The sequence below is a fragment of the Phascolarctos cinereus genome, unplaced genomic scaffold (assembly GCF_003287225.1).
Source record: "Phascolarctos cinereus isolate Bilbo 61053 unplaced genomic scaffold, phaCin_HiC Scaffold_1;HRSCAF=81, whole genome shotgun sequence".
Taxonomy (NCBI): Eukaryota; Metazoa; Chordata; class Mammalia; order Diprotodontia; family Phascolarctidae; genus Phascolarctos; species Phascolarctos cinereus.
In genome coordinates this window covers 217422401-217474317 of record NW_027555514.1, presented here as the reverse complement: position 1 = coordinate 217474317, position 51917 = coordinate 217422401, and the positions used below count along the sequence as shown (strand labels likewise).

The window sequence follows — 51917 nt, the reverse complement described above, 5'->3', positions numbered from 1 at the left end:
CACAGCTACCAAAATGATTTTCCTGAATCATGTATCTGACTCCATCACTCAATAAACTCCGGTGGCTCCTTATCACCTCCAGGATCCAACATAAAATTTTCTGTTTGGTTTTAAAAGCTATTCACAACCTGATCACTTCCTACTTTTTCAGTTTTCTTACACATTAAACCTCTCCATGCCCTCCACAATCCAGTTAGACTTGCTGATTTGATGTCTCTCATGCATAAGGGACTCCATCCACCATATGGGTGCCTTTGCACTCTGGCCCCCAGGCTTAGGGTGCTCTCCTACTCATCTTTATAGACTCCTTAGCTTCCTTCAAGAACGAAGCTCAAAATCCCCCTTCCGGAGGAGGCCTTTCCTGGTAGCCCCAGGGGTCAGTGCTTTCTGTGGTTATCTTCCATTTACACCACATACTATTCAGTTGCTTGCATCCTGTCTACCCTATTAAAAGCTGATGTCCTTGCCTTGCAGACAAAACCTATGTTTTTGCATTTCTTTGTATCTTCAGACATTAGCACTACACCTGGCACACAGTAAGTACTTAATAAATGCTTGTCCATTCCTCTTAAGAAATGACAAATTATAAGCGAAAGGAAGTTACATGTGCTGTCCCTCACAGCCACTGAATTAGCCAGTTTTGCCTTTTTTTTTTTTTACGGGAAGGTGGTATGTGTGTGGGCAACTAGATGGTGAAATAGATTGAGTTCTGGGCCTGGAGTCAGAAAGACTCATCTCCTTGAATTCAAATCTGGCCTCAGACACTTATTAGCTTTGTGAGCTTCGGCAAGTCACTGAACCCTGTTTGCCTCAGTTGCCTCATCTGTAAAATGAGCTGGAGAAAATGGCAAACCACTCCAGTATCTTTGCCAAAAAAAAAATAACCCAAATGGGGTCATGAAGAGTCCGATACCACTGAACAACAACTATAGGTGCAGCAGGAGATGGATTTTCCTAAAATATTATACAAGGAAATCTCTATTCCATTCCCTGGTTTTCCCCGGAAGTTTTGTTTGTTTGTTATTTTGGAGAGGAAGGGAAGGGACAGAGCTTAGGTAAAATTAGGAAGTTGGCCAAATTTATTTTCGGTTTTACCTTCCCTAGGCTCAGGGGATTAATCCAGTCTTGGGGAAAACTCATTCACACCACACTATCAGGAACTTAAATGTGTTTTCCCTCCCAAGAGTATTTGGTCTTCAAAAGAACAGCCTGGAAAGAGCGATACATAATATAAAGGAAGGAATTACTAATGGGAAAAAGGCAGGCAGCAATGAGGGACAGCCTTTCTTTAGTTGGGAAAAGAAGGGGGCATAGGGAAGAGGGGGAAAGGAGGGTCTCTGGGACTTTCTTATGAGTTTACTCTGTTGGGATTTTAAGGGGCTAGTGGTGCAGTGGATAGAGCACTGGCCCTAGAGGTAGGACAACCTGAGTTTAAATTCAGCCTCAGACACATAATACTCAGTAGCTGTGTGGCTCTGGGCAAGTCACTTAACTCCAGTTGCTTCACAAAAAAAAAAAAAGGCTATAGGAGTGGGACAATCATAGGATCAGGTGCATGCACGTCATTAGAAAGATTGGAATCACTTGCAATCTCAGGCAAGCCTAGGGGGAGGTGCTAGGGTGAGCACATCCCAAATGGAAACACTTCACTGGTTTTCTTCATAATGAGGGATAGGATAAAAAGAAGACTGAAGCGTCCTTAAATTAGGAAGTGGAGAGCACCAATAAGATTAGCCTCTTCTGTTTAAGGTGAGTGGGGATTTCCTCGAAGACTTTGGAATACCCTTCACTATATGCTTTTTCAAGCCCTTCCCTGCCCTTGTTGCTGCTCGGGATGGTCCTGGCTCCCTTCTGCCTTGCCTCCTCTTCTCCACCACCAGTCTCTTCACTAATCCAAATCTACCTTCCTTCTGACCTTCAAGGCCCAGGGTACTCCTGCTTCCTCTAAGAAGCTTGATCTTCATCAAACTCTGTTTCTTTCAATGTCCTACAAGATTCAGTCCATAACTTCTACCTTCAAGTGTAATCATGTTTCCTTCATGTGTTTCATCTCTCTAAAGGGTAACCTTCTTGAGGGCAGGGACTGTGTCTTTATATTCCTGTTTCCCGTGCAACTCGCTAAACACATTAGGGGTTTTAATGATGTTTGTCTTCTGATTGTTTTAAAGAAGAAAGCTTAACTCTCAGGGGTTCTTAACCCAGGGTCTAATAACTTTTTTGTCTTTATTAAATATTTGATAAACTGTATTTCAATGTAATTGATTTCCTTTGTAATCCTATGTATCTTATACGTTTAAAAACATGATTCTGAGAAAGGGGGCCCTTCCATAGACTTCACTAGATTAAAAAAAGGAGTCAGTGTTACAAAACTAAGCTAAAAGGCTGAGATGCAGCTAGAAAAGGCTCTCTTATGACAGCAGTAAAGTCAAACCTCTAATCACTTAAGGGAGAAATCATAGATTCTGTGATCAGAATGGAACAGTTAAGGTAGAATTGAGGTCAGGACCATTTTTCACTCCTCTGAAGGGCAGCTAGACGTCCCCATTTTCCCTTCATCTGCCTGTCTCCTCCTTTCTTGCAGAATGATTTTTAATTGCCGAGTGGCTCTTCCCCTTGAATTCTTGACAATCAAGGCAGACTACTTCAAGAATTAGGCAAGTCTCTTAACTAGTTAGTGGGAGTGGATATGGCTGGCAGAAAGATGTAATAAGGAAATAATAGCATTTCTATAGCATGTGAAGGCTTGGAAAGCACTTCTCATACATTAAATCACTTGTTCACAATGTTACAAAGTCTGGAATACCCACCTTTAAGAAGCCTTCAAGTAGTATGCCCAGATCCTCTATTCAGAGTAATTAGGGAAATGATTAACCAGTTGGGGAATTAGGCTCTAGAACTCACTCCCAATTCTAAGAAATTCCTTAATTACTAAAACCTGGTTCAAAGGATGGACAGTTTTTTTTAAACTTCTAGCAACTTTGTTTAAAAAAAAAAAGTCACTTTTTATCCAAATCATATTTACTATGATTCTCAAATTATCTACAAGTCCTGGAAGGAGATTGGTACTTTGGTTAAAAACTGCATGTGTTGTTGAATGGGGAGTTCTTAGGTTGAAATCCCAGCTCTTACCTGGATGACCATGGGATAGTTATCTTCCCTCTCTGGGCCTCCTTTTCTTCCCTTATAAAATAACTCTATGATCTGATGCTCTGATAACTAACCCTTAAGTTAGTATAGGATCACCGACAGCAAGATTTAATAGTGTTCTAGAATACTTAGTAAACCTGTCTCTCTGTTTTTCAGAGGTCCAACTACCTTTATGTGAAGCACACAGTTTCTGGCTCTAATCTGATCGTTAAAATTCGAGGGAAGCTTTGAACAGAGGCACTGGCTTGTGATGGTGTTTCCTAAGAGGCACCTGTGCCTAAATCCCTGGATTTAATCACTTAAGTGGCAGATGTGCCTTCGGGCATTTGACAACCTATCTCTATGCCCTCTGCCAGCACCCCAGGAGTAATATAGAGCTGATCAGGAATAAACTTGACCTCCTTGCTTCCCACAGTTTATGCTTGGTTTTCTTGATCTGTATTTTCAACAATCCTGGACTGCAGCTGTTGCCTGGGTAACTTGGGAGTCCTTGAAGCAAGAGTGGCAGCTAACATTTGGGCTCCCCAGACAGCACGTGCATGCCAGCCTCCAGGTGGCTGCTCTGAGTAGCAATTTTCTCTCCCGACTTCCATAAGGACACAGATCAGCGATCTGAAGTTGGAAGGCTTTTCTGAAGGCAGAACTGTGGGAGAAAAGAGGTCAGAGAGGCAGCTGACCTCCAGGGCCTTGGTTCCCTAAGAACCTACCTCCTTTCTAGACCCCTTTATTGACAGTGCCTAGGATTCCACCAGTGTGCCAAACTTTGAGACTAGTCTACCCAGGCAGTGAATTTGAATAAGCTGCTCTTTAGAACATCTTTGGAGCAGTTCTATTGGTTTTAATGAGCATCTCTTGTAGGAAGGAGAGAAGGCATCAAGGTTGTTGGGCATTCTTCCCCCATTAGATTGTAAGTTCCTTAAAGCTTTTTTTTTTTTGCTTTTGCCTCTGTCCTTTGCCTCTTTTTGTATCCCCACAGCATAGCACAGTTGTTGATACATAGAAAGCACTTCAGAAATGTTTGTTGATTTGAGAGGGCACTGAAGAAATTTGTGTTCTCAGCCCTGGCTCCCCGCAGCTTAAATAGGTTGTAGCAGAGGTCTACTGGTACTCTTATTCCAGTAGAATGTAAACTCCTTGAGTTCAGGGACTATGATTATTTTTTTTCCCTTCCCCTATTGCTACCACACATTCGGTACTTAATAAATGTTAGAATTGTCAAGTTTAGTTCCATAGCTCTTCACTGGGGAGGGGAGGAAGGAAGTAGGGAAGGGAGGCACCTTACCTGCCCAGTACCTCTCTCTAAGAGCACAAATCTTATGGTTCCCAGAAACCTATAAACACAAGTCTAACTTGTGGGAAGACCTACTTACCAGTAGAAGTATATGTCTTTAAGCTTCAAGGCAGAATCCCTTTCCCTAGGGACTCTTAAAGCAGCAGCTCCAGGCGATTGAAGCCTTTACTAGAAATAGGAGGAAACCTGTCTTATCCGCTTCTATTTTGAGAAAAAGACATTGTCAAGACTGTTGGCCTCATGTGTTAGCTTCTTTCTTCTGTGTTTTGCCACCCTATGGTTCCTGCTGCCCAGGTATCATGGATCCAGACGATAAAGTACAGTGTCCTTATGACCCAAGCCATTTCGTATCAGAAAGCAGAATGCAATACCACCTGGCACAATGCAAAAAAGTGAGTATTTCTAATCTGGCTCCTTAAATCATAAAGTGTGAGGAGCAGGGGGAGTAGAGGGGGGAGGGGCAGCTTGCATAAGAAAAGGAAAAGTAAGAACTTCTGTAATGCCCCTTCTAACAGTACGTCTTTCTTTTATTCAGAAAAACCCCAAAAAGGCAAAAGAAATGGCTAGCTGCAAATATAATGCTCGTCACGTGGTCCCTCGTGAAACCCTCCAAAAGCATGAGGCCATCTGTCAAGACAAAATTGGTAGGCAAGATGCTAGTAAGCCTATCTTCATGGTAGTTCATACAATCACAGGCACAGAAGACCTTCTCTTGGCTGGAGAAAGGCATTCTCTTCCCTAACACAAAGCTCAAAGTTAAATTGAGCGCTAGGAGCTACAATTCCTCTTTAAAGAAGGGATTTGAATGCTAAATTAAAAAAATTAAAAGTCTTAACTTAAATATGACACATCCAAGTCAGGAAATTTAACCTTGCTAAATGGTGTCTAGTCTGTCTTAACTTTCAGATCATTCTAATGCTTTGAAATGTCTTCCTCAGAATTTTAATCAGAATGCGCCACAGGCAGCTCAAACACAGACTTTTTACAAAGGTCAAAGTGGGCCACAGGTAAGAATAGAGAAGCAGGCTTAGTCTTAAGGTATAGCTCTAGCTCCTTGATTCTTGTTTTAAGTCTCATGGGAATTAAAGCCTTTGCATGGGGAGAAAATAAGTTGATCAAAGTAGAATCAGACTCACTTGGTGTATGCCTGTAGCACTTTCAACCTGAGCTAGGAAGTACATTTGCAAGTGAAATCCTGCCTCTGTAAACTAAGGGCAATATAATTACCATATGAAATAACATTTGTCCACGGAACTTTTCAAATTATGCCTACCGACAAAGTTTAATTTTTTTTTATCTTAAAAATGGGTACCAGACTAGAGGACCTCTAAGGTCTTTCTTAGCCATAAATCTAGAATCTTATGGTGAAACTACTAAAAGCAGGAAAGGGACTTTATTACTAGAGAATATCATCAGAAACTCTCCCAAATATGATTTTTGAGAAAAGAATCCCCAGCCCTAAATATATTTTCTAGATCCAGTTCTACCTGAAGTGAAATTCCTTCTTTAGAAACTTATCCCCCAATGGTTTTTTCCAAGAAGTAAGGGGATGTCATGTCTCAAGAAAGTATTTTGAGTTTGACCCAGTATCGGGCTCTTTTCCCTTTGAAAAAAAGATAGTGGCCTAAGAACTATACAAACTATTAGAACTTAAGTCTAAACTAAGAACTATAGAAACTGATGGCCTAAGACAGTGAGATCAGTTTTGCTCCCTCCCTAACTTAGTATATAGGTTTTGACTAAAAGTATTTTAGTGCTTACAAGATCAAAAGGCAAAGCACTGTCATTTCACTTTGTTCCACCTTCCCTCTGCTTCCCCCACCCCCAAATAAATCCTAACCTAACTAGTAAATCTTATTGAAACTGTTAGCTTTCCAGTTTCAAATTTTAAAAATAATTGCTATTCCTAGTCTCTCATTTTACAGTGATAAATAAAGATAAGAGAACTGAAGAACCAAAGGCGTAACCATAAGCCTCCAAAGGACCACCAGTCTCTAACAGGTTTGTCTTCAACCCAAAACAGCAGTACCATCATGGAAGCATGGCTTAATTCTCAGATTCATATTGACCTCATCCCAAGATATGACTATTTGAATCACATTTCTAAATGGAAGGATGTATAGAATTAGTATTCAGGAAGCCATCTCTCTTCTCCAAGGTCATACAAAGGTAGCTAATGAGACTCAACACCATGGGCCTAGTATCTTGAGAGGAAATTTTAGTAAGGGTTTCAGAGGAACACACAGAAGTCTTATTGCTATCCTCTGTTAGGTTAAGAGTCTTGTTAGATCAAAGTCCCAACAGAGGTTGTCTTTGGAAAAAGCTCCCCATTTGATTTTTTTTCCTTACCTTTGTTGCAAGGAAAGACTCATTTGGGCAGGGGAAAAGCAATAGATTAAGAAATGAATATAATTACAAAAAACAAGATAACTAGCTTTTTAAAAATTTCCTTAAACTCTGACATTCTAATGGCTTCTTCCTGTTCTGAAGACAAGTCTTTAAGTCTGAGGAGTTTTAGATGCTGATTAGGTCAGGCTGAGCTTAGTCAAAATGATGATGACAAAATGCCTAATCCAGATCTTAAGGAGAATCTGCTTTTTGGTAACTCACGGTGAGAAGTCGAGCTCTTAGCACGGTGCCTGGCACATAGCAGGTTTAAAAAATGTTTATCGATGGAGAAGTAGCCACCTGACATTTTCATTTCTCTGTACCTACAGGAGAAAGCTGCCAGGTGAAGAGCCAGCAGAAAGAAGGCTTTTTACTATTGGCTTTTTAACTTTGGACTGTTAAATTTTAAATGGTTGGGGTTTTTTTTAATGTTACTGTTGGCATAATAAACTGTTTTTAACATTTAATAAATGTTCTTATATGCCTCACTGTAAGCAACAAGTCCTGTATACTGTATCCTGCCATCAAATTAATCTCCCTTGACAAGCATTCTTACTACCCTAAACCTTCAAGATCCCATTTTATATTTAAGTTCAATGCCTGATTGTGAGGCTTATTCGAAGGCCTGGCTGAAGCACAGAAGACAAAGGGACTGAAAACTAGTCTTCTAAAACCTACAAAGCAATCGAGATGAATTGCCTTTGGTTCAATCAACCTATATGCAGAAGATATGTTTGTTTTTTGGAGGCCATGGGGTTATGTGACTTACCCCAGCTCATACAGCTAGTAAGTGAGGTCACATTTGAACTCTGGTCCTCCTGACTCCAGGGCTGGTGTTCTATCCATTGTGCCACCTAGCTGCCCCCTTTTTTTTTTTTTTAAGAGTGAAAGAAGAGTCTTTGAGTAACCAAGTAGCCTGATTCCAAGCAAAGAACAAATTAAGCAGGGTTAAGTAACTTTATAAACCAAACTTGGCTGTTACTTTCTGAATCATTGACCATCTGCTCCATCTGCTCCTACAATAAAAACCTGTATTTCTTTTCCAGGGTTTTATTTGCTATGACTAATAAGCATTATTACTTCTATTTGCAAGGTACTAGGCCAAATGCTTGGGTTACCAAGACAGAATGAAAACATTTTAATGTTTCTAAGCATAGCCTGTCTCTTTAAAATATTTTTATTAATGTGGCTCATCAACTTTTTTTTTCTGTCTTTCCCATTTAAATCTTGAAAGAACTCAAATTCTGAGACTGTCTAGTCTAAATCCTGCCTCCTCTTCAAAGCCTCCCCTTTCCCAATCTATAATTCATTTTCCCCATTAGGACAGATACTTACCACCAAAACTTAAATGTGGTAGGCAATTCCAGCTTTAATAACCAAACTTCTCTCTCCTTAGGTTAAGCTGACATCTACTGTTCTCTAATTCTTAAATATTGGTGCTTGTTTTCAACTCAGGTGATAAAGTAAAGCAAATATAATCTCTTTCCTGTGTGGTCACTCCAACTGTCTAAAAGACTGTAGACCCTGCTCTACCCACCTTTCCTAAGCTCAGTATCCTTTGTTCCTTCCACTGAAAACCATAGCATGTGGTTCCAAGTCCCATTCCCACTGTGGATCATCCATGCCTTTGGCAATGTACCTTTTGATGTGCTCTGACCACTGTGGCTTAGTTTAATGAGTCAAACATGAGGTATTTGCTATATGACAAACCCCAGAATGTGGTTAGTTTTAGTTTATAAACACACGAGTTTCAGGATTGGAGAACCTCTACAAGTGATTTAGAACCAGAGCCCCTTCAGAGTTGCCCTGAGAATGAAGACTATTCCAGAATGTACAAGAGAAGACATCCAGGGACCACCAGGGCCATCACCAATCATCTTGACCTATGTCTTGCCACTGGACTCTGATGACTCTGTAGAAGAAAGTGAGGCTGATAACTTTGCACAGCTCTGCCTCACTTAGATCCAATTCATTTGCAAGTGAAGATATCACCTTCCTGATGTCATTGGTCCTCTTCAAGAATGAAGGACAAACAATAATACCCAGAGACCAGACAACTACATGAGACATCTGGGACTCAAAATGTGCTGATTAAATAAATGGACATTGGGAGTGAGTTACTAGGATACAAGGAGATTTGATGCACATTGTCGTATTGCTTTGGCCTTTTGTTTCATAGTGTATATATTTAAATTTGTTTTCTTGGTTACCTTGGTGACATGGAAATCTCCCTTCTCAAAATTAGTCCTTTGTGAGCTAAGTAATTTGATCTGTAACCTGATTTATGTAATTCTGATCATGAATACATGATAAACCTTTATAGGTTTGGCTCATAGTTAAGTGATCTGTGGAGGAAGTGGCCTACCCACTCCCCATAAATCAAAAGGGGGAAATTTGAGGGAATTGGGACAGAAAATGGTTAATTATGTGAATTATGCTAGCTCAGTTCCCTTTCTATTCAATTATGGGCCTAGTCCAAATTCCATCTTGTGAGAAAAGTTTATTCAATTGTGGGAATTGGGGGAAAAAACCTTATCACATTGTTTGAACCTAGCCCTGCATAGCTCAGAAAGTGGACCACTTCTACCTGCTGTTTAGAGACTCTTAACTAAGGATCTAGGTTATACTGACCAGAAACTCTGATTCAAAGATTTGTGCAAGGAGTTTTCTCACAATTGTACATCTTGAGCAACTCATATGTCTTACCTGAAAATTGACCCCATACTTATCAGTTATTGTTTCCATGTTCCTTTGATTGTGTACAGACACTTGGAGTGGGATACCTCTTTTTCTAATTTCTGTGAATTGCATCTGTTCACTCTCCCCCTTCCAACTGGGAAAGTCCCTAATCTTTCATCCAGTTAAAAATCAGATAACCTAAAGTATTGTTTCCTTTTAATTAATTGGTCTTATTTGATTGTTTTTAATGCATAAAAGCCTGCATTCAGGGTCCAGGCCTAAGCTGAGGAGGTCTGGTCCCAATTTGTTGGGCAATTGGCAAATCTTGCTTAATAAATAGATATGTTCAGAAGATTGAACTTTTGTTTTCCTCAGTCATTTCGTCTTTTACCCACCACACCACTAGAGTGGTAAACTTCAAATTTTATAATATGCTTTTACCTATCACTCATATCATCCTCAATAATCCAATAAGCATATAATATGAATATTATCCCTATTCCACCTCTATGGAGATCAGTTGCCCTCTCTGTTAAATGACTTGCCAAAAGTTGCAAAGCTAGTATCCAAATCCAGGTTCCTAGATGTCAATTCTAGTGTTCTTTGTACCCCACCTTGCTACATTGGTTACCTACCTATAAAAGTAAATAACCTGTGAGATCAGATTTGTGTTTCTGATGGCCATGTCATGATGTAAATAAAAACCCATGCATATTTTTCCACATGGATTGCTATTAGCCCAGGTTGTTGTTGTTCCATACATAGCTCTGTCTTACATAGTTTCTTTCTTTTTAACCAAACAGTAGAAATTTATCCTTATTAAGTTTCTTTTGTTAGATTTAGCCCATCTCTCTACATTGCAGTTCTCTCAGCTTTCTATTAATTGAAATTTTGAAAAGACTACTAATTTGATGACATATAAGGTTCCTTATTGCTCTATCATAGGTTCCCAAAGTGGGCAATACCACCCCCTGAGGGGTGCAAAATAATTCAGGGGAGTGGTAATAACCTTGGGTGCAATCGGGGGAGCACTGAATAAAAATAAGGGGGCAGTGAAAGCATAGGCAAAGAAGAAAATTTTGAAAAACTTTGTACACGTTTCGTCTGCTATAGAACAGAGTCAACACTGTAGTGATTACATTATTTTCCAAATATACACACAATGCAAGTTATAACCAAACAGTGGTCAAGTCCACTGACAGGTCTCAACAAGCAAGTGTTGACAGGCAAGCTTGTTGCATATTGTCATGAAGTCCAGCATGAATATGTGTGTGTAATGACTTGTTTATAATACAATTCTATATGGTTACATGATGCAATATTGTATCATCAAAATTTCAATGCAGGAAAAAACCCACAAATTTATAATAAATTATTAAATTTAAGATATATTAACTGTAAAAAATAGTTTATATTTTTTGAAATGATGCAGATTTTTAAAAAACCACTAAAGGGTTAAAGAAAGTAGATTGAGGGGGAGGCACTGAGTAATTTTTTTTTTGCTTTTTTTTTTTGTGAGGCAGTCATGGTTAAGTGACTTGCCCAGGGTCACACAGCTAGTAAGTGTCATGTGTCTGAGACTGGATTTGAATTCAAATCCTCCTGATTCCAAGGCCAAAGCTTTATCCACTTCACCACCTAGCTGCCCCTTGAGTAATTTTTTTAAAGGGGACAGTAGGACAAATAAGTTTGGGACCCTCTGCTCTAAATCTCTGTGATTCCGAATACAATAGGGCTGAGGACTGGGCTGTCTTCTTTAATGCCCCAGGCCTAATCATTTAACCAGTTAAAAATCCACTAATTTGACATAATTTGTAGCTGTGTAGTAATTACACAGAGGAAGCATGAAATGGTGAATTAAGAACCAGCCTTGAAGGCAGGAAGATTTGTGCTCCTATAGTCCCTCAGACACTGGCTATATTACCCTGGGCAACTTATTTCATTTCTCTGGGCGACTAAGTCTATCAGTTGCAGAGAAGGGGTCTTACCTGTATTAGTAGATGGCGTTTCCTCACCTGGAAGTTCCCTATATGAATGACATTGCAGGTTCAGGTTCTATTTCTAAATAATTATACTTTTTAGAATGAAAATCAGCTGCTACTTCTATTTTGCTCCAGAATTTTCACAAGGGGTACTCCAAGCCACCAGGACCATCATGTAAAGATTTAATCAATGTATTTCAAACCTAAAAAGTATGGGGTGGCCAAATGTTTCTGAAAAATTCTATTCTATTATATAAATTATTGGGAAGTTTTTTGCATGAGCAAAATCAATGCAATTAGAATTAGAAAAGCAGCTAACTGAGAAAAATAATTGCAGCAAACATCTCTGATAAAGGTCTGCTATCCACTATACATAGGGAATTAACAGAAATATGTCAGGAGCTTATATTTTAAAGGAGAAGACCGCATCAATGTGAATAGATACATAGAAGATATATTCAGAGTAGGTGAAAGTAAGCTTAGAAGGAAAAGCACTAATAAATGGGGCTGGGGGTGCAGCTAGACTGAGAGAGGTCTCATGTAGAAGGGGGCATTTGAGATGAGTCTTGGAGGAAGCCAAGGAGTCTAAAATGTGGAGGGTGAGTAGGTGAAACCAAAGGCACCCATCCAGTAGATAAAGTGCCATATGTGAAATAGGCAACTAGGCTAGTAAAGCTGGACCACAGAAAACATGGTGGGAAGAAGGTGTAAGAACAATGGGAAGGTAGAAAGGGGCCAGTTTATGAAGAGCTTTAAATGCCAAACAAATTAATTCATACTTGATTCTAGAGGAAATAGGGAGCCACTGGAAGTTATTGAGTAGAGTGGTGACATGGTCAGACCTATTTAGGAAAATCACTTTGGCAGCTGTGTGGAGCATGTTTTAGCAGGGGAAACTTGGGCAAGGGAGATCAGCCAGGGGTCTAGGAGAGAGGTGCTAAAGGCCCTAAATTATGGAAGTGGTTGTATGCCCTCAAACAGGGGCAAGTATAGAAGAAGGGGATGTATACAAGAGACACAAAGGCAGAAATGGCAATATTTGGCAACTGATTAGATATATGGGGTGAATGAGTATTAGGAGTTGAAGATTATAGCAAGATTGTGAAGCGGGGTGACTGGGATGATGGTGGTCCTGTTGACATTGACAGAGAAGGTTGGAAGAGGAATCCTTTTGGGAAATAAAGATAATGAATTTTGCTTTGTACATGTTGAGTTTGAGACACATATGGGATATCCATTTGAAATGTCCAACAGGTAGGTAATTGATGATGTAGGACTGAGGCTCAAGAGAAAGACTGGATATATAAATCTTGGAATTATCAGCATGGATAACTGAACTCATGGGAACTGATGAGACCAGTCAGTTAACAGCATTTATTGTGCACCAGATAACTAACAAGTAATAGAATATAGAGAGAGAAAGATCCATTAGGACGAAGTCAATGTGAATGGCAGGCCAAGATGGCATGTTTTGACTTTCTAGCCGAGTACAGGTTTCATCTGAGGAACAAGAGTTCCTGAATCTCAGAGTTTTGCTCTACCCACACATCATGATGTACATATCTTTCTATAGTCATCCTAATGTTCATCATCAAAGCCAAAATGTTTTGTCATCTACATTTTATTTTTTTATTTCATTATACAGTATGTCTTAGCAATATAATAATTTAAAAACACAAATGATGTCCACTTTAAATCCATATTTTTTTCAATAAATACTACTCATTCATTCCCAATAACAGAAATATCAATAGCAGTCCTATCCTAGTAAGGCAAGACACTAAAATACTTTTTTTTTAATAGCAAGATGATGCAGCATATTTTTACCATTCTTCTCTGGCAATGTGGTTCAGTGCCGGAATTTTAATTCAGAGCAATACTCCTAGATAGCAATATATAATAGTGAAATAAATGTGGTGTATCATAGCATAAATATCCTTTTGAAAAATTAATCTATCCCTCCCATTATCCTACCCCCACTGAGCAAAAGAAGGAAAAAGTCTTTATAGCTGCAAAGTACAGCAAAATAAATTCCTACAATAGCCATGTCCAAAAAAAGAGTCTGTCTCTATCTGCATTTTACGTTCATCACCTCTAGATCAGGAGGTGAGTCACCACTATGTTTTAAGTATCTGGATGGCAAAAAAGTGAGAACAACATTAGCTTACAAGCTTGGCTTCTTACCAATTCTGTTACTTGCTTTTAAAAGAAACGTCCCAATCTTGGAGGCAGCTTAGCCAATGGAAGCATGGAACACTGAGTGAGGCCTCAGTTGTGCTAGACAGTTTTAAGAAATACTATTAAGAAAAAGACAATATTAAGAAATAATACAGGGGGCAGCTAGCTGGCGCAGTGGATAGAGCACCGGCCCTGGAGTCAGGAGGACCTGAGTTCAAATCTGGTCTTAGACACATAACACTTACTAGCTGTGTGACCCTGGGCAAGTCACTTAACCCCATTGCCTAGCCAAAAAAAAAAAAAAAAAGAAATGATACAATGACTGTATCCTGATCTTTCTTGAACAGAAGACAATTTCAGAGAGGGAACCTTAATTCCCAATGACTCGCCTCTTAGGAGAGAGTTTATTTTGTTTATGGTGACCAATGTAAGAGTAGGGATGTCTTTCTGTCTAATCCAATTCTGAGAAAAATCTCTACATCTGAGAGGCAGTGAATGGCATGGTGGAGACAGAGGTGGTCTTGAAGTGAGGAAGACATGGGTTCCAAGCTTGTCGGTGAAAAGTCACTTATCTCTCAGTGCTCCCATAAGTCTCTAAGACTATAAACTGCAGAGAAGGTACTAGCTTACATAGGCAGACCGAGTTTCCTCTTCCTATTCCAGTGAAATCACTTTGTCTTTTTGTCTACCTTTGACCAAACTGTAAGGGGAATCCTCAGAGAAAATGGAACTGGGTTTCAGAAATGTATCTTTCCCAAGGGTTCCCTAACATTAACATGACTATTGGCGTGTTTGCTAAATCAAAAACTCTAAATTTAAATTATATATCTTTGTTTGACTTTGTTGTTGAACTTGAAAGATTTGGCCTAAAATGCAGAGCATATTTTTTTCTGCACAATACAGTAGAAAGAACACTGGCTCTACATTCAAAGGACTTGGGTTTCAATCCCAACTTTGATGTTTCTCCTTGTGCAACCTTGGACATCTTTGAAATGAGGGGTTAGACAAACAGCTCCTGAAGCCCCTTACAATTCAAGATCACCAGGCCTAGGGTTCTTCCCCTCTTTGCAGGGATCTATGTTTGGGAGGAGAGGGAGGGAAGGCTACTGTCAGACTCAATTAATAAGCTAAACTAAAAAAAGGCTAAACTTGCCTTTTTCAGATTTTTTTTTTTTGCCTAAGGAAAGGCTGGTGAAAGAGAAAATAAGATATTGTCAAATGAAGGTGATATAAAGACAAAAGATATCAACCCTTTAAAAACCTGTCCAAACAAGAGGCAGTGGAAATACACTGAATTCTCTCTTGAGCTTCCAGACCAAATTTTATTTCCAGGTCTTCAAGCACAGCACTCAGCACAGGCACATAGTAGGAGCTTAAGAAATGTCTCTTGGTAGACTGATGATTGGTAAAGAATTCCTTTGGGAAAGGGTTGGCCTAGTCGCTCCTAGAGGTCCCTACCGACTCTGAATAGAGTTCTATATTTGGAGCTGGGAAAATCTGCCTCAGCTATTTATCAGCTATGTAACCCCAGGTAAGTCACATCATCTCTGGGCGCAGAGTTCCTCAACTGGGAAATTTGGATAATAATAGCACCTAGATCAAAGGGTTGTTGTGCAGCTCAAGTGAGATAATGATAAAGTCTAAAAGAAGTGGGAGCTACCCAAGGTATTATAACAACAACTATATAGTATGGCTTCGAGGTTGGCAAAGCTATGTGCTTATATTATCTCATTTGATGCCCACAACAACCCTATGTGTTGGGTACTTTCCTTATCTCCATTTTATAGATGAGAAAATGAGGCTGAAGGAGATCAAAAGACTTACTGCCTAAGGTCCAATCTGAACTCACCATTCCTGGCTCACAAGGTCCAGTACTCTTACTCACCACCTACCTAGTTGCCAAAGTCTAGTATTAAGTAGACAAAGGAAAAATGGCACATAAAGATAATCACATAACAGGAATCTGTTAAAGGAAGACAAAAGTCTTTCTTTAAAAAACACTATATTTTAAATATATAGTATTGGAGTCTAACAGGTAGCAAAGCTGGCCACCTACTCTCATTGGCCTACTAAGGTACATCCACTCATCTTTCAAAAATTCTTGGTTATCAATATCCTGCTTCCCAAACAGAAAAAAAAAAGCAAAAAGTAATTAACTGGAAAGTCTCAGTTATCAAGTAGCCATGAGACTATTTCCAAACATGGTGATTCCCAAAAACAAAGGGACTTTGAGGTTTCTATCCCTCTATCCATAGTGTGAACTGTGCAGAAAATTGTTGGGGGTAGGGGAGGGTCGAGAATGGAGACAACCACTATTTACGTCCTAGACACATACCAGAGCCTAATCCATTAGTTCCATGTCATTACCCATAGCAGTTGGCTCTGTCTGTGTAGGCCTCTTGGATGGGCTTTTTAGGCAGCTGTACTGTATCAAACAGGGAAAGGAAAGAGTTGAAGTGATTTGGTTTCTTCTTCCCATGTATCCTTTTACAGGACACTTAATGATGGGCTTTGCATTTGCTGAAACTCATGAGAAAATACACCTGAGTTCTCTGGAGGAAGTAACCATTGTATAAAGGTTATTTTAAAATGACAAAACAATGGAAGCACAGAAATGCAATTTTAAATTAGCTGTCAGGCCAGCCTAAGACCAAAGGAAAAAGAAGAAGAAGAAGAAGAAGAATGGTTGGCACTTATATAAAAGCCCTTTACACACATTACTTCATTGGTTCCTCACAACCATCCATTGAGATAGGTACTACAGGCATTAAGATCTATATTTTCACTGACGAGGAAACTGTCAGAACTTCACATTAAGTGGCTTGCCCATAGTCAAAGAGCTCATAAGTATCAGAGACAGCATTCAAACTCAGCTGTCTTCCGATTCCAGGTCTAGTGTTCATTTCACTATAAGAGTAGATTCCAAACCTGCTCGCTTGCACATTCCGCCTGGGAAAAGTTTTGATCATTCACCCCCAATATATATATATATATATATATATATATATTATATATATATATAGAGAGAGAGAGAGAGAGAGAGAGAGAGAGAGAGAGAGAGAGAGAGAGAGAGAGAGAGAGATACATATATTTACTTATATTCCAGAGAAGAGAGAATGGTGATGTCAGTGGCAGGAGCAAAAAGAAGAAACTGATAAGCTCATACAGAACTGAGAGTAGGAATGTATTGGCAAAGAAATGGGGAAAGGTGGGTATCGTGAGAGACAAGTCCCACAACTGGCTTTGGTGGGGAGGGTGGGATTCAACTTATTTTCAAATCCTCCAAATGGTTCACACCAAAAGACCTCTACACTATACCTGCCTTCCATGTAATGAAATAGGGGAAATCTGTCATTAACACACTTCTTTATTTTTTCTTCCCTTTCTGTGATGTCTTCTGCCTTCCTGAAATGCTCTTCTTTTCCTACACTTCTTTCCAAACAGTTGTCTTTGGTGTTCTCAGTTATCAGAGCCTTGGACTTGGAGTCAGCAGACTTGAAAGCTAAACCTGCCACTTGAAATCTGTGACGTGGACGTAGTCACCTCTCTGAGTCCCTATTCTCTAACCTATAGAATACGGATAATGCTATGTATACTACCTACCTTACAAGGTTATTGTGAAAGACCTTCATCACCCTTAAAGCACCATCAAAATAGGAGCTGTTACTATTGTCCATTTGCTGTTGGTGTTGTTTAGTCATTTTCAGTTGTGTCCAATGCTTCATGACCCCATTTGGGGTTTTCTCGGCAAAAATACTGCAGTGGTTTGCCATTTCCTTCTCCACTTTATTTTACAAATGAGGAAATTGAGGCAAACAGGGTTAAGTGACTTGCCCACGGTCACACAGCCAGTAAGTGTCTGAGGCCAGATTTGAATTCAGGAAGATGAGTCTTCCTGATTCCAGGCCCAGCACTATGGCGCCACCTAGCTGCCTACTATATATACTCTGTGTGTGTGTGTGTGTGTGTGTGTGTGTGTGTGTGTGTGTGTGTGTGTGTGTGTGTGTGTGTGTACAGAGTATGTTTGTAATACAGAATGCATGGATAGGGAGATCTCCCCTCATCGTTAAGGGGGACTGCAATTTCCACCTCTATATAGAGTAGGGAAAGGGCCATAGATGCACCATTAGTAGCCTTCTGTGGGAGGGGCAGGCATCCCATAAAAGATGGGATTATAGGTCAGATTTAAAGGAAGCCAGGGAGTATCAGACTTTCCTATGGGGAAAAAGTTTACATAGACACCTCGCATTGAGCAGCAGGGTACCCCAATTCAAGGGAAGAAGTGGCTTGCCTAATGGGATCACCAAAGACATGAGTTGCCCCAGATACTTATTTGGGGCAGGGGTGGGAACCTGGGTCTCAAGGCTACATGTGGCCCTCTAGGTCCTCAAGTGCAGCCCTTTGACTGAATCCAAACTTCACAGAACAAATCCCCTTAACAAAAGGATTTGTTCTGTAAAGCTTGGACTCAGTCAAAAAGCCATAACCCAGGACTTAGAAGACTACATGTTGCCTCAAAGCCACAGGTTCCCCTAGCCACATGGGTTTCCTCATGTATGCCTTGCCATGCATACATGTTCCCTGCATGTGTATTCCTTCTTCTCCCTCCCCCCTCCCCAGTGATGGTATGATTATTTGTAAGAGAGAGTGTTCCTCTATGTATAGAAGAAATCTTTTTGGTCATATATAATGTTTAAATGTCTTTTGCTTTGAACTAATATGTTCTCTGGTTGGCTGATAAAAGAAACATATCAGTGTAAGTATGGCTGGAAGTAAGAGCAAGTAAGATCAAGAGCATGTGTTAGTAAGGTTTCAGGTACTGTGACAGGTTGGTAGATACAGCCCAGTCAGACAACTTGTGGCTGTTAATCTGTGCCATTGATTCCATCACAGAGAGGAAGAGTGGAGGCTCATTGTCAGCTATGCTCTTGGGATCATAGTTCCATTTGATTCACAGTGGCACGACATGTCAACGCAGAAATGCATACTCTGTCCAATCTTGAGTCTATCCGTAACCATGACAGGCAGTAAGGAGAATAAAGGTATTGACTGTGTTCATATAAGGCCACAGAAGTCCATGCAATAGACTTAAAGCCTAACCTTAGAATAGATTTTTACTGGTTCTACTCATTCCCAGGACATTCCCTTCCCAAATCCTCATTTTATTTTAACAATAAAACACTCCTCTACTTCAAACTCTCCACTTGGCTCCTTCCACTTTTCTTCCTGACCTGAATACCTAACTCTACTTTTCCCATCTTTCTCGTTCTCCTCCAGGGAAATGACTAGACTAAGGTAGATGGGGGTGAGACCATTTTTCCCTCCTGTGAGTCATTTACCATATTCATACCTAAGATACAGAATACACAAAAATGTTCAGTATGACAAGACAAACCACATGGCCTAAAAGAACAATGTCATAAATGCTTCTCTAATGTCAGAAACATGGTGCTAAAGCTAGCTTCATTTGCATGTCAGTCCAGACATGCTGGAAGTTATAGCCTGTCTGTCTCCTCTTGCTTGGAGGTGAAATACTAACTGTGAATTGAATACAGATGTCATAGACATAGACTGCTTATCACACTGGGGGTTCTTTGGTTTGTGTGTTTGTTTAAACGGCAAGGTTTTCTTTGCCCTATCTGCTCCTTCTCTTTATCTCCAGTCCCCCAGCATCTCCGGGGCAGGGACTTCTGATCTTGGCAGGCCTAGACTACCTTCAGCTGTCTTTCATCTGGAAGGTCTGTTGGAACCTCTCTAGAGTGAAAGCATATGGTAAGACTAACAAAGAAAAAGACAAAGAGGTTTAAAAACAAAAATTTGAATGTGCAAGTGCCAATACAGAACCAAATGCAAGCTGGCATCTATGGGTGCCAAACAGCTCTCAATACCAGATCAAGGCATAAATTAAACCCTGGACAGCCTGCCAAATCTGGGGCTCTTAGGAAAACCCAAAACAGGATTTTGTGGCTCACTGGAAGCATTAGATCCCGCTGACACACAGAAATTGCCTGAGATAATGGGTGAAGTATAGCAGCACGCATGAAATCTACTTTTGGGGATGGCCATGAATTCTCATATTGCCAAAAGAAAAAAAAAAGTAACCAGCATAAATCAGATTCAGGGTTAGGGTGATAGTCCCACCTATTTAGCTGGCTCCCAGAAGGACCTCTGTATAACATACTTGACCACTCCTTTCCCTCTCTCCCTTTTTAAATGTTATTCAGCCTAGCTAGGATACCTACTGAAAGTCAGCACAGCAGGAACCTCAGATAAACCAAGTATTGAACTTTCTGGGTTGGAAAAGGAATGAAAAAAGAACATAAGAATACATACTTTGGGAACTGTTATTTAAAAATCTCTACTGAAAGACAGGTCCAATTTTTTTTTCCTCTAAAAGCTGGTACAGTAGGGCTTGTTCACTGGGGCTAAATGGAACTGCCTTATCAGCTGAGGATTCTGTCACCCTGATGAGACATTACTGAATTCAGTCAAGCCTGGTTGCACTGTTTTCCGTTTTTTTCTTAGCTATTCTTTCTTCAGAAATTTCAAACTGCAGGAATCCGAATGAATAATACTTATGGGTCACAGAGTAACAGTGTCAACAATTTCACAAAGATTACTGCAATTTAAAGCCTAAAAAAATCTCCAGCATTTGGGGACAAATCATACTGGTCCTAACAATTCTGCACAGTTGAAGCAGTGATAAACTAAGCGGCTTAGGGTTTCATAAGGATTGGTTTTAGTTGGGGGGGGGGAGTCTAGGAAAAGCAATTGTTTTAAAATTGCTGCTAAAAAGGTTGCCAAAGATACAGCTATACATTTTTTAATTGTTTGGGTTCAAGCTACTATGGGGGCAGCTAGGTGGTGCAATGGATAAAGCCCTGGCCCTGGAACTTGGAAGACTTGAGTTCAAATTTGGTCTCAGACATTTACTAGCTGTGTGACCCTGGGCATATCACTTAATCCTTTTTGCCTCAGTTTCCTCATCTGTAAAAATGAGTTGAGAGGGAAATGGCAAACCACTCCAATATCTTTACCAAGAAACCCCAAATGGGAGCACAAAGAGTCAACTGACAAAACAACAACAAAAAAGCTACCATGAAACTTTCAGTTTTAGCGATTATCTTCCAAGTAACATGCTAAAAACCTCTCCTCTGGCAACAGACACCTGCCTGCCCATGCCCCCTAGCTAGGGGACAGAACAAGTTTTACAAGCTGGGACACAGCATTTTCATAAGGCATCACTCGGGTTTCTGCTGTTGACATAACATTCAGACCTGCATTTCAGTATCCTGGAAGTATCCCTCAGTACTATAGTGCCTGAGCTATGGTATCAAAAGTAAAGTTTGCTATTATGCAGATAAAGATGGTCATTATACATTTAACACCCAGAGCTCTCAGGCTCCTTTTTAATCTCTTAAGGGTCAAACACTAAAGCTTTTATTTGAAGCTAATATTAAGGCAATTTAACGTACCTAAACATGATCTCATAACTGAAAAACTCAGATGCAAATGTAAAGCACCACTCAGTTAAAATACTGAGGATTGCTGACACGTAGTCAATTTTACCTTGCTTGGTTCCTTTCTGCGGTACCTTAACTACAAGAATATACATCCTTTTCATTTAAGGTTTATCTAGACCCTACCCCGTTAAGTTGGCTTGGCCAATTTCCTGCATGGAATCTACTAAGATGTATTTATGTTAACCTACAGTCCTAACCATCTTCTTCCCTTTTCACCATACATGTTACTATTTTTTTTTAATTAATCCACTTGACCAAATATTGAGCCCCTACTCTGTGTATACTGAACATCTTTCAGGCAAAGATCACTTACTGAATATGTTGAAAAGGATTCTCACTCAGATGTGGTTTAGACTAGATGACCTTTAAATACTCTTCTAACTTGGAAACTCCATGATTTTGTAGCATCATACTATATGCTAAGCCTTGAAGGATGGGTATAATAAAAGGTAGAGAAGATAAAGGACAACATCCTAGGTAGAAGAAATACCTAAGCTGAATGGACTAGTTTAGCTAAAACAGTGATGAAGAGTATGAAAAGCCAAGTTAAGAACAGCAGAAAAAAAATTTTAAAAATAAAAAATTTTTTTAAATAAAAAATAAGGCAGGCTTGGGATTTTTTTGTCCCTACTTTTTCTAACCACATCCCATTAGTCACTAGGTCATGTGATTTTTTTTTCCTCCTTTGAAATATCTCATCCATTCTTTTTTTTCCTATTCTTGTACATGTCTCATACTCAAAATAGTTTACAGAGGCTTACAGAGAGAGATTCATAGAATTTTAGAGTCAGAAATAACCTTAGTGATCATCTGGTCCAACCTCATCATTATTTTCAAAACTTAGAATTAGAAGAGATCACAAAGGTTATCCAGTCCAAATTCTCTCCCAACATTATACAAGTAAAAGGATGGGGGAGGTATGGCTAGACAAAAGTTCACGTGAAAAATACCTAGGGGGATTTTCCAGTAGACTGCAAGTTCTCTATGAGTCAACAGTATGACATAAGAGCCAAAAAAACAGAGATAATGTGACATAAGTATACATTAATAGAAGCCTGGTGCCCAAACGAGAAATGTCCTTCTGGGTCCTACTATACTCAGCCTTCACCAGACCTGCTAGAATATCATAGACAGTTCTGGACACTGTGTTTTAGGAAGAACAGTAATAAGCTGGAATATTTTGAAGAGGGAAACCAAAAAGATGAGAGGACTGAAAATCATATCATTTAGGTGAAGGAACTAGGAATGTTTAGCCTGGAGAATAGAAGGCTTACAGGGAGCTATTTAACTGCTCTCCAGTATTTCAATTTAATTTTTAAAAAACTGATTACTGCATTAGTGAAAATATTGTGTTAGTGTCTAGGAAAGAAATTTTTGATACAGACATAGTTCCTGGCCTCATGGAGTTTATGCTCTAGTAGGGGGACAAGACTCAAAGAGGAATAATATGTAATGAGCATCTGGCAAATGAGCAGACCACATCAGCTTGCTCAGCTGATCAGCCTCTCCACATGGAGAGAAGTTAGGAAGCTTGTTGCTCTGAGAATCAGGATGACATCTAAGGAAAGTTCTTTGGAGAGACTATGAAGGATATATGGACATTCTTTAACGGATTCTATTTGACTAACCACACGGTTAGGAGGACCTTTTTTTTGACTAGTTATAGAGCCATAACTATCCAGGACCATCAGAGGACCCATCAATTCTGGCTACGTCCTCTCTCCCCCCCCCATCCCTACCCCCAGCACGGTGGCCAGGAAGAGAGCATGAGGGACTTCTTGCCCTCTGAAGACATATGGGCCCCAAGGAATTGGCATGGGTCCTTGGCTTCTTCCTTTGTTCTTTTTCTGTTCCAGGTAAAATGATTGGATCCTCATAACCTAGTGAGTTCAGAAGGTCATTATGAGGGTGTTCTGGTCAAAAAATAGACATCATTATACATTTAGGTATATTAAGCTTCAGAACAAAGCTGCCAGGAAAGGCCCAGGGAGGAAGGTCATCACCAACCAGGAGAATCAGAGACAGCTTTATGAAGGAGATGGAATTTTGAGTCCAGTTTTAAAGAATGGGTAAGGGGGCAGCTAGGTGGTGCAATGGATAGAGCACTTGTCCTGGGGTCAGGAAGACATGAGTTCAAATCCGGCCTCAGACACATAACACTTAACTAGCTGTGTGACCATGGGCAAGTCACTTAATCCTGATATCCTCAAAAAAAAAATGGGTAAGAATTCGGAGGAGCTTTTGGCAAAATGGCCTAATGAGTCAGGAAGGAGAGGAAAGGGGAGAGGACAGAAGAGAGGAAAGGAGACCTTCACAGTAAAAACCCTGCAGAAAAACTAACAGAAAGACTGAAGACATGAGCAAGAGAGACCCCAATATGAGGCTACATGGTAAAATAAAATTGGGGGGCATGTCTAAAAGGAAGGAGAACTAAAGCAACAGTAATTACTCCTCTAGAAGGCTGAACAGATATACCCAAACAACTTCTAGAATATTTTAGGATAAGAGACACAGAAGCTGACATAGCACCTAATTTTCTTTCTTGTCCTTAATGGAGATTTCAAGGAAGTCAATTAATTCCTGGTATGCTGAATGGGATTCTAAAGGGAAGGCAATTCAAGAGGAATGACAGAAATCTATCAAGAACAAGATTCTTTTGATGCAAACATAAATTATTTCAATGTGGGAGACTACATAGGGAAAACATCAGCCAACTCAGATTTTGAAGAAAAAAAGATTTTAAAATATAGAAATTGGAATGGGTAACAGAATGATTGCAAAGAGTGCTATGAGCCTATGTGACAGTGTCAGGAAAGCTAAAAATCTCAAATAAGGCAAAGTTTTTGTTGTTGCTGCTGATGTGGTGGTGGTTGTGTTATGTTAGAAACAAGACAAGAAGCATATTATGCTGTGTTATAAGGTAATATGGAAGTATGTTTTGCATGACTTCACATTATTGATATCAAATTACTTGCCTTCTCAATGGGTGGGGGAGGGCTTGAAGGTAGAGAGATGAATGTTAAAATAAAGTATGCCAATTTTTTTTTTAATTTTAAATGACAAGAAGCAAGGAAAGGATAAGAACACTATTAAGAGAGGGTAGGAAGACAACAGAAGGTACAGAGAATATAGAACTACTCCACTATGTTACTTCTGTTTTTTCTACCAAGGAAAATTAAGCTCTGAGGGGAAAGGATAGGGGGGAAAAGTCATTAACAAGGTGCCAACAGGAATTGCACTGGCAATTGAGTGGCATTCTGGAATTTGTAGTTCAAAGGGATAAGAATTTCCTGCCAGCCCTGAGTGAGATTTAAACTAACACAATCTTTGAGCCTGGGACTCAGGCTGGAGTCATGCCTGGGAATTGCATGAACTGAGCACAGGGGCAAATGGAAAGTGCCGTTTCTGATAGAGGAGGACTCTAGGGTAGCAATTGGTAGGAACAAAGATGTATTACATATTACCTGTGCTTTTTGATCTATACTTTGCAATCTCTGAGAAGAGTAATTGGTTGAGTGGGATGAGAGTATGTGACCTATGAAGTGATAATTAAGGAAACCTCTTCAGCTGGCTTCAAAGGTGAAAGCTATAAGCAATTTACGATACATAGGTGTACAGGATGGTTGCCAATTGATTTCAACACAAATTTTTCCTAGGCACTTATACCTCAAATCGTCTAGTAACAGCAGAATGGCTTTGTGTTGTTCTTTCAAAAGGGGATCAAAAGTGCTTATAACTCCCTCCCCCAAATTCTTCATATGAAGGTTACCTCAAATACTATGGCATTGTGGAGGGAAATAGGATACACACTCATACATAAATACATACATATATCTTTTCCACACATATAAGAAAAATGTGATAGGATCAACAGCTGGTTCCCCCTGAGCTATATAAATGCTTATCCACCTTCCCCCTTCACCAAAGAGGAAAGAAGCTTTCTCTGAAACTTGACTGGTCTTGGGGCTAAGGCTCAAGCCTAGTTTTTGTTGAAGTAGCTCCCTGGTCCTAGTAATATCGCTTCCTAATACAGCACCTAAAGGCATAAAAAGGCCTGCCCACATGGAGTCAGGGCCTTTCAGATGATATCCCAAGGTATTTTGAGTCACCATACCATATTCTATTCTGGGAGAGGCTACCTGCCTACTATTCAACCACATTGATAACATTCTTAATCTCTAATTATCAATATCAAATGGGGTCTTGGAGGGTGTTCACCACAGTCCTTGTAAGTTTCCTAAATGAAGCCTAAATGGAAGAAACATTCCTTACAGTTGGTGAGATTCTCCAGATGTTCCTATTTTAGATGACACTGCATGAATTTCACCAAGTCTCAGAATACTACAAGGCCTAATCAGAGAGGTCTACAGCTGTTCAAAAGAAATTATCCTAACGGTCTACACGTGAAAAATCAATTGCATCAATCACTCAATATACATTTATAAAGTGCTATGTGCTAGGTACAGGAATTAAAAGAAAAAAAATTAAAGAATCTCTGCTGTTGAGCTTACATTCTATTGAGGGAGACAATATACACATATATAACTGCATAATGAATAAACATATGTAGAATACAGTTGGAGATAAAGAATGCCTGTCACTCAGGCTATAACATGCAGATGGATAGGCAATCCATTAATTAGTCCATTAGCATCAAACATATCACGTACAAATGGCCATTGAGCTTAGCAGAGAATTAAACAGGAGAAAATTGGGTTGCACTTTCAATGTCAGGTAGCTCCTTGACACAAATCTCCATCTTTTTAACTCTAATATTCTCCCATGGATGTTATATGGCTATGAATCATGAAAGAATAGTCACAGAAGATTTAAAATTACAAGTCACCCAAAGGATAATAGAAAGAGATGCATGGCAAGTATAAATAAGCTATGTAACAGCCTGCAACAGATCACAGCACTGTCAAACTTTTACACTTTAATTTCCCAATTAAAATGTAATTGGGAATTATTTAACAAAATAAATAAAAATACAAAATATATCATATTACATTCTTAAACTAAGTCAATAGGCAGCTGTAGAAGTCCTTACCTATGAGTTAGTAGCCCCCTCCCCTCCTTTTCATTTAAGTTTATTTTTGAGTTTGATACCACTGAGCTATAATATATTACCAATAATCACTTATGCTCTAGAAATAGCATAAAAATATTATCAATGAGGCATGTGATCAGAAGAAAGCATTAGGCCTATCTTGTACCATGAGCCAGAGATAAGAAATAGAGAGCCTAAATGCTGCCCTGGTATTTGTAAAATATTAAAATGCCTGTAATGCCCAAGTTCTTCTTAATGTAGGGTCTGTGAACCTTTAAAATATATATATATATATATATATATATATATATATATATATATATATATATTTATAACTGTATTTCAATATAATTGGGTAAAACATCACATAAAGGGGAGACTCTGAAAGGCAGGAGGAGGGAGTCAAGGCTGCTGTTGAGGAGGTGAATCCAGAGAATAATTTTAAAGAATAGAGACAAGAGTGAAGTGGGCAATGGCCTCTGCCCCCCTCATGCAAAGTGGCTTCTAGCCACTCATTATTCAACGTCAACATTTTATCAAAAACTTGGATGGATACAAGGATTGAACCCACCAAATCTGTAGATGAGCAGATGTGGAAGAAAAAGTTCGTAAGATTAGATAACAAAATATTCAAAAATATCTTGAGGCACTTGGGGCAAGTGGATAAAACTAACAAGATGAAATTTGAAAAGGGCAGGTCTGCCAAACAGACTTGTGCAGTTAAAGAAATCAACTGCACAGTACAAAGTACAAGACAAAGAACCTGAGCTAGCTAGACAAAGGTTCATATCTTTAAAAAGACCTGGGGAATTTTAGGTGATGACAGAAAAGACTTCCCAAGACAGAAAAACCCTTAGCTCCCTTCAAGAATCAGCTCCAAGAAACCTTCTTAATTCTCCCAAGTATCAGTGTCCCCCAACTCTGCCCCATCTCCTTAAATCTGCTTTTTTTCCCCTCATTTATCTATGAGCATATTGCACCCCACCCCCACTTAAGGGTGGAAACTTTAGTCTCTTGTCTTTGTGTGATAGTAGTTAGCACATAATTGGCACTTAATGTTCATTGATGGATTGACACAGGATCCAGGACACAACACCTGACCCAACAGAACAAGAGAGAAGTCAGTAAGAAGAGGCTGAAGTGCGTGTTTAGAATTTTTTTGGAAGTCTACATAGCGAGACTTTTCCCCAGGACGTGGTTTACAACTTTATTTGTATATAATTCTCCTACCAAGTTGTAAAATTTATGAAGGGACTATGTCCTCTCTACACTTTGTTAGATCCTCCAGAACCTAGTCTGGTGGAGTGCTCTAAACAACACGTAGCCACTCAATGAAGGTCTGTTCAATTGAATCGAATTGAAACTACCGTTTATACCAAAGCAATAGCAGAGACTTCTCTAATCATTGACCCTCTTTGTACCCTGTGCAAAATAGCCCAGAAGGAATAAGCGGTGAAGTTGAATATCAGAATTACCCAGAAATTGAAGGAAATGCCTCAGGAAGTCACGCATTCATTTCACTCCTGGTCTAAAGGTAAATGCCTGCGAGGGACACTTTTTTTTTTTTACATAATCAGTGAATGTCCTTTGGGTTAAACTAGATGACCTCTGAAGTCTTTGCCAACTTTGGGATTCTGAGATGTTATAGTGAAAAAAGAAACCACCACCAAACATGGCAATCTTAGGCTATATTATTAACGTAAGTAGTGTTCAGAACACAGAAGGGAGGTAATAACCCCACTTAACTTTTGTTCTCAAAGCAACATTTAAAGTCCCTTCTCATTCATAGGGCTCCATGGGAACACACTTGATTAGAACGTGAGCGCTCCCTGGCGTCCCCTTCCCCTCCCCCCAACGCTGGCGTCTCGTGCTGCACTATCACATCACTCTTTAGCCCCAGGGACCCTCCCCATCATCAGGGAGCACTGACATACAAGTGGGTGGGAGTCTCCTGGTGCAGGCTCGACCCCCGAACACTGTTCTTCTCTCCTTCTTGTCTGCCTCTCCTCCTTTCTCTTCTTTTCCTTCTCTTCTCTTTCATCTTCCTCCTTCTATTCACTTCCCTTCCCCTTTCTCTTTTCCATTTTTTCTTTCCTTCCTCTCCTCTCTCCCTTCTCTTTCCTACTTTTTTCCTTTGCTCTCCTTTTTCCTTCTTTCACCCCTTGCTTCTCTTTCCCTTCCTTTTTCTTTTCTTTCTCTTCTCCCTTTCACTCCTTTCCTTTTCTCTCTCCTTTCTTCTACCTCTTAGAAAAGCCCCCCTACCCCCTCACTAAAGCGTTGCAGCGCAAACGTGAACGCTAACAATGGAGCCTCGTTCTGGGTTCTCGGGCTGAGAGTGGGGGAGGGGGTAGAGAGCCTCACTCTCATCCTCACAGAGGTTCATGGGAGGGGGCGGGGAGAGAAAAACCCAGCTCGCCACCGGAAGTGGGCTCCGCCCTAACGCCGAGGGTCGGAAGTGGGCGTTGCCTGGGAGCTGAGGTGAGGCTACCACAACTGGGAGTCGGCAGTGCGGCTGGGCTCTGAGGTAGGATCTCGTCATGCGCCGGGAGCGGGCTCCGGTTCACCCCTCTTTCCTTTGACAGGACCTCCCCTTCTCGGCTCCCGGGGGCGCTCCTCTCGAGTGGCTTTGGCCCTGGTCAGCCCTGGTTTCCTTTTCCAAACCCTACCTCCATGTGGCTCGTTCTGGCGCGCCTCTTTTCCCTTACCCGCCCTTTTCTCGACGCCGCCGCTACCACAGGAGGCAACGGCGGCTGCGCGCTTAGCCCAAACTGCCCGCCCTCGCCTCCGGTGTTCTCCCGCCGCTCCCCTCCCCCTTTTTCGCCCTGCCTAGCCCCTTTAGCTGCCCGCCTCCGTCTCTCGAGTCCCTGTCCGGGTCCCCGACCTCCCCCCCCCCAAAAAGGAAGCAACCCCAGAGGGGCCGCGGCTGCCGAGTCCCCTCGGCTTAAGTGGAGCTAGCCCACGGGCTTTCTCCCGCTCCCTATATTTAAATTTAACATATGTTACTAAACAAACTAAACATAAAACTCCCGCGGGAGAGGGTAGTTAAGGGACGAAGAAAAGGTGGGGGGAGCCGGGGTTAAAAACGGGGGGGAGGGGTTATTCACTCCATTGCCAGGGGTGAAGGTTTGAGATTAGGAGGCATGTTTTTTTTTTAACGTTTGTTAACGTTCGTCCATTTAAATCTAACCCTAAACTTAGGCTGGCGGTGGGCGACCCGGCCCGCGAGATTGGGGGGTGGGGAGGGCAGTATGGCTGGGCTTTTTTTTCTCAGTCAAATAATAGGGTTACACCAAAGAGCCCTCGAGCTCTTTTTTTGGCTTTTTCTATTCTGTGCGCGCCCCTCCCCCCCAAAAAACCCACCAACTTCGAGGAGCTCTCAAACTATCCTTTTAATTTAGCTTTAAAAGATAGAGCGGTATAAAAATAGCCCCATACGAATAAAGATCCCCTCTGAAGGAAAGATCTGAATTTCATAGTTGGAGGGGCAGCCCACTTTAGTGAGTGTAATTAACTAATCAGCTCTGAACGGTTACGCTGCTAGTGTTCCAGCGGATCATTTGTGTTTTCCAAAGTGGTGTTCCACCGAACGGGGGGGACGGTAACCCGGGGAGACAGTTCCCTAGAGAGCAGGGGCTTTTAATCCAAGCCAGCACTTGGGCAGGAGTGCTGGTTTATGACTTAGAAGTTGTCTTCTTCCTCCTCCCCCCATAACAATAAGTATATTTCATCACAATACCCACTAATAAGACCTCTCTTCAGATGGAAGAGGACTCAGGCACCAGTCAGTCATACTTCATTTTCTGCCCCTCTGAGGTATCTGTTACAAACCGTCTCATGTCTGGTGATATCATCTAGGAAATGGACGGCCCTCTCAAGTCGTCTTACCCAGAAGTATTCCTGTGGAGCAAAAAGAGAATGATTGTTACCTGGAGGATCTTAAATATCACCACCGTTAAGCTATGCTTGGGTGGGGTAGGAACTATAAAGGGTGGCAGGTAGCTCTTTTAGAGTGTGGGTGAAAGAGCAGTTCGCTGGAATCATTGAGCTTGTGATTCTGCCCCTACCACGTTTAAGGAAGACATTCTCCCTCTGGATGAAGTGAGGGGCCTGACTTAGAATCTGCTGCCTGGTACTGGTGTTTTAGTTTCAACTGCTAGAAAGGACTACTTTCCTTCCTCGGCCAACCCCCCTTGGGAAGTTGAGCAGGGAGTTTAAAAATATGTTTCTCTCTTCCTGTGTTTTATAATCAGGTGCTTAAATAACATGGTACTCTTCTGGGTTTTTTTTTTTTATTATTCTGTAACATTTAACAGCATTTCAAAACTGAAGAGATGTTAAAGAGTGACATGTAGTTGTAATAACAGTTAAAATAAGCCTGCCAGTTTATCACCTGAATATAATTTAAATTGGTTGTCATCTTCCATTTTCCTTAAGAGTTGCCAGGCCTGAGAATCTGCTTATTGCAGTGAATGTGAATCAGGCAGGGTTATATAAGTTCTTTGTTTAAAAAAAATACAAATTCAGGGGATTTGTTGAGGGGTTTTTCTTCTTTTGCTTGTGCCCAAGTTAAATCTGATTTTAATTCCAGTTTGACTCCGTTTCTTTGAGTTGGAGCCTTTTGGTGGATGCCATTTCTGGTTCCCTGAATCACAGCTTTGAGAGAGCACTTGGGTCTGCCTCCTTTTCACTGCAGACATGGAAGAGAATTATGGTACGTTCTTACTGATAAATAGATCTCTGCTTGCTCATCAAAAGCAAAAACCTAGTAATTTATTCTTTCTGAGTGACCAAGACTTCTAGCTTACTACAGGTACTGAAAAGGATAGTACAGATGTTGCTCCTAGGTGCTTGGGTTGAGTTAGCATTGTACAGGAGGAGACTGGGTAAAATTTCTACTATAATAGTTGATATTTAGAAGTACTCACATTTGCAATAAAGTATTTTGGATTTGATCCACAAGGGATATTTGAAGTCAAAAGAACTTCCAAGATTTGGAACCCAAAGTTTTAAAAATACATGTTAAAAAAAATTGTTTTCAGTTACAGCTTGGGAAATAAGAAATACAGGAAATAGGGTATAGAAAACTATCCTGCCCTACAGGAAAATAGAAAGGGAAGGGGATAAGAGAAGGAGGGGAGTGATAGAAGGGAGGGCAAATTAGAGGAAGAGGTATACAGAATGCATGCCATCTTGGGGTGGGGGGAGGGATAAGATTGGGAGAAATTTGGAACTCAGAATCTTGTGGAAGTAAATGTTGAAAACTAAAAATAAATACATTTTTTAAAATATTGTTTAAAAAAAGAACTTCCAAGAAACAGAAGATATCGTTTACTTCTTCACTAATTCGCAGTTTTTCAAGTTATTTAACCTTTCTAGAGTTCAGTTTTCCCAACTAGGGCACAGGTAAAATAACTTCTGGCCCTTTCTGTTTACAGGGATGATAAAAGGGTATATGAAAGGTAACTGAGGCTGAAGTACAATTAGCCCTTGAGATTATAGAATTCCTGGTTGGATTCTTATAATTCAATGGTCTTGGGACCTCTAGGAAACCAAAGGGAATTTTGGTATCTAGATTGAAAGCATTTTAGAACTTGAAAGAATTGTAGAGATAGGCTGGTTCCAGAAGTGTCAAACTCACATTAAAATGTAATTGGCAAATTTTTAGCAAAACAAAAATGCAATATGGCATAAATAATGTTAATTTGTGGATTTTTAAGTCTACCTGAAGCTGGCAGGTATCCATTTCTGTTTGAGTTTGACAACACTGACCTCACCAGTGTTACAAAGTTGGCACAGCTAGTTAACTAGAATCTTCTTTCATTGTTTAAACATAATACCCTATTTTAATTTCACCCAAGTTAGAAAAACATATTGTGCATACTTACTCAGAATCCTCATCTAATTGATGTCTTAATAAAGGCACTTCCAACCCTTTTCTGCCTCCTGGTAGAACAACAGTGAAAGTTACATCGGTAAAATAAGGAACAGAGATGTTAAGTTAATTAATAGATAAAAAGTTAAAAATGAAGCAGAAATTGCTGTTATTGTCTGTTTAGAATGGTTGCTCTTGTGTCTCCAGTAAATCCACAAATACCGTTTTTAAAATGTATTTACATTTCAAAAAGGGAGATTTCTGTTCATCCTTACAGACCCACTGCCACCTGGTTTTTTTAAAGCAGACTTTCCCATGTAGATCTTGTAGACATTGTCTTCATTACTTTATCTTAGCAGTCAACTATTGGTTATTTTTCAGTCTAATGATGCTTCACAGGATGTGCATTTTTCAAATTTTCAGTCAGTAAGCATTGATTAAAATATCTGCTAAGTGATGAGCACTGTCCTAGGTTTTGGGATACAAAGACAGAAAAGAAAGGAGTTTTACTTCTTTGAAAGAGACAACATGTGCAAATACAAATATGTACAAAATAAATATATAAAGATGAGATAATGGATAGGAGGCATTAGCAGAGGGGAGGGATCAGGAAAGGCTTCATGTAGAAGGTGATGTTTTAGCTAAGCTTTGAAGGAAATGGGGAATTCTTTCTATGAGGCCTAAGTGAGAAAGGATTGCATTGTTGCAGGCATAGGGGACACAAACTGTACAAAGGCCCAGAAATGGGAGATAAGAGTGTTGTGGGTGATGGACATTTTACCAAAGTGACAAAGAATTAACTTAATCTCATATAGGGGGATCTTTGGCTAATAGTGCATTTGTCTTTGAAGTCTCCTTCATATTCTCATTTCTTCACCATTCACTTTGGCACATTGCCAAGTCTGAGAAACATCAAAGTGAGTTTTCTGAGCAGAATTTTACAACAGAGGTTATTCTGCTAGGATGTCCAAATTTAGTCTTTTGCCCAAAAGGCCAGGCAGAGCAAATTGGAGATCTCCTAAGTTATGAGAAGCAAAACATAGCAGTAGAAAACAGTCATTCTGTCAGTTGTGACATATGCATCTGTATGGGCATGAATCATAAAGTGACATCCATTGTATCAGCTAGTGACATGGTCTAACATTTGCTAGTTATGGAACAGAACAAATGAAGGGAAACTAATCAGAATTTACATCTGTAAACTGTCCCTTGATGTCCTGGAACATTAGACTATAAGGAGACTGCTGATCAAGAAAAGGTTGGTAGGCATAATAAACCTGTCCTCTAAGACTTTCATTTCTTTCTGCTCTCTCTGTCCTTCAAGTCTCCTCTCTGGCTCATTTGCATCATAATCATGGTTAGCAATTTATTCCATGTTTACCACTCTTCCAGTGAAACTGTCGGCTTCAGTTCTCTACTGACTCCTGATTTCCATAGCTGTCCTCTGGCTTATAAACTTCTTTTCATTGTGAATGGTTTATCTTATTTCATTGTTATCAAACCTTCAGTGGGGGTAAGGGCATGTTGTTAGGTTGTTATAATCCACTAAAAATAAATTTAACCTTTTAACCTCTCCTTTCAAATTTGGGACAGGACCCTGGATGTCTTCCACAATATCACAGAATTAAGAAGGTTGGAAGGGACCTCAGAGTCCCCTCAGAGTAATCAAACTCATACCTTTCAGATCCTGAACTCTAACACATCTCTTAATTGGTCCAGCCTCTTCTCAAAGACCCTAGGGGGAAGGAAGTGGTCAGGTGGGTGAGGCATGTTGGCACTAACCCTCAAGGCAGCCTATTCTACTCTAGAATTGACAGCAGTCCTAAATTTCTCTTGGCAACTTCTACTGATTGCTCCTGGTTCTGTCTTCTGGGAGCCAAACAGAACAAGTGTGACCCCTCCCTCACATGACGTTGCTTTAAGGTGCTTGAAAGCCATTGTCAAGTATGTCTCCCTGAGACTTTTCTGCTTCAGGTAAAGAATCTCCTTTGTGTACACTTCTGGGCATCTTGTGAACCAGAATCAAGGTCTCTGAATACATATATACATAACATTTGTTGTAACTGGCCATAGCACTTATAACTTGAGGAAGAGGATTTTGTACCTCTGTCACTGGTCTTTTATAAAGCTGATTTCAGTTTGATTCTTTGGATCCAGAGAAACTAATACAGTCCCTCTGTGTTAGGGCAGATTAAGTCATTCCCATCTTAGGTGTATTCTAAAATATAAAAAAATGAATATGCCTTTCTGGTTTAGGTTCTGTTTTCATTTACATAATAACTAGATTATACATTTACTAAGTTCTTCTGAATGTCTTGAGAGCAGGAAATAAGTTGCATTCATCCCTTTGTACAGTACCTTCCTCATAAATTATGCACTTAATAAATTTTTTTTGAATGAATAGACCAACTTAAGTAGCTAAGATTAAGAACTCTTCATGAGAATAACCTATAGAGAAAGCAGAACCAAAGGAACATCTTCATACTAATTTTTATTAAGCATATATAAGGCTAGGTGACATGGGAATGAATCCTGCATTCATATTTCTTAAAAAGAAAAAGAGGTTTCATTTAACCATTTGCTTTTACAGCCTACAAATAAACTAATAGCATCTGCAGTTATGCATAAAATCAAAAAGGAATTAACAATCCAGAGTGTATGTGGTTCTGCTAGGCTCATTAAGATTCTGTAGCAGCTCCTTTTTGTCTGCTTTGAGCTATGATTCCATTTTAAAATATAGTCATTTTTTAGATACTTTAGTTACCTTTTAGATGGTCTTATGTCACAAACTATGAAAAATATAATTTTTTTGCAATTATTAAACCTTTCTTGATCCCCTGAAAATCCAACGTGCTTCATGGGCTACAGTTTTACATATGCTGTTTTGCTTTATATTCATTGTGTTTCTCTCTTCCCTTATAAGTTGATTCTTTGGATCCAGAGAAGTTGATACAGTGCCCGTATGATAAAAACCATCAGATCAGGGCCTGCAGGTTCCCTTATCATCTGATCAAATGCAGAAAGGTAGGGGATTATTTTCTCATTTGCTCTTTAATGTCCTCATAAGCTGTCCCATTTTAATAAGTAAAAATCGAGTCATCTCAGTGCATAATTTTTAGTGGACTGCCTGAATTGGTTGATGAATCTTCCTCTATTTTTGTCACAACATTTGTAGGAGGGACTTTCTTTTCCTCTAGGTATGTCGGAGGGGTTTTGTTTATTTGTTTGGAGATGTCAGGAGCAACTCTAGAGAAGCAGTGCTTTTCACCCTTTATAGAAAAAAGACAGAAAACACCAACCTTTGCAAGCAATAGGAAAAAACCTTCCTGCCTTATGACTTTGATTTATTCATAGTTTTTGGAATGTTAAGGGTCAAATGCTATTAGAAATTTTTCAGATTTTTTTTTTACTTGAAGATTTAAAACTGTATTTCAGTTTGGATGTCTGACTGAAATTTAACTTACTTACAGGTCAGAATATTATTCTCCTAGAAATAATTTCTTCACTAAACTTGAACAGTAAGCATCTGCAGAACTTACCAAGCTTTCTTTCTTGTATAAGCATGGCTAGGGTTAACCTCACTGTTGGTAAATTGCTGAAGATACACTGTCATTGTTGCTGAAATGCAAGCACCTGAGACGAGGTATAGCTTTTGCTCAGAGTTATGTTATGGAAATAATGTTCATATTAATTCAGGTTACTCAGCAGTAAGTTTAATAATAACAACCTGACTGAAAAGGAGGAGTCTAGTTTCACAAGTTCATAATAGGTACTTAATAAATATAATTGAATAATGTGCTCTTCCCTCTTAGTTTCTGGAGCAGGGTCTCTAGCCTATTTTCATGACCATCAGCTGTTTAAGCTGCTTTGGTCTCCAGGTGTCATCTGTCCTGACCCTTCCCCTTCTCTTGGTCCTCAGACACTTTTGGTGGGAAAGTAACAGATGGTACCTGGAAGACACAGCAATGCCTTTCTCTCCTGTTGAAGTCTTGACCCACTGGAAGTGGCTTGATCTCCACCCACACAGATTGGAATCCCCATATCTACGATTTTTTCTTGTGCCTTTGTTCTCCTTTCCTTCTCCCCACACCCCCTTCTTTATGCCTTTCCCTTCCCATTTCTTGCCCTCTTGAGCCTGTGTTGGCAGTCAAACTGAATTTCTTTGCTTCCCAGTTGTCTTTGTTTTGATGATAGAATTTGGATGTAGTGACCCCATCCATACACTTTATTTCAAAAACAAGTCACCAGTTATTTTTTGATAGATAACTCTTCCTAAGGGAAATGACTACAGTAAAGGTCAGATTGTTCAGACCTTTATCCCAGGACTCATGACTTTAAATGGGCTTTATTGTGTTAAACATGAACAATCCTTTGCTGCAGCTACAAGAGCTCCTTCCCAGCTGCTTATCTAGCCTTACTTTCTTTATCTGCCTCTACTTCAGCCTAAGTGGTGGGTATTTTTTACTGTTGATCTTAAAGATCAGCGATCAAATGTTCAGAGATTTGTATTCAATTTCAGATTAAATTCCCCTCCCCTGGAAAGTGTACGACCTTGAGAATTAAACATGGGGATTGGGAATTTTATTTAGAAACTCAGTTCTATGTTGTCTTTCTGTTGATAAGCCACCTCACCCTTCCTCATAAAGACTTAAAGCTCTTTCTACAGTGAGTATAATTAAACTTAAATTGTGGGTGGGTTTGTGAGGATTAATTAGGTAAACTATGAGTAGCAAGTAATCATTGTTTTTTGATTTTCTGCTAAGGATTTTTACCCTATTTAAGCCACTGACTAAGAAAAATTTTTAGCATTTATAGAACAAAGCTAAGTCAAACCCTCCTTGGAGGGCTAAGGAACTGATGGGTTCCTTGACTTTGCTTTGGTAGAACCACCCTGATGTTGCAAACAAATTGGCTACATGTCCTTTCAACGCTCGCCACCAAGTTCCCCGGGCTGAAATCGGTCGCCACATCTCAAGCTGCGATGACAAAAGCTTCATTGAACAGGATGTTGGTAAGGATCAGCAGCTAAGGTACTTTGATATTGGGACCGAGAAAACTGATATACCACATGATGTTTGATTTTTTTTTTTGTCCCACTCCATTCCAAAAGGTCATTACTTTTGTGTTTATAAGATTTTGTCTTCTAGAAGGAATAGTTTGTCATGCTGTATTTGTCAGGCTCCTTTTTCTTCTGAACAACCTGACTATTTTTACTAACAATTTATCCTAAAAATGAAAATCTCATATTATTGTCATAAATATTATGCTAGACTTCTTTGTTTTTGCTCCCTCCTTGGACACCCACCCCCACCCCAGCCCCTTTGTGTACCTTCAGGGAAAAGATAAGGTCCCTTTGTTTAGATTTTAGACTTGTCCTTCTTTCAGAAACAAAGAAGCATTTGGCTGCCCTGCCTGCTAACCCTTTGAAGCAATATAACTTGGCAGTGCCTCATGCTTATGTGGGAATCTATATTGTTTCACAGTCAGCCAGTCCAGGAACTACAGATGCGAGGCTGTGGCTGTGAACACATGGCAGTGCCCTCCTTGTGATGAAGACTGGGATAAAGGTGAGGCACCTCTACTCTTTTCTGTGTTCATAGCTTCTCATTACATAGTCAGGCTACTAAGCACAGAATGAAGATTTCTCTCTTTTAAGAACATGCCATATTTTTTAAGACGCCTGATAATTTTTATTGGGCCCCAGAATGAGTGCTCTTGTATTACGTGGTAGACACGTGGAGCAGCCCATCTCTGAGTGGAAAAAACACTTCCTCACATCTGTTTTTTCCATAAATTGTGTTGTGCCATCTGTGTTTGGTTGTTAATAGACACATTTATTATTATTTATGCCGTGTGCGTTTATATCTTTCAATTAAATTCCTGCTATACTGTCACTTAGTCAGGACACTTGATCAATTTTTACTCCCTTCTTTAAACTCAGGCACTTGATTCCCCATTTCACAGCTTCTGCATGCTGGCTCACACTGGTGCCTTCCTAAATAAGTGTCACAAGCTGTGTTTTGCTTCCTTTGGCAGATTTGTTGGGGCAGTCCAGCACTACCTTTGTCTGGGGCACTGCTAACTGCAGTGGCAATAACAGGTAATGAAAATGGTGTGACTCTTGATGCTCCTCGTTCATGTTGGATATTCTCTTGTTTAAAAGTCACCTCTTTGGTATTGGGCTGTTCCTGGAATGTGCCTTGGTGGCTCCATACTTTACACTGCAGCGTGACCTGTTGTTCTTGGTGTGTGGGCTATTATGTAACACTGGGATACCACATAGTTCTACTGCTTAGTTTTTCTTGATATGTTATAAATGGTGTTTTAAAAATCTCCACTTTTCCAATTTGATAGTTTTCCCCTTTGGTGACAAGCAAAGATTAGTCTTTTTAAAAGTAATAGGCTTTCAAGGTAGGGAGATTTTAAAATTCCTAAAGGGAAGAGAAGAAAATCCACCTCTTCAGTAGTTTTATTTCTAACTTAAAAGCAATAAGATGCATTTTAACTCTACTCTTGAAATACATATCATGGCTGGAAACTTAAGTAGCAAACCCAAGGGAGAATCTGGGGTTGGAAAATGAATGGATAGTGTCCTCTGGATGCTAAATTTCATATTTGTGCTTTTCTGTTTTTCCAAATGGACTATTTTGGAACTTGTGATTCCTAGCCTCCAAAGTCAATAATAACTGTGTATTATGTACACTCTTTTGTAAGTTCATGGAGGTAAAAATCATATAGACTTAAATAATAAATTCCATTAAGACAGCTTTTATCCTATTTTAGTTTTATGAGGCTCACTGCCTTAGACTTAGTCATCTTGGCCTTTTTCTTTGTCTTTTATGGTTAGTGAGTGATTTGATGGGCCTGTCATGAATTTGAACAGTAGATGGCATCCCTGTTTATCTCAATTTCAGTTAACATATTGGACAGTGAAAATGGCTATACCTTCTTGAATGTTGGTACAGAACACTGAGCCATTCAGAGAAGGAGTAATCATTCTAATTGCAAGGCCTATTTTGATAGAAATATTTTTACGTTTCAAATCTGTGTGGGTTGTTGCTTTTCCCTTAGATAATAGAAACACATCCTGATTGGCATGTATGTCCTCTTGTCTGTGAAACTGAAAGTTAGTCCTTATGTGACCCCCATGTACCAAGACAGTTAAGGTCCTCTCTTTTTGCAGCCCTGCGAACAATGTGGTTGTGGAACATAAGAGTAACCTGGCTTCAGGCATGCGGGTTCCCAGGTCTCTGCCATCTGTACTACCATGGAAAAGCAGTAAGTGGGATGGAGCTGAACAGAAAGTATTCTTTCCATGATGTGGGTAGAGTCAGCCTTGATTATTCAGGGGTAGATTCTGCTGTTTGTTACCCAGACCTTTCTTTTGTGAATTCTGTGCCAGTAGAGGAACCCTTAGATGACCCATTCATTATGCCAATTTCTAACCAGACACATTTTGAAGTAAAAAACTCAGTTCTGGGATCTACAACTAAAGCAGACTCTGGAGAACCTCCCAGAGGGAAAACACAGTAGAGACAGAGATGACAAACGCATTAGAGGGAGACTATGGCTAAAATTTATGCTAACTAGAATCATTCAGCCTAAATGCTAATGTAATAAAGTTCTTCACTCAGAGAATACTGACTAGCTAGTCTGTGTCTCAAATGAGAATAACACAGGGAAGTGGGCTTAAGCTTCATCATGAGGCACATAGGCCAGATGTAATAAAAATGTTCCTAATACTTAAGTGTGAGGCAGTTTTGAAAATTAGAGTTTCACACAGAAATAACTGATACTAGATAGAATGTAGTAAGTGATAGTGTAAGATGCAGAGATAATAGTGTAAGAGTTCAGAGGAGGGAGAAATCATTTCTTGCTGGGGAAAATCAGAGAAGGTTTCATAGAACTAAGTCTTGAAGGACAGAGGTAGGATTTCAGCAGATTAAGATTAGAAGTGAAATGTAGGAGAAAGGTCCAGGTATAGGGGATGGTTTGTGCAAAAGCTAAAAAAAAAAAAAAGGCACCTGTTAAGAGAACAGAAGTGTCTAGAAGTCACTAGGAATGTTGAGATGGAAAAGAAATAGTGTAGTGGAGAATAGGACTAGGACTAGAAAGATAGGTTGGGATCAGATTGTGTATGAAAAGATCTGGAATTCCAGACTAAGGAGTTTAGACTTAATTTGCCATAAACAGGGAACCACTGAAGGATGATCAGGGAAGTGACATGACCAACTGTCCAGTGCTCACATTTTACAGATGAAAAACAGAGGCAGAGAAATTGAATGATTTGGCCAAAGCCTTAAAATAGGATACAAAACTAGATCCTCCAGTTCTTTAAACCCACTGGCTTTTTTCCCCCTAGTTTGCCCTATCAGTTCATGTTAAAAAAATATCTCTGTCCTCCTTTTTACTTCTTAATCTCAGAGCTATGGCTAATATATCAAATACCCAGGATTACCATAAACCTCTGGTTTCCAATTTAATGCCCACGTTTGAACCTAGTGTGACTTCTAAATTCAAATGCCCTTGGTATCAATTATCTTTGCTAGTATCTGAACTAATTTTAGAGTATTTAGCTGTCTCTTAAATTTTCTTTTGGTGGGAGGCCTATGGTCATTGAATGTGAGATTACCAAATTGATTGCCTAGAGACTTGAATTGAGGATGTGTTTTTGGTCATTTTGTCATTGACTTTCAAAGTCTTTTAATGTAGTTAGAATTCATATATCATAGTAGAGGTTCATGTTTAGTTTGGGGATAAGGGATAGGTTATGTTTCCATTGACTTGATATATTTATTACTCCATAGATGGAAATGCACAGTAACTGAAAATCTATCTCATCAAGTAAGTGTTTCTGTTTTATTTCACTATCTCATCAGATGGTAGCAGGATTTAACTGGACATAAAGCAATTTAGGTCCAATTTTCTCTCAGATGATAGTGCCAAATTAAAGCTTTGTGTGTGTTTCTAAGTATATAGCCTCAGTTATGGCTTTACACGCTAATGAATAGGCATTTACTGGTTAAATTGGAATTCTGTTAACATGCCTAGTTGTTTTCCTTAACGTCAGTACACATTGCCTGTTTTTTCATTTTTATCAAAGTTGCATTTTAGACATATCATGCCTCTCTAATGGACTGAAATTAATCAGACAGCTGTGCTTCATGACCCTACAATTGTTTGTTTACCCATGCAGTACAGTTTAACACTCATCCAAAAAAAAAATTATTTTTTTTTTTTGTCAAACACTTAGGTCTCCAGGGGCCTCATGTTGTTGCTGTTTTCTGACCATTTGATATGGTAGGACCTCACAACTCTTAGGAGGAATTCAAAATCTTGGTCTTTTTGTAAATGAAGATCTTTCGCAAGGTCACCCCACAGCAGAACCAGTTTGAATGCTTCAGACCTTACCTTGAGACTTAAACCACCAGCTACAATATTCGAGGGAAATGAAGGCTTGGCCTAAATCTAGACTTCTAACCTAACCTCTCTCTGGATAATGATGGATCCAGGGGGATAATCGTCATTTTGTGCTAAAGCTCATTAGCTTCTTTGTTCTTAGTGCTCCAGAAAATATATAAGATATTTAAAGCTAAAACCCCTTAACTTTGAGAACTAACGCTTCTCAGTTTGTGGCTGTCTTGTGTTTGATTTCTTGATGGATTCTGATGCCACATTATCCAGTATGTCAGGAACAGAGAAAATGGAATTCTTGAAATGCTCTTGGCACCAAAAGGAGAGGGTATACAATAGCCTGGGGAGTGTCAGGAAAGCACAAATTGAGGAGGCCGGATGAATTGCCGACCTTAGCTCCACACTCTGACGTATTCCACAGGATGTGTGGTGGCCATGCACATGGCAACTTGCTGGCCAAGGTGACTCTTCTAAGGAGAGAAACGAGGAAAAGCTGCCTGCTGCAGTACTTAGGGGGACTGATGCTTTTCTCCTTTGGAAATTCACTCTTCCCCCTCTGGAAAGATACTGTTCTGTATTACTCTTAAGATAGAAAAAGGAAAGAAGTATTTGTTTAGGGAAAGAGTCCTTATCAGAAGCAGCCACAAATCCTCTTCATCTAACAGGATGATGAAAGGTCCTAACAATCAGTGAAGTATGGGTTGCAGTTAATCAGGAAAAAAAAACAAAACCAATTTGCCTCAAAGAATTTCAGAGTAGTTTCCTTTGTCTCTCCTAGCACATCTGGGAGATGAAGCTAAGTGAATGCTGAGGTTTTCAGAGGGTGTTCTTGGGCTCTTGTGTGCTTAGCACTGTGCTGGAGGGTGCCCCTGGCAGAAAGCAGGAGGCAGCCACCTTAGCAGGCTGACAGGACAAGTTCTCAATTTCACTGTGGCTTCATGGCCCTTTGTCAGATAATACTGGTAATAATATTATTGATAAGTACCAAGAACTCTTCTTTTTCTTTTTAATTGCAGATGACAGTCCCAAGAAGACACTTTTGCCTCCTGCTACTTAACTACCAGTGGGTTCTTCATTTCTTTTCCTAATCTTATTTTGGAAAAATAAACTGTCTGTGGCTCTGATTGACCAGTCCTCTTTCTTTTCCTCCTCCCCTCCCCTTCTCCTACTTGAACCCTTTCTTCAATGCCTCCTCAGAAAGCTTTTCCAAATAAACCACAGATGTACTAAGGCTAGCCCAATAGCTGCCCTGAAAACACTGTCAGCAGCTCTAAAAGCAAAACCTTTCTTTTCTACCCAGTGTAGGACACACAGTGATTTGAAGCTGTTTACCTAAACTTGTCCCAGTAGGCAGAAAACTTGGGCTAGAAACAGTAGTGCCACTTAAAGCTTAATCCTGGTGGTGGTGTGTTTCAGCTTTCATATAATTGACCTGTTATGGTCCGCCAGTCCATAAGATCCTTGAAACATGGATGGGGCTCATGTAGAAAAACTCTTTTACTTTGAGTAGTTTTCTTTTGGTAGCTTTCCTTTAGGGTATCTTATTGTTCCAAAGCACGTGGATTTTTCTGCTTCTACTTCTCCCCATTTGCTAAAGGAAATTGTACTAGCTGTCAGACATGGTACATATTAGGAAGTGAATATTGATGTGCGATGAGGGGAGGTATCCATTCTGTATGTTAGGGGGTGATAGGTTTACCACGTCTATGTGAAATTTGCTTAATTTCAAAAACCTCCAAAGCTTAAATGTATGAAGACCTTGCTGACTTTCCCTAGGGTGTGAGTATCACAACACTTAGTCCCAGGTTGGGACTAAGGGAACAAACTCAGCATCTTGTTGGTAAATCAATTTATGTGGAGACTTCCTAATCTCCAAGGCCCAGTTTTTCTTTGATAACCTTATTCAGGCATTGTCTAGCATAGAGATTTTGGGGATCTGGCATCGACAGGAGTCCTAAGCACTCTATGACAAATGAGTCTGAAAATTATCTGCTTTAACCATCTTTGTCAATAACAGATAAGGAAGAGGTTGGGCTAGTGGGAGGGCAGATATTGTAGAACCCGGCTACAACAGTGAGGTTGGGCTATTGGTCTGGGTACAAACTCCAGAATCAGGCTTGAAGATAGAGCATTTCTGTTTTCAGCTCTGTTGGTTGAGTGGGGAAACAGGTATTTCTGGGGTGGACAACATTTAATTGGGAAAGAAATCACACTCCCATTATTCTTCTTTCTCCCCCTTTTTTCCTGCCTTCTTGTATTTAAGGGTCAATCAGCACTACATAACAGCTTAACTTGGTCCTGGTGGGGTGGGAGTGAGAGAGGGACTGAATTGGAACTTTATTACAATACAGTTGTGCGGGGGAGAAACCTTTTGACTTTTGTTGGTGTTGACAACATACTGTTAGACCCATAACTACTGCCCAAGTTGGGGAAAGCAGGTGGTGGAGTTTCACTGCAGGCAACTCCTGTTCCTTTTCATGGTTCATGTGACATACTTGGGGGGATGGGGTGGGAAACTACTTTGGATTTTCAGGCATCCCCAGGGCAAGTCACTGTAGTATCTATTATTCAAAAAGGACAAATGAAAACCCTTTCTGTTTTTGAGAGGATGTGTCTGCCCACCCTATTCCCAGAATACCTTTTGTTTCTCACTTCCCCTCTTGAGACTAATTACCAGTAGCCTGACCCTTAGGAGTGTGAATAGCTCTCACCACAGATTACCTGCCAGTGTTAATTGTTAGCACTCAGGAGTGAGCTGTCTAATGTCTGGTTTGTTCAATAAACTAATGATTAAAATAGCCTGTTTGGCTGGGTCAGGTGCTTACCAAAGATTGTAGGTGTTTCAGAAATTTAGTGACCAATAGGAGATTCCCAAGAAAGGATTAAAAAAAAAAAGTTGCTTTACTTGACTAACTAGACCTAGACTTCATCAATCAGGAATCTGAAGGAAAAGCCAGTGTGAACACAGCTTTTGGAGTTCCTTTATTGAGAGCAATGTGTTTGGGATATGAATGAAAGATAAATACTTGTGTTTCCTAATTTAGTCCATGCTGCTGGTTAAGGGCTCCATTTAAGTTTGAGCTATAAATATGGTTCAAATGTTCATGGCCCAGAGGAGACTGAGTCCTGTATTTTGGCTTTATTTTGGGCTTAGGCTCTAAGGAGGATTTGCTTTGTGGTGAGATTGCCTCTCCCTGCAGGGATGCTGGAAGTACCATGGTAATTTGCAAATGTTCTCACTAGGAATAAACAAATGTATGTGATAAGTGCTGCTCAGTTCTCTTGGTAGCTCTGCCTGAGCAGAACAAGGAGAGCATTTGGTTGGATTTAATTTAAAATAATGTACTGCAGCACCAATTCAGTGATGCAGGAGTACAGTAGCTGCTTGTGTTAATTAGTCTCAGTGTTTAAAAAAAAGTATATATGTGTATGTGTATGTATGTGTCTGTTGGCATTATTGGAACACTTGAGTTGCACTTTTCAAAATTCAATTTAAGTTCCAAGTTCAGCAAAAAATAATTAGATAAAATTGTGCTTATGATGGCTACCTATAAAGGGGCAGCTTGCAAAATTCAAGGCATTTTGTACAACATTTTAAAATGTCTTCAATATGTTGGCAAATTTGGGGGAAGGAAATTTATTGTGTGCTTGTATTGTTCAGATAATAGAAAAAGATAAAAACAGGCTTTAAATGCTGTGAGAAAGATACTCTTGTTTCATTCTTTGAGCCCTGTATTCATGGTGCTTCATGTTTCAGAGCATATCCATAGTCTGTGTCAATCTTAACCTCTTCAGAAGCAATCTGATAGCTCAGTGGACTTTAATCATCAGCTTCATCCTAACAAACAGACATGGGCTGGCTTGTCCTTCTAGACTAGGTGAATGAAGACCTCAGAATGAAGAATTGTCCCCCTCAGTCCAGGCCTGCAGCCTGGAGAGTCATACTGACTCTTACAACGTCATATTCGGTAAGACTCATCTGTGAAATCTGAGACTTGTTTGCATCTAAGAAGCACCACCTTAGGCCAGACTGTAACCCAGGAGAACAGCCATGTGGTCCGCAGGTCTGCATTTGTGTTTACCTTGTTGGAGGACTGCTTTATATGAAACTAAAACAATGTGAAGGGTTTGGGGGAGACCTGAAAGGAAAGATTTCAGTTGTTGAGTTCCCACATGTTACGTGGAAGAACTAAAGCCCAATCTTGCATGAAAAACACTTATTTGAACTCGGACCATGAATCTTAATTTTTATTTGTGTGCTTGCATTGAAATAAAGTACCTTTCAATCAAGTTGATCTATTTCAGTTGTTTGCTTACACTTGGATTTGAGGTTTACCATTTAGATAGGGGGCAAGGAGAAAGGGGGAGGCAGCCAGTGGCTCAGTGGATAGAGCGCTGGGTCTGGAGTCAGGAAGACCTGAGTTCAAATCCAGCGTCAGGCTAGCCTACCTATGTGTCCCTAGGTAAGTCACTTAACCTCTGATTGCCTAACAAAATAGATCTACTGGAGAAGGAAATGGCAAACCACTCCAGTGTCTTTGTGAAGAAAACCCCAAATGTGATCACAGATTGTCAGAACATGACTGAACAACAGCAAGGAGAAAGGGGAGCCAGGATCTGTTAACCTTTTTATACCATTTTCTATCTAGAACAGAACTTTAGGGAAAAGATACAAATTGGAAATTATGGGAAGCCACGTTCTGGAATTCCTGTTGAAGGCACCATGGAGAAATCTCTTGTTGCCTACTGAGCGTCTGGGGGAATTTGTCTTCAGAGAAAGAACAGCTCTTGTATTCAGAGTATTTATTCTTCTGAGGGGGAAAATAATCTTTGCAAAGAACATACGAAGTAACACAGGAGAGAACATCAGCAACAGCAAAATCAGACAGACTGACTTCCTGTAGAAGTGGCACTGGAAGAGAGCTTCCAGCATACACTGGCTTGTGTGATGTACGGATGTGGAGGCATTCTAGGCAAGGAGGCACTTTGTGCAAAGATATAGCAAGAGACAGTTGTATCCTAGAATCAGCAGTTTGGCCAGAATATCAGGTGGATGAGGGGGAGAAGAGCTATGATAAACCTGGGAAAGGTAAGCTAAAGCTTTGTATTCTAGATTCAGTAGAAAGCCACTAGAGTTTCTTGGTCAGGGAAGCAAAATAGACAAACTACACTATTGTCAGTTTAACAAGCTTTGGAGGATAGGTTGTAGGGGGTTAAAAAAGGAGGCTGGCAGGCCAATTGGAACAGTCCAGGTAAGAAGTGATGAAGACTTGAACCAGGGTGATGGTTGCAAGAGTAGAGAAATGAGGGCATGGGCATGAGATTTACAGGTGTAATTGACAAAACTTGGCAACTCATTAGTTGTGAGCAAAGAATGAAAGTGGTGACCTGAGAATGCAGAGTAACCTGGGTGACTGGAAGGATTGTGGTGCCCCTAAATAGGAGGAATGTTAGGAAGAGATGAGGGTTTTAGGGGAAAAGATAATGAACTCTGATTTGGACCAGTTTATCACTCATCTTTTTAGGAAAATGTAAAAGGCACTGACAACTAGCTCTCACTTGAGGTGTTAGCTGGTCACACAATCCCAAGGCATCATCTTCCACATTAGGGAATCTAAGAATGATGATAGAAAGCAAGAAGACTTAATACAAACATTCCTCAGGTGACCTGTGGTCATTTCAAACATCTTACCTGGTATTTGTCACAAAAGTAGATAACAAGAAGGAGAAACCTTGGACCTGGATAATCTAAACATCAAATAATTTGTGTCCAAAACATTAAGGACTGGATCTAGTGATGTCAGTGTTTTCAGATGTTTGCTTTTATAAGCAGATTGAGATCAATTGCCTTTTTTAAAAATGGAAGTGATTATTCTATTGAGGAAGATGACGGAGTTTGTGAACCTATATTCCATGCCTGCTGTTTTCCTCTTGATCATGCTGCACTTTTACTATTATTATGCCTAGCTTTAAAATATTCTTTGAGATCTTCCAGGTGAGATGAGAGGAGCAGACAGTAGGAGAGAATATCCTAGCAAGCTGAAAATTTTTTTCCTAGGGAAGATCAAATGCAATTTTTGAAATGCTTAGAGCAGCTCCTGTGAATTTCCTCATTTCCCAGAGATGTAGTTTCTGCTTAATCTATCACTAGACCTGAAGAAAGAAAATCTTCAAACCTTCACTAATTCTGAGGGCTGAAAGGGTTCATCAGGAACTCAAAGGCCTGGTATTTACAGAAGATATATTTAAAGTGGCTTTTTAGTTGTGTTAGCTAAGCCAGGGATTAAATGGAGCCCTTAGATTCCTACACAGTCTCCTTTGGGTTATTTTGAGGACTCACTATATTTTTGGCCTAATTTTTTTCCCCAATTGTTCATCTATTGTTTCAGCAACATCAACTGCCTTTCAGTATTCCCTTTACAGTTATTCAGAGATTATTTTGCCAGTTAAGAGGGGGTTTTTTTGTCTTGATTTTGTTTTTAATTTCCCTCCTCTGTGAGTTACAGGCACCCAGTCACTGGTATTGCCTCCAAAGAATTTAGTGGAGCTACAGAATTCACATTTCTTCCTTTCTAATACTCATTTTCATTTTGTTTAAACCCTGTTTACTAATGTATTTTGCTTCTTCCCTCATCTCCTCTTTCCACCCTACTGCCAATATTGTGAACTGAAGAGGCGAAGGAAAATCCCTGTCCTCCTCTTCCCAGCATAGGCTGTAGAATCACCAGGGCCCATGTGTCAAATTGTGTAACAGAGCTGAGTTTTCTCACAGAGCTATTTCTGGTTGGCAAGAAAACCATTTAACAGCCTCTTTTAAAAGCCTCCTCATTGGAAGGTCAGCTCTGGGGCTGCCTCTCTGAGCTGTTGAGTAAATGAGATGAGATGAGATTGAAGCTGAGTCTCAGCCAAGGACTTAACAGATAAATACTAATGAATACAATAAACACTTTTACATTGGGATATGGAGAGTATTTTTTTTTACTACAACTTCTTTTTATTCAGTGTATTCTTTAAATATCTACCTGTGCATAAGATACTGTATACAGTCTAGAAGTAACAAAATCCTTGCCAGTGGATCTTTGATCTAACTGAAGTGGGTAACTCATCCCAGTGTTGCAGGTTACAAAATCCCACCATCTATATCATCCCATAAGTTTGCCACGGTGGATCCACCCAATTTGCTGGAGACAATTTACCTGACATTGTATGGATACCAGTGGAAAATGTGAGCCATCTATAAATTACCTTTGACTCTGTACATGCAAATTGCCTGCCTTATTTTTCTGTCTGTTGACATCCTTGACTCCACTTCTATTTAATTCGAGTGTGTTGTAGTCTGCTGATGCCAACCATATACCACTCCATTGCTCTTTGGGTGAGTACCAAATCCTTTGAAAATTAGATTTACACATATGTCATAACTGGAAGAATAGTGATGTTAATACCTTTGTTTTAGAAAGAAACTTGGGATCATTAAAATAATTGTGAACTCTTCCTGAAGCAGTCTAGCCTGTCTTCATCCTGTTCAATTCTGGTTTCATTTTATCTGTTTGCCATGTCTGTCCAAAATATTTATACCATGGATGAGCGCTATGGCTTACTTTCATAACCCAGTTTGAACAAAAGGCAGTCTTCATCTGATTTGTTTTTCCTATGTGAATAGTTAGGCCAAACCCTTGAGTGAGTGATACCATTAAGTGGCTTTGCAATCCAGGCTTGATACAAGCAACATGATTAGAAACAGACTTTTTGGCCCGATGTCATCGCACAAATGGGAGCATCTGAAGGACCTTGAGGAATATGAAAGAAGAGAGAATACCAAAGTCATGAAGGGGGAAAAAACCCAGACCTTATTAACAGAAACAGGTGACTGACTAAAAATATCATCCCTTTGCCTACTTTCCCATATATTCAAAATTTTCATGGGACTAAGCATTCATTGAGGACATTCTTATGAGGAGATTAGAAGGAAACAGATAGCTAGCATTTGCTAAGCCTACCATGTTCCAGGCACTGTGCTATATAAGCAATGAAGCTAGAAGGGATAGTTAAGTTCTCTCAACAGAGAGAAAAAGCAGAGACACTGTCCCCAATCAAGGAGCTCACCATCTAATGAGGGAGACAACATGGAAACTATGTACAAACAAGATATATACAGAATAAATTGAGGATGGTCTCAGAGGGAAGGCAGTAAGATTAAGGAGGACTGGGAAAGGCTTCTTATAGAAGTTAAGACTTTAGGCTGAAATTTGAAGAAAGCCAGTGAAACTAGGACAAAGAAATGAGTTTGTTTTAGGCATGGGGGACAACCAGTAAAAACGCTTGGAGCTGGGAGATGGAGTATCTTATGTGATAGGAAGGTTGCTAATGTCAGAAGAATTCAGGGTATGTGGAGGGGGAGAGTAAGGTGTAAGGAGACTGGAAAGATAGGAAAAGGCCAGTTATGAGAGTTTTAAAAGCCAGGTAAGCTTCTGTATGGGATATTCCACAGCTGGCCAAATTTGGCATTACATACACCTGACATACATAGAAACCACACAATTCCCACTGTGCATGCTTGTCAATTTTAAAAACATTTGACTCAGCGGAGCAAAACCCTTAAAAGCTCTTCTCCAACAAGGTATCTCCTATGCATATCAATTTTATAAAATAATGAAAGGCATAACTACAGATAACTTTGTTCTGATTATGAACAAGTAAGTCACAAGACCAGGGTATATATTTGCCAAAAATATTTGACTGTCATGGAGAACATCCCACACATCCCAAATCAAAGACAGATTCTGTATAGATGGTATCTTCTCAACATCATCAATTGAAAATGAAATCAATTCCACAAAAATTTATTAAGCATATAGTATTGTAAGGGTACTAGGGACACAAAGACAAAAATAAATTTTTTTTTAAAAGCTCCTGTCCCTAATGAACTTATGTTCTACTGGATATGTCATTTCTATATGTTAGTAAGTACAAGATAATTTGAGAATGGAAACAACACTGACAACCAGGGATATCCAGAAAGGCCTACCATAAGAGCTAGCACTTGAGTGTTAAGAGAAGCTAAGGATTCTAAGAGGCAAAAGGAAGAAGTGAGTGCATCTCATGCCTTCCAGGCAGCCTGTGCAAAGGAACACAGGTGGAGCATGTAATGCTGAGATTGAGAAACAGCATGACGAACAGAGAGTGCCAAGATGTGACATATCACTGGACATAGGGAGTGAGGAAGAATGAGGGATTGGGAATGACTCCAAAGATGAGAACCTGAATGATTGATTAGAAGGATGATGATACTTTCAACAGAAATAGGGAATTTTGGAGGAAGAAAAGGTTTAGGAGAAAAAAAAATGAGTCCCACTTTTAACATTATTCATTTTGATATACCTAAGACTTCCAGGTGATGTCTAGTAGATAGCTGATAATAAAGGGCTGGAGTTCAGGAGAGAAATTAGAGCCATATACATTTATGAGTGTCTGCAAAGAGATAACCCCTAGGAGCTAAGAAGACAAGAGAGTCCAGGACAGCCTTGGGAAATAAGCCCTGTTAGAAGTATTATGATTGAGCAAAGGAGGCTAAGAATAAGTCAGGTAAGAGGAAAACCAGTAGAGAGCAGTGCCATGAAAGCCAACGAAGAAGGTATCCAGAAGGAAAAATGTGATCAACAATGTTGAAAACTGGAGAGTTCAAGAATAATGAGGATTGAAGAGGGGCCATCAGGTATAGCAATTAAGAGGATCGTGGATAACCTTGGAGTCTTAGAGCAAGTTTAGTCAAGGGGTGGCATCAGAAACCACATTACAAATAGATCTAGAAGAAGGCAAAGTCAAAATGGCGAAGTAGTAGGAAGAAGTACAGGAAGCTCTCCTCCACCCCACTCCCCCTCCCCAAAATCCTCCAAACATTTAGAAAACACCAAAATCTTGCCCAGGAGATCCAAGGAAATTACAATGACCCATTTTTCCAGCCAAGGTCAAAATAGGGAGACAAAAAAGCCTGTGGAGACTAGGGACAGGTTCTAGCTAGGAATGAGTCCAGGGTCCAATTCTGCCCAAGGGAAAAGAGAGGTCTCAGACCTGTACTGAAGCATTGCCACCTTGTGCAGAAATAGGTGCCAGTTGAAAGCTTTGTTGCTCACTACTCAGTTCTTGGTCACTACTCAATATTTAGGACAAACTGAAAAGGAGACCTGAGCCCAGGGGCAGCGTACCTGTATAGGGAATGGTCATAGACTCTAGGCTTTGTACTGATTGAGGAATACCAAATTAAAAGGCAAACAATAGCTATGTGGCTCAGAATCCAGGAGCAAAGTGAGGTCTCAGCTCTAGCCTCCAACCTAGTCTGAAGTCAACAGTAGAAAAAACAGGGTGGGAATCCCAGACCAAAGCCACTCTGAAC

The 51917-nt window shown here is 39.9% G+C and overlaps 2 protein-coding genes across 4 annotated transcripts; both read left to right on the top strand.

Annotated features, from left to right (window-relative positions):
• Window positions 1-4525: 4525 nt before the first annotated feature.
• Window positions 4526-23067, top strand: GTSF1L (gametocyte specific factor 1 like). Its single transcript, XM_078150226.1, has 3 exons — window positions 4526-4830; window positions 4974-5082; window positions 23045-23067. Exons 1-3 carry the CDS (start codon window positions 4738-4740, stop codon window positions 23065-23067), a joined length of 225 nt encoding a protein of 74 aa, XP_078006352.1. The 5' UTR covers window positions 4526-4737.
• A 5595-nt stretch (window positions 23068-28662) lies between these two features.
• On the top strand, window positions 28663-42648 carry GTSF1 (gametocyte specific factor 1). Of its 3 annotated transcripts, XR_013482532.1 has the most exons (10): window positions 28663-28762; window positions 30827-30949; window positions 35034-35134; window positions 36995-37121; window positions 37594-37677; window positions 38147-38210; window positions 39294-39388; window positions 40918-40954; window positions 41364-41410; window positions 42541-42648. XR_013482532.1 is itself a non-coding variant. In XM_020966249.2 (9 exons), the coding sequence occupies exons 2-8, from the start codon at window positions 30934-30936 to the stop codon at window positions 40932-40934; spliced, it is 504 nt and encodes a 167-aa protein (XP_020821908.1). In that variant the 5' UTR covers window positions 28663-28762; window positions 30827-30933; the 3' UTR covers window positions 40935-40954; window positions 42541-42648. The 3 variants fall into 3 exon arrangements, 2 of the variants coding, with proteins under 2 accessions (XP_020821908.1, XP_020821909.1); XM_020966249.2 differs by lacking the exon at window positions 41364-41410; XM_020966250.2 differs by lacking the exon at window positions 41364-41410 and having other exon boundaries at window positions 28674-28762; window positions 30847-30949.
• Window positions 42649-51917: the final 9269 nt, after the last annotated feature.

Coding starts and splice junctions, on each gene's coding strand:
- GTSF1L (XM_078150226.1), top strand. CDS start 4,738: ATGGATCCAGACGATAAAGTACAGTGTCCTTATGACCCAAGCCATTTC. Junction 4,831..4,973: donor ACCTGGCACAATGCAAAAAA/GTGAGTATTTCT, acceptor TCTTTTATTCAG/AAAAACCCCAAAAAGGCAAA. Junction 5,083..23,044: donor CATCTGTCAAGACAAAATTG/GTAGGCAAGATG, acceptor TTTCTGTTCCAG/GTAAAATGATTGGATCCTCA.
- GTSF1 (XM_020966249.2), top strand. Junction 35,135..36,994: donor ATCTGATCAAATGCAGAAAG/GTAGGGGATTAT, acceptor TTGCTTTGGTAG/AACCACCCTGATGTTGCAAA. Junction 38,211..39,293: donor AACTGCAGTGGCAATAACAG/GTAATGAAAATG, acceptor CTCTTTTTGCAG/CCCTGCGAACAATGTGGTTG.